This window comes from Petaurus breviceps, unplaced genomic scaffold (genome assembly GCF_028583685.1).
Source record: "Petaurus breviceps papuanus isolate PSGF00001 unplaced genomic scaffold, PetGlider_PUasm1.0 90686, whole genome shotgun sequence".
Classification (NCBI taxonomy): Eukaryota; Metazoa; Chordata; class Mammalia; order Diprotodontia; family Petauridae; genus Petaurus; species Petaurus breviceps.
In genome coordinates this window covers 1,955,983-2,028,071 of record NW_027187309.1, presented here as the reverse complement: position 1 = coordinate 2,028,071, position 72,089 = coordinate 1,955,983, and the positions used below count along the sequence as shown (strand labels likewise).

The 72,089-nt window shown below is 37.4% G+C and overlaps 1 protein-coding gene across 2 annotated transcripts; it reads right to left on the bottom strand.

Moving 5' to 3' along the window:
• Positions 1–45,158: 45,158 nt before the first annotated feature.
• CLN8 (CLN8 transmembrane ER and ERGIC protein) lies at positions 45,159–62,047 on the bottom strand. Of its 2 annotated transcripts, XM_069065397.1 has the most exons (4): positions 61,814–62,047; positions 58,276–58,393; positions 52,330–52,980; positions 45,159–48,362 (listed from the first exon to the last, which is right to left on the bottom strand). In XM_069065397.1, exons 3-4 carry the CDS (start codon positions 52,870–52,872, stop codon positions 48,039–48,041), a joined length of 867 nt encoding a protein of 288 aa, XP_068921498.1. In that variant the 5' UTR covers positions 52,873–52,980; positions 58,276–58,393; positions 61,814–62,047; the 3' UTR covers positions 45,159–48,038. The 2 variants fall into 2 exon arrangements, with proteins under 2 accessions (XP_068921498.1, XP_068921497.1); XM_069065396.1 differs by lacking the exon at positions 58,276–58,393.
• Positions 62,048–72,089: the final 10,042 nt, after the last annotated feature.

Here is a 72,089-nt window from a genome sequence, read left to right as displayed (position 1 = left end):
ACTAAAAATGTGTATATTTCATTGAAAAATGAAGTCTCTGATAAAGGACTCATTTCTAAAATATAAGAGAATTGAGTCAAATATATAAGAATAATATGTCATTCCCCAATTGATAAATGGTCAAAGGATATGAACAGGAAGTTTTCAGAAGAAGAAATTAAAGATATCTATAAGCATATGAAAAAAATGCTCTAAATCACTATTGATTAGAGAAATGCAAATCAAAACAACTCTGAGGTAACACATCTCACCAGTTAGATTGGCTAAGATGACAAAACGGGAAAATGACAAATGCTGGAGAGGATGTGGGAAAATTCTAACACTAATGCATTGCTGGTGGAGTTGTGAACTGATCCAACCATTCTGGAGAGCAATCTGGAATTATGCCCAAAGGGCTATAAATAATTTCATAATCTTTGACCCAGCAACACCACTTCTAAGGTTTTATCCCAAAGAGATCATAGAAGTGGAAGGAAGACCCATATGTACAAAAATATTTATAGCAGCTCTTTTTGCGGTGGCAAAGAATTAGAAATTAAGGGGTGCCTATCAATTGGGGAATGGCTGAACAAGTTGTGGTATATGAATGTAATGGAATACTATTGTGCTATAAGAAACGGGGAGCAGATGGACTTCATATTTACCTGGAGAGGCTTATATGAACTGATGCTGATTGAGAAGAGCAGAACCAGGAGAAATTTGTACGCAATTATAGACACAACCTATGTGTGATGACCAACTTTGATAGACTGGACTCATCTCAGCAATGCAGGGTTATAAACCAACCCCAAAAGACTCATGTTGGAGAGAAATGTCTACATTCAGAGAAAGAACTAGAAAGAACAGAGTATGAATCCAGTTTGAAGCAAACTACCTGCTCTTTTTCTTGTTTGGTTTTGTTTCCTCTTTTTCATTGCTCATTCAATCTGATACAATCCTTCTTTATAACCTGACTAATGTCTAATGTGAAAGTATTTATAAATCCTATACTTGATTGTATGCCATCATGCGGGGGGGGGAGGGGAGGTAGGGAGAGAAAATTTGAAACTCAAGGAATTGTGGAACTGAATCTTGTAAACTAAAAGTAAACAAACAAATTAATAAAGACCAAAAAATTTTTAAAAAATTACAAAACAAACAAAAAAAGGAAGAGTATTCTGTACAACAAATTCTAATATATTTATTAAGTTGATTCATAATTTATTTATGATCTCATTAAATCATCAATTATTTTCAATATGCAGTACTAATAATTTCATTGATCTATTTAAAACAATGTATTACTTGAAATGACTGCCAGTCATCAAAATAAATACCTTGTTCTTTTTTTTTTTTTACAAAAATGAGCATAATCAATTTTAAGTGGTTAGCTAAAAGGTTAACTGGCACAATATCAAATGGCATCAGCCATTTCATTGGTATGAGTCATTATCCTATATATGTCATATTATTGGGGGTTTCATTTTCTGTCCTGAGTAAATAGCATTACACAGAGTGACTAATGGACAGAAAATGAATCTTAGTGAGGCTGTTTAGTAGATTGAGATGTCTTAGAAATTTTGAATTGGCAGAATAAAAATCACTTCTGGAAAATACTGCAGTGGAAGTCCCCATTTCAGTTCAGGATTTGACCCCTTCCAGCTCTATACATGCCACAGTCTAACAGCATTTACAAGTAAAAGAGGCACTTTGTGGCAACCATGGTGATTTTTAACACAATATACACATTTCATAGAACTAAACATGGAAATCTCACTCTAATTTATTTTTTAAGGGTAAAACATTTGATGATGCTTATAAACTCCACTTGTTTGATCAAGTTTCAATTGAACCACAGTAAATCATCTTCATGCTACTATTTAACTGCTCCTTAATATTAGGGTAAAAATAGTCAAGTAAGGCTATGGGGACTACAGAATGGTATAGGGTCCAACAGTGAGCTATTTTACTTTATATTTTTATTCTGGACTTAGAAACACAAAAAACAACATTTCCAGACACACAGAAGAATGCAAAAAGAAGATTCTATTTGAAAAATCAAATCTCCATTTAACTTGCTTTTTAAAAATCTGATTATATAATTAATTCTACAAATTACTTCTAAAACCATCCTGCTTGTCTAGACTTCCTTCCAAACTTCCTTCTGTTCTCTTCTGTGAAATTTTTAAAAAGTATTTCAATGACCCTATTTTGGAGGGCATCACTAATGCTATTACTCCTCTAACTTCCTCTCCCTTCTCTCCACTTTGCCTAGTTAACTGAAATAAAGAGGAAAAGAAGCTAGGTATGTTGGGGCATACTTGTATACTAATAATTACTCTGACACCTACATCTGAAGGCTAGATATGCTTTATTTTGCCCCTTCTCCAGGGTTCTCTGTGTAAACACAGAGGAGGTTTGGGGGTAGTATTATCTTTAGCTCCTACTAATAGCATTTCCTCTATTTTAGGGGTTCCCAATATCCCAGTTCCAGCTAACCACTTAACAGTCAGGTTGGTAAATGTTTCTTTGTAAAGGAATATTTACTTCAAAGACACAAGAGCAAATATATAAGCATCATCCCCTAACACCTGGGAGGGCTATCCCATCTTCTCTGGGAAATGTGAAAAGATTAGGTGTGCGGTTTTCAGTTCCTATATGATATAGGACCATGAAGTTTCAAGCTAATCAAAGAGTTTCTTATTCACCAGAGGATTAGCAGACTGGAATAATTCCATAATATCTGAGTCTACTCTCAAATCTCTCCAAGGCACTTCTATTTACATATCATCATGACTCTCTCAGAAAAGGGTTCCTTATCCTTCTCCAAGTAGGGAGTTGCTTGTGCCAGTCCCTGTAACTGAGTTTTCCAGAGCCTTCTTAAGCCACCTGCACAAAACTTGGTAATAACAAAACACTTGAAATAAAGAATAAAATATACAGGGGCATCTTTGTATAAACATGTCTATAATTTTTTTTAACAGATGCTCATTTTCTATAAACCAAGATAATTTCACTATTTTAGGCAGTGAATAGCATTTTATGAAGAGAATAATTTAATATTTTATCTATTTTCTAATTATCAGTTTTTCATCATTGGGTATACCAATACTGAGCAACACACACTGTATATGTCATTTATCAAAATTTGGCATATGTGGAGTGCGGCTAGGTTGCACAGTGAATAGAGTACCGGCCCTGGAGTTAGGAGTACCTGAGTTCAAATCTGGCCTCAGACACTTAATACAAAAACTAGTTATGTGACCTTGGGCAAGTCACTTAACCCCAATTGCCCTCCAAAAAGCAAAAATAAAAAGTTTGGCACATGCCTAGACTACCTAAAACGCATTACCTACATGGGAGAAGCTTAGGACCTACTCTTGGGAGACAGAAGTGGTAGATGCCTGGACATTTTGAGTTGGCCTAACATGAGTTGGGAAAGTCTTTTTTACATTGGTTGCATAACCAGAACTATCTGAGTTTGGATCGACCTTCCTGAACACAGTCACTCTTTTTCCTACATTCATATTTAAAAATAAAGGACTCCTTTACTCTCAGCAGGTGGTATCATGCATTAAGAAGTGGAGGGTGAGTGTCACCTTCCCTTTCTTTTAGGTAATGTGAACCTAAGAAACAAACTTGAAGTTTTGATGTTGTTTTATTTTTCTTGTTCAGTTCTAGGTTCAGGGAGTAGAAATGCAACCAGACGGAACTTACCAAAGGGAATAATTCCTGGACCTGATGTAGTCACAAGAGAATTCTATCAAATGTTTAATGAAAAATTAGTATCAATACTACACAAATTATTATCAAGAACTGAGGAATAAAGAACTCTACTAGACTCCTTTTATGTGACAAATATAGTCCTAATCAATACCTGAACAAGGGAAGGATAATGCACAAAAAGAGACCTATTGACCAATGTCATTAATGAATATTGATTCAAAAGTTTTAAATAAAATTCTGTCTAACCTATTACAATGATTTATCTAATAAATTATTCATTATAACCAAGTTGGATTTATACCAGGTATGAAGGGATGGATTAATTTTAGGAAAATAGTCAACATAATTAATTATATTAAAAACGAAAACATCTAAAACCATGTGATTATCACGGAGGAAAAACTATTGACAAAGTACAAGAAGTATCTAGCATTTTTATTTCTCTTTAAGGCTTGCAAAGTACTTTACATATGTTATCTCACTTGATCCTCAGAACAACTCTGTGATGAAGATGCTACTGTTATACACATTTTACAGATGAAGAACCTGAGACATACAGAGAGTAAGTGGCTTGTTCAGGGTAACATGAATGGTAAGTAACTGTAATATAATGCCAAGCAATGGTAACTTCCCAAGGTTCAGAATACCAGCATAGGTGCTCTCCATTTTATTCAGTGACAAACCAAGAACAGAGAAGGTCAAAACATGACATCATTCAAAATACAGCATTTACTAAGTGTGATTAAATAATCTCCAAGTACTACCCCACCCCAGGACCTTCCATTCAATTACAAAGTCCCTGTTCTAAATACTACTCCACCCCTAGGCTGTACCTTCATTTAGTCCACCACACAGCCCCTCTTCTCAAATGGAGATTAGTTTCCAAACATAAGTAAGGTACCTTCATTTGTTCAATCACAGAGCACAAAAAGGTTAAAAGTTCCCCACCCCTGGATCACAATTGAATCTACCCCAGAGTTACATCAAGTTTAAGCACAGCACTTAATACCCAAATGGAGGTCTTTTCTTCATCTTGACAGTAGGCAAGTTCTCAGCAATCTTAGTTCCTGGGGAGACAAGGCTTAGCAAGGCCACAAGATACATTGCCAGTCCCTTCATTAATTCATCCTCTGTCTGTAGAACAGTCCTAGAACCCCTGAAAACATTAGCAAAACCCTCTCCCAGGATTTCTGTAAACATACAACAAGAAAATCCTTCTTCAGGGCTTCTGAACCAACAGAAAGGTTCCCAGACCCCTGCAACAACAGCACTGTCCTTCACCAGTGGACAGTATTCACTCTGTCTGCAGGACAGTCTCCAGACCCCTGCAACAACAGCACTGTCCTTCACCAGGGGACAGTATTCACTCTCTGTCTGCAGGACAGTCTCAGGATCTCTTAGCCAACAGCCAGGTTCCAGGACTTCTTCAACAAAAGGACTGTCTTTCACCAGTGGGCAAATCTGGCAAAACAACATCAAAACAGACAGACAAAGTACCAGCAAAACAGCCATGTCTCCTCAGTCCTTGGCAGCTCCAGGGGCAGGTCTCAAAAGTCCAGGGCAATTCAAAGTGGCCCCCAGTAATTCTCTCAGTCTCTCTCTGCCTCCACGAGGTACTGCTTCCAAAAGTTCTTCTGCCTCTCTCTTATTTCTCTAAATCTACGTGACCAGCTCCTCCCAGTTCAGGACTTTCTTTTCACATCAACAAGTCCATCCCACAGGTGGGATTAACAAGCTCTGGGTTTTAACACAATCAATTTGAAAACCAAGCCAATACAGGGGAATCTTTATATTTCATTACTATCACAGTAACTGAGGCTAGATTTGAACTCAGGTCTCCCAGACTCTAAGTTCAGCATCCAATATGCCACTTAGTATCTGTTAAAACCCCTACAAAGTGTAGGCAGAGAAGGACCCACCCCACCTTTTAAAATATCATTAATAGTATATACTATAAAACCAAAAGCAAACATCAATTTCAGTGAGGATAAACCAATAATAAATTAATTTATCTTAATTAATTAATTTAAAAATTAATTAATCTTAATAAATTAAGCCTCCCTGCTATTTATTATGTTACTTAGTTCTAGAAAAAATAGCAACAACAATAATATAAGAGATAGAAAAGGCATAAAAGAAGGTTAAAAAGAAAGATAAAACTATTCCTATTTGCTGATGTCTTGGTGGTTTACTTGGAAAATCTTAGGGATTGAACAAAGATATTAATTGAGACAATTAATAGCTTCAGCAATATTGTGAGCTGAAGAATAAATTCAGAAGAATTAATAGTATTTCTGTATAATTACAAAATCCAAGAGGCAATAATAGGGAAAAAACATTCAAAATAATCACAAACTACATATGATACTCAGAGATCAGTCTACCAGAGCACACAAAATGCTTAAATAGATTCAATTACAAAGTGTTCTTTAAAGAAAGAAAGAATTTAAATGGCTGGAGGAATATTCAGTGCTAATGACTGAGTGATTCAAACATAATTAGAATGACAATACTACCAAAGTTGCTTTATGTCTTTAATGCTTTACCAATCAAATATCAAATGATACTCTGTAGAACTTGATAAAATTATAACAAAATTCATTTAGAGAAACAAAATATCTAGACTATCAAGAAGAATAGGGCGGCTAGGTGGTGCAATGAATAGAGCACCGGCCCTGGAGTCAGGAGGACCTGGGTTCAGATTCAGCCTCAGACACTTAACACAAAAATTAGCCATGTGACCTTGGGCAAGTCACTTAACCCCAATTGCCCTCCAAAAAGCAAAAAAAAAAAAAAAAGAATAATTAAAAGACAGAAGAAAGGGAAATGTCACTTCTAGATCCAACACTATATTATAAAGCAGCAGTAACAAACCATTTAAGATTGATTAAAACATAGAGAGGTAGATCAATGTAACAGACCAAACAAGTGAGAATTAGAAATAATGGGACTTAATAACTTAGTGTTTGATAAATTGTAGAACATAAGTCACATAGGGAAGAACTCCATATATTATAAAAACTTCTAGGAAAATTGATATGGAATTGAGTATATAAATTAGTTTAGGTAAAAAATTCATCTTATTATATTGGCACTGCCTACCCATGAATAATTAATATTTCCCCAATTGTTTAAATCTGATTTTATTTGCATAAAAAAGTTTTTTATACTTTTGTTCATATAGTTCCTGGGTTTTTTTTTTTGGAAATTAGAAAGCAGTCTGAGAAAAATGAAATTTATACCAACAAACTTGCATCATATTCCATAATACTAAATTGATTCATGTTCTTAATATTAAAGAAAATTAGAAGAGAAGCAGATCATAATTCTTTAACAATTAGGGGTAGGAGATGTATTCTTAAACAAACAAGGGGAAAAGATCATTACAAAAGGTAAAATAGATAATTGTGGTTACATGAAACTAAAAAGCTTCTGTACAAACAAAATTAATGCAACAAGAATAAGAACAGAAGCAGTTAATGCGGAAAATCTTTGTATTGAGTTTTTCAAGTAAAGTATTGGCATGAAAGATATATCACCAACACACACACATACATGTGTGTGCGCACACATGTTTTTGGTGAACCTATGAGTCCATACAACCATATTTTGGAAAGCAATTTGGAATCATGCAAATTAAGTTATTGATATGCCCATATATTTCAATCCATATCCATATATATATATATATATATATATATATAGTTATAGCACAAGATGGTAATTGATAAGAAAATCCCCACATATACCAAAATATTTATAGCAGAACTTTTCCTGAAAGCAGAGAATTGGAAATAATAGCTAGCATTTATATGACTCTTTAAAGTTTGCCAACTGCTTTACAAATATTATCTTATTTTGTCTTTATAACAATCCTATGAAATGGGGGTTATTATTATCCTCATTTTACAAATGAGGAAATTGAGACAGACAGAGGTTAAGTTACTTGCTCAAGGTTGCATACCTAGTAAATATCTGAGGCTGGATTTAAATTTAGATCTTCCTGACTCCAGGTGCAGTACTTAATCCACTATGCAAAGGAGATACCCATCAATTGGGGAATAGATAAACAAATTTTGGCATGTGAATGTAATGGAATATTACTGTATTATAAGAAATGATGAATGTGATAAATATAGGAATGATGAAAAGATTTATATAATCTCATGCAGAGTGAACTAAGCAGAACCAAGCAAATAGTATTCACAATTGAAAGAAAAACAGCAACCACAAAATAATCAAAAGTGAATTGTTACAAAATTACAAAGAATAAGCATGACTCCAAGGGCAGCACTGAACCTGGAGTCAGGAAAATCTGAGTTCAAATATGAATTCAAACACTATTGGGGCAGCTAGGTGGTGCAGTGAATAGAGCATCGGCCCTGAAGTCAGGAGGACCTGAGTTCAAATCCAGCCTCAGACACTTAACACAAAAACTAGCTGTGTGACCTTGGGCAAGTCACTTAACCCCACCTGTCCTCCAAAAAGCAAAAAAAAAAACAACACCAAAACCACTATGTGACCCTAGAGAAGTCACTTAACTTTTATTTACCTTAGTTGCCTCAACTGTAAAATAGAAATAATAATAGCATCTATCTCACAAGGTTGTTGTGAGTACCAAATGAAATATTTGTAAAGTGCTTAGCATAGAACCTGGCACATAGTAGGTATTAATAAATTCTTGTTCCCTTCTCCTTCCAAAGATGAGGGAGAAGACACCCTCACCACACTCCTTTGTGGAGGTGAGAGGTCCAAAGATGTGGTATATTGCACATATTATAAGACTTTTTAATGTATTGATCGATTTTGTTAATTTTTTCTTTTTTTGGTTTCATTAAAATACTTATTATATGGAATGGCTCTTTAGGAGCAGGGAGGAGGCAGGATATTGGAAGATATTTTGATTATCTAAAAATATCAATAAAATGTATTTTAAAAACAAAACAATTTTAGTAATCAGAAAATTTGTCTGCTGATCATACAGGATAACAAACTTATTGCTGTACAAAAATTTGAATGATCTTTAAAATCTTAGGAAATGCAATACTCTATAGCATTTTTGTGAAAAGCAAATTATAGCCCCCCCCCAAAAAAAATTAATGAGCAATATCTTCCATTCAAACATACATTAAAAGGACAAATTGTTTTTCCGTGGTATAATCTTTTTATAATGTAATTTCCTTTTCCTGGGCCTCACTTTACTCATCTGTAATGTTGGACAAATTGATCTCTAAAACTTCTTCTACTTCTACTTCTTTCATTCTCTTATTTTAGAATTGTGAAGTGTAAGAAAAACTTTTTGTATATAGTTCCTTATGTTCTCATGAAAATACTGCCACCTTGTGTAAAGAAAGAAAAAAGATAGCTATAAAAAGACCCAATATCTCTTTTAGCACTTGCTGAATTCATGGATTTCTAGAAAATCTTTGAATTACTTGGCATTTTTGTTTTCCATACTTTTTTAAAAAAATGAAAAAGACCACATTGTTATCATGATAATAGCTGATTTGACCAAACTAAAAAAAAAAATTATGCAGCAATTTTGTGTGTGTTGTGATGTTTTTGTACTTTGCTTACCATCAGTTTCTTTCCTTGTGATTTTTAGGTGCTTTGAATCATATTATCTCCCCTGCTAAAAGTAGCTCAGCAATCTGTTAGTTTTTACTTCTTGCAAATGTGGAAAGTTGACATTGCAGAACCTCCATTGCTGGGCCAGGCTTCTATATTTTCTCCGCAGAGTGCTAGTAGTCACCCAAGAGGACTATTTTTCTCTTGCATGCTATCAACTTGAGCTCTCAGTAGTTGTATTCCCTGCTTCTTCCACCCCCACCACCGTAAGCTAATAGTGACAAGAGCCACAGCTGTATTTAACCTCAACTTAACATCAATCAATTTTTATAATAGGGTTTTTACATTGAAGATACAGCAATAGCAATAGCAAAAGTTCCTCCCAGCACATTCTTCCCTATACTATCTATGAGGAAAGTGGGCTCAGACAGCAGTTTGTACATTTCAAGCTCAGGTACAAGTGCAGCATCCTTGATGGATGAGTCATCACTGTGTCTAGAAATTCTCTCCTCAGGGTAATGTTATTAAAAATTGCTTGAAACGAAAAACAAAAAACCAGCCAAAAACTGGCATGGAATCCACCGCTGATTCCTAGAGTTTCCCTTTATGCCTAGGTCATGTATCTTTATCTTGGCAAATATTGGTCTATACCTAGTTTATACTGTGCTATAAGAAATGAAGAATGTGATGAATATAGGGAAACATGAAAAGATTTATATAATCTCATGCGGATTGAACTAAGCAGAACCAAGCAAATAGTATTCACAATTGAAAGAAAAACAGCAACCAAAAAATAATCAAAACTGAATTATTGCAAAATTACAAAGAATAAGCATGACTCCAAAGATAGCACTGAACCTGGAGTCAGGAAAATCTGAGTTCAAATCTGAATTTTAAACTTATAGGGCTATAAAGCCTATGATTAATTTCCACCTAAAACAAAGGAACAAATGGTGAGGTAAGCAAAGAGCAGAATCTGATATTCATGGGGCTGTATCTCAGCATCTAAGGGAGAACAACCAGGGCCTCTTCCCTTATAATATTGTCTCTCTTCAGATTCTGTCAGCCAATGAATCCAATCCCAGAGAGATCAGGGTCTTTTGAAGGTGTCCCCACTTCCAGTTCTATAATGACAGCCAATCAAAGAAACTCCTGTGCTCCCCAATGTGGTTTAGTAGACTGGAACAGTTATAGAATGTCTACACAAGCTTCAAAGTCTCTCCAAAATACTTAGTTTACATGTCATCACAATTCTCCTAGAAGCAGAGTCTTCAACCTCTTCCATCTGGGGAGTAGTACCAGAGGCAAACTGCATAAAAGCCAGTTCCCATTATACAAGTAATAAAATAAAATAAAACATATCCTCTTGTCTTGTATTGGGCACAAACTTCTGTTAGCTGCCATTTTAGAGATTCCATTCACAATCAGCAAGGCAGTACAACTGAGCTGTAGGAATGGCAAGGCAGCACTTCCTATAAACAGACTCTCTAATGCTGGGTTTGCTTAGTGCCAAGTACTTCAAACTCAGAGAAAGGGGTGGCCAGGTGGCTCAGTGAGTAAGAGCACTGGCTCCAGTGTCAGGATGACCTGGAGATCGAATCCTGGGCTCAGATACTCAGCACCACACCCAGAAATAACTGGCCATGTAACCTTGAGCAAGTTACTTAACCCTGATTGCTTTAAAAAAAAAAACAACAAAAAAAAAAAACTCAGAGAAGCTGGTGTTTGCCCACTGGACCATATATAATGGGCAGTTGCAGAGGTGATTGTTCCTAAGGAAAGGAAGAAGGAGAGACATGGAGGGAGACAAGAGATTCATCATCATAGCAGGGCAGCAAGGGACAAGTTTTCATTTATGCTGCTCAGTTTTGTGTGAAGAGTAATTTCATGTTAGGTTGTGAAGCAAAATGCCTGAAGTTTTAGGGCAGAGGGTACATTTAATAGTGATAGCTATGTCACAAGGTTAGTGACAGGTTTTTCTTTGGCCTTCTGGGCCATTTCCAATATTCTGAGGTATGCTTCTGCCAGGTTCTCATGACTATCTTTCCCTAATGCTCTATTAAGAACAAAATGTTAGTGTTAGGAAGGATCATTCAAATCTCTTTATTTTCTGGAAGGGTGTAAGGGTTATGAGATTTAAAGATTTTCCATGCCCCATTGGACTTACTGACATAGCAGGAAGGGGTGGGGCAAGAGGAAGCGGAAGCCAAGCTAGAGTTCCTGCAGTGACTGGCAGTGGTGGTGGTGGCAGCAGCAGCAGCAGAGGCAGCAACCGTGGTAGCGCCAGCGGCTGAGGTGGAGTTGGAGGTGTGAACCCCTTTTTGAGCCAGCCAGAATCTCTGCTAAGGACTCCTGCTGAGGACTGCCAGGGGCCAGAGTGCTAGGAGCATGCTTCCTGGATGCTGAGTAGCTGCTGTGAGTGGGGAGAGGAAGACCTTTGCTTGAGGTAGCCTGTTCTGTTTTAAAGGCTTGAGAATGTGGGTGCTTTCTACTTTACCTACCTGTGCCAATTTCATAACTACTCTGATGGCTTTGACTTTCTGGTTTGGGGACTCAGTCTTTTGGTATTTTAATAAATGTTCCAGCTTTATCACCCATATAGAAAGCCTGATATATTTTGTGACTGATAAGAACATCAGTATATTTACAATTGCTGTAGGCATTGTGAATATTGCATTGCTGATATAAAGGGCAAACTGAAGTCCTAGAGTGATCATTTAATATGATCAAGGGGACAAAACTAGTTAATAACAGAATTGCAAGAAAGCAAAAGTATCCTGAATTCCAACGAGAAGTGTGCTGGTAAATCTTTTAATTACAAGCTCTCTGAAAAAAAAAGTACACAGGGCATGCTTTAAAATTTAATCTGCATTATTAACATTTTGTACATCATTTTCTTAAGTGTAGACAATCAACATAACAATAAATAATGCTGATCTGTAGTATTTACTGTAGCATTTATAGGTGTAATGCTCACACTGAAAAATTAACAATCAGCTTTCAATAGACAGTAAGAATTAACTCTAGTGTTCTCCTTATCCCAAAAGTGAGGTAGCATAATTAGCTCCAGAAAAGATCAAGTGAGTAGGCAGCATAAAATATCTGGGAGTTTATCTGGCAAGATAAACCTAGAAACTATATGAACATAATTATAAAGTGCTTTTTGTATAGATAAATTCAGATTTAAATAATTGGAAAAATACTAATTATTCCTGGGTAGGAAGAGATAATATAACAAAAATAAAAAATCCACCTAAATTAATGTACTTATTCAATGCCACCCCAATTAAATTACCAAAAATTATTTTATTGAGGTAGAAAAAATAACAAAAAATCTCATTCGGAAGAACAAAATGTCAATAATATCAAAATAATTTATGAAAAAAATGTAAAGGAAGGTCTATCAGCACCAAATCTTAAACTGTATTATAAGGCAGTATTTATTAAAACAATCTGGTACTAGCTAAGAGGTAGAGAGATGGATCAGTGGAACAGAGAAGGCATACAATATACAGTCGTAAGTGATTGTAATAATCTTGTATTGGACAAATGTAGAGATGTAAGCTTTTGGGATGAGAATTCACTTTTTGCTAAACATTGTTGGAAAACTGGAAAGCAGGCTGGCAGAAACTAGGTTTGGACCAATATTTGCCAAGATAAAGATACATGACCTAGGCATAAAGGGAGACATCAAAAGTAAATTAGAAAAACATGAAATATATTACATAGCAGACTTATGGATAGGAGAAGAATTTATGAATAAACAAGAGATAGAGAGCATCAAAAGGTATAAAATGGATAAGTTAGATTGCATTAAATTAAAAAGGATTTGTACAAATAAAACCAATGTAGCCAAGATCAGAAGGAAAGCATAAAATTAGAAAGGAATTTTATAGACAGTTTCTCTGATAAAAATCTCATATCTCAATTATATAGAGAATTTTGTTAAATTTGTAAGATTATGAGTCTTCCCCAATTGATAAATGGTCAAAGAATATGAACAGGCAGTTTTTGGATAAAAAAATCAAAGTTATATATAGTTATATTTAAAAATGCTCTAAATCACTATTGATTAGAAAAATACAAATTAAAATAACTCTGATGTGTCACCTCACCTCTATCAGATTGGCTTATATGACAAAGAAAGGAAAATTACAAATGTTAGAGAACATGTGGGAAAATTAGAACAATAATGCATTGTTGGTGGAGTTGTGATTGATCCAACCATTCTGGAGAGCAATTTGGAACTATACCCAAAGGGCTATAAAACTGTGCATACCCTTTGATCCAGGAATAGCACTATCAGGTCTGTATCAAAAAAATAAAGATCATAAAAAAGGGAAAAGGACCCATATATACAAAAATATTTATAGGAGTTCTTTTTGTGGTGGCAAAGAATTGGAAATTCAGAGGATGCCCATCAATTGGGGAATGGCTGAACAAGTTGTGGTATATGAATGTCATGGAATATTACTGTTCTATAAGAAATGATGAGCAAGCAGATTTCAGAAAAACCTGTAAAGACTTATATAAACTGGGAGGCCAGTACAGAGGTCCCGAAAGATGACAGGGGCCGGGCACAGAGTCCTGGAAGATGATGAGGGCTGGTGCAGAGGCCCAGATGCCGGGGTGCGCAGAGGCCCTGACAAGGCCAGATCAACGTGGTGGCAAGTTGACCCACCAAGCACAAGAGCCATTGCCAAGCCTATCACTGCAGGGTTGGGACTGGACAGAGCTGGCTATAGAACTCACAAAATGAAAAAAGAAGCTAACATCCTGCTGAAGAAAGTCCAGAAGGCTGGCAGGAAGGGGCCAGCACAGGGCTCTGGGAGCCCAGCCCAGCCCCATGTGAGCCACAGGTTTTAGCCTCAGGGTGGCCACAACCAGCCTCTGACTGGAGGGACTTCAGAGCACCAGCAGCTGTGGCAGTTTGCAGAATTATCAACCCATAGACGCTAAGGACAAAGTGAGAGGTCAGTGCAGTGTGGACTTTGGGACCTGGGAATTCAGGAGTGTGGTTGGCCTTTGTCCCCAGGGCAAGAAGTGGCTGAGGCATGGCGGCCATGCAGCTGCCTCCACATGGCAGCTTCAGAGCTCCTGGCCTGCAGATTGCAGGGGGACCAAGCAACCAGTCTGAGGGTTAACTACTCTTGCTTTAACCTGCTTGGGTCTGGATTGTGGACTAGGGTGGAGGTCCTGGGGTGCATGACCAGTTTGCCAGAGCATGAGGAGGCTTCAGAGAAGGCACCCAACTAATAGCTCCAGTAGCTGAGAAAACCCCAGCAATTGGGACAAAGCTCCCCTCTCTGGTAGCAGAGTTATACTATGGCAGACTCAAAAGTCAAGTAATTAAGTGGCAACATGAGCAAGCAAAGGAAGCAAAGCAAGCAGAGCAATCCAACATTAGACTCCTATTTTTGGTACAAAAAGGATCAAAACATGGAACAGGAGGAAGACAGCAAAGTCAAAACTCCTGCACCAGAAGCTTCCAAGAAAAAAATAAGCTGCTTAAAGGCCATAGAAGAGCTTAAGAAGGATTTTGAAAACCAAATAAGAGAAGTGGAGCAAAAATTGGGAAGAGAAATGACAATGATGTAACAAAATTATAAAATGAGAGCCAACAACCTGACTGAAGAAAAATAACACCTTAAAAATAGACTAACTCAAATGGCAAAAGAGGCTCAAAAAGCCAATGAGGAGAAGAATGCCTTAAGCCAAATTTGACAGATGGAAAAAGAATCTCAAAAGTTCACTGAAGAGAATCATTCCTTCAGAATTAGATTGGGGCAAATGGAAGCCAGTGATTTTATGAGAAATCAAGATACTACTAAACAAATCCAAACAAATGAAAAAAATAGAAGGCAATGTGAAATATCTCATTGAAAACACCACTGACCTGGAAAATAGATCCAGGAGAGATAATTCAAAACTTATTGGGCTACCTGAAAGCCATGTTAGTAAAAAAAGAACCTAGAAATCACTCTCCAAGAAATTCTCAAGGAAAACTGCTCTGATGTTTTAGAACCAGAGTGCAAAATAGAGGTTGAAAGAATCCACCAATCACCACCTGAAAAAAATCCCAAAAAGAAAACTCCTAGGAATATTATAGCCAGGTTCCAGAGTTCCCAGATCAAGGAGAAAATATTACAAGCAGCCAGGAAGAAACAATTTGAATACTGTGGAAACACAATCAGGACAACACAGGATCTGGCAGCTTATACCCTGATGGATTGAAGGGCTTGGAATATGATATTCCGGAGGTCAAAGGAGCTGGGACTAAAACCAAGAATCACCTACCCAGCAAAACTGAGTATCACGTTTCAGGGGAAAATATGGTCTTCAGTGGAATAGAGGACTTTCAAGCATTCTTGATGAAAAAACCAATGTGGAATAGAAAATCTGACATTCAATTGCAAGAGAAGCATGAAAAAGTAAACAGGGAAAAGAAATTATAAGGAACTTATCAATGTTGAACTACTTACATTCATACACGGAAAAATGGTAATTGTAACTTATGAAACTTTTCTCAGTATGAGAATTGTTGAAGGGAATAGAAATGTGTGTGTGTGTGTGTATATGTATGTATGTGTGTATATATATATATATATATATAAGGGTATATGGGCATATGAATGCATATGTGAGAATGTGTATATATGTGTACAGGTATACATAGACAGAGGGTACAGGACCAGTTGAATAGGAAGGGATGATACTTAAAAGGTGAAATTAAGAGGTGAAAGAGGAATATAATGAGAGGAGATGGGGAGAGATAGAATGGGGTAAATTATCTCATATAGAAGAGGCAAGGGAAAACTGTTACAATGGAGGGCAAGAACAGGAAGGCAAAAGGGAATGAGTCAACCCTATTCTCGATGAATTTGGCTTAGGGAGGGAATCACATACACACTAAATAGGGCATCTCACCCTACAGGAGAGTAGGGGGAAAGGGGATGAAAGACGTATGATGTAAGGGAGGGCAGGTTGGGGGGGAGGGAAGTTGGAAGCACCCACTTTAGAAAAGGGACAGGATCCAAGTATAAAATAGAACAAGTAGGGGGTGGGATGGGTTGGAGGAAAATATAGTCAGTCTTTTGCAATATGTCCACTATGGAAATGTTTTGCAGGGCTACACACGTACAGCCTATGTTGAATTGCTTGTCTTCCCAGTAAGGAAGGGTAACAAGGGAGGTAGGGAAGGAATCTGGAATTCAAAGGTTTAAAATCAAATGTTTAAAAAACATATTATTATTATTATTATTATGCATGTAACTGGGAAATAAGATATACAGGCACCTGATCATAGCGATCCACCATGCCCTACTTGAAAGTTGGAGAGGGAATGGGGGAAGATATAGGAGAGAGAAGATTGGCGGAGGGGATACTCAGTGGGATCACTGTTTTGGGGTGGTGGGTAGGGGAAAAATGGGGAGAAAATTTGTAACTCAAAATCTTGTGGAAATGAATGATGTAAACTAAAAAAAATAAATTAAATTAAATTTTAAAAAAGACTTATATGAACTGATTTGAGTGGAGTGAGCAGAATCAGAACATTGTACACAGTTAATAGCAACACTGTGGTGATGATCAACTTAGTTGATAGGCTTAGTTCTCAGTAAAACAGTGATGTAAGACAATTCCAAAAGACTTATGCTAGAAAATGCTATCCATATCTAGAGAAAAAACCATGGAGTCTGAATGCAGATCAAAGCATATTATTTTCCTCTTCTTTTGCTTTATTTTTGTTTTTTCTTCCTTGTGGTTTTTCCCTTTTATTCTTTCATAACATATCTATTATGGAATTATGTTTCATATGATTGTAAATATATAACCTATATCAAATTTCTTGCCATCTTGGGGAAGGGAAAGATTAGGAAGGGGAGAAAATTTGGAACTCAAACCTATGAAAGTGAATGAAATTTAGTTTAAATCTAAAAATAAATTTTTAAAAATTATAAAAAATGCTCTAAATCACTATTGAATAGATAAATGAAAATTAAATAACTCTGAAATATCATCTCACACTTATCATATTGGCTAAAATGATAGAAGGGGAAAATAAATATTAGAGGAGATAAGGGAAAATTGGGACACTAATACACTGTTGATGGAATTGTGAACTGATCCAACCATTTTAGAAAACAATCTAGAATCATGCTCAAAGAGCTATAAACTTGTGTATACCCTTTGACCCAGAAATACCATTTTAACTCTGTTTCCCAAGGTGATCAGGGAAAGAGGAAAAAAGCCTTCATCTTCTAAAATATTTATAGCAGCTCTCTTTGTGGTGGCAAAGAACTGGAAATTGAGGGAATACCCATCAATTAGGCTGAACATGTTGTGTTATATAATTGTGATAGAATGCTACTTTGCTATAAGAAATTATGATCATGCTGATTTTAGAAAAAAGCATGGAAAGACTTGCAAGGAGTAATGAAGAGTGAAATTAGCAGAACCAAGAGAATCTTGGATACCGTAACAGTAATATTGTTTGAAGAACAGCAAACAACTAAGCTATTCTGAATGCTATAAATATTCATATCGACTACAAAGGACCTGTGAAGGAAGATGCTATGTAGCTACCAAGAAAGTAATTAGAAATAGAAGTATGTATAGCTGTAACAGCAAGCACCCTAGCATCCCCAGGATGGCTGCCAACATAAGTTCTTAGATCTGTTTTTCTAAAGGAAAGCAACTCATAATGGGTTAACAATCTTGCTTTAATCAAACATGTGTCATTTACTTAGTTCAGGGGAAAAAGGTCAGTGCCCCGAACTTCAGAGAACACAAACAAGTTACAGTCAGAAGTTGCAAGCAGACAGAGAAACATCAGCAGACAGGCCTCCAACTGTCTGACCATTACATCCATACCCAGTCAGTTACCAGAGAGGGAAGCACCAACATCTGAGTTTTCAAGGACAGGGGGCTCAATGGCTGCCCAGAATCTCATCTGGTCAAATCAAACAACTCTTCTCAAAGTGAGCCCCAAAGCAAAGCTTCACATCAGGGTATATATATAGCCTTCTCCTGGCTCAGAGAATGTAACAATGCTCTTGACCTACTGCCCAATCAAAAAGCAACAAGGTGTGGCCATTCCCAAAAATCAGCCTCCCATCATAGGCTCCAGGTGCACTTAAGCCTATTAATGGGTCTAGGGACAGGGAAGATCTAAAATTCCCAATCCCATAACAATAGTATGGTTTTGTATATATCTATATCTTTATGTTTTTGTCAAATGGTGGTCTTTTCTGGTGCAGGATGGAGAGGGAGAGAGCTTGGAACTTAAAATGTAACAAAAAAAATTAAAGAAAGAAAAGAAAAGACCTAGTTAATAAAACCTGGTCCACACTGAACTCACTCTCATGACTGAGTCTTTCCAGACCAGATTTATAGAAAACCATCTGAATGCCTTCATATGCGTGCTGATTCACCAACATATATCCCCCTCCAGCAATTCTGAGGACCTAGTTTTCCTGAAATATCAGTTGGGATCCTCACAGTCTAGTAGCATCACACACCATATTGAGGAAAGCATTTTTGCCCGGGGATGTGTGACTCAGAGTATAACAGAGTCCCATCTAGGCATACCTTTTTGTTTATTTTCCCACGCAGCTACCATTTTGACAATACCTCACTTGGAAGACACTGAAAAAAGAGTGGACGTATACGTATCTTATGTAAAAAAGATACAGAATGATCAAAATGAAGGTTCCATTTCTTTTAAGTTTTAAACTGTCAATAGCGAATGAGTTGGAGGTATTGAAAACACAGTAAATTTGCTAACATATCTAAGTGTTCAAAGTATGCTAATATGACACATTATTTAGACATAAACACATAACTTTCTGAACTTACTCTAGAAGATGGGGAAAGTATGATGGATGTTAAATGAAATGTAGATTCCTTAACCTAGAACCCCATGTCCTCTACCATCTGCTTTTACATCCTAGTCACAAGTTCATAAATTAAGAGCTAGAAGGAACCATAGAGATCAGCTATTTCAAACATTTTAATTTTCTGGAAGAGGAAACTGAGGCCCAGAGAGGTAAAGTGACTTGCTCACAGTCACAGGGATAGTAAATTGCAGGTCCAAAATTGAGCTTGAGTTCTCTGATTCCAAATTCAATGATCTTTCCACTGTACTACACTGTCTCCTTATCTTGTATAACTCTCTCTTTGTGCATCCTGTGTCAATCAAATTGAAACATATGCAATTACCCAAGTACTTTCTAAACTTCCTCCTCCCATTCCCTATGCTCGAAATTCCCCTCCCTCAACTTCTCTAGCAGTTGAAATACTCACCATTCATTCTTTAAGATTTAATTCAAATAAGTCTTCCTTCACTGTCTTCCCCCTTGAACCAGCTCAAAGTTATCACTCTCACCTTTGAATTTCCATAGCAACATTACATTCACACCTCTTTATTCTCTTGCCCTCCCCACTCCCCTCTCCCCTACTATTTTTGACCCAGATCTATGATTCTGTAATTTCATAGGTCTAAGAAACTTTCAGTGAGGCTTCTTCATTTGCCAATGTAGATTGACATTCTTCTTCTTCTTCTTCTTCTTCTTCTTCTTCTTCTTCTTCTTCTTCTTCTTCTTCTTCTTCTTCTTCTTCTTCTTCTTCTTCTTCTTCTTCTTCTACTACTACTACTACTACTTTTCCTCCTCTCCCTCCTCCTCCTCCTCTTTCTCCTCTCCTCCTCCTCCTCTTCTTTTTTTTTCTTCTTCTTTCCTATTCTTATAGAATTCCTGAGGACATTGAAAAATTAAGTGACTTGTCCATGCTGATATGGTATGTGTCAAAGGTAGACCCTAGATACAGATCTCCTGATTCTGAGATTCATTTTCTAACTACTAGGTCATTCTGCTTCTCATTCTTCTCAAACATAATCATAATAATTATTAATAATAATACCTCACGCTTATGTGTCACTTTACTATTAATAAAAGTTTTATATCCATTATTTCATTTGATCTTCACTCCAACTTTGGCAGATAAGTAGGGCAGATATCTCTATTTCACAAAAAAAGAATTTTAAGATTCAGGGAAGTGAATTGATCTTCTAATTTCAGCCATTCCTCAATTTCATATTTTCCTTGAGACTAGAGTCATTTGGGAACATTTCATATGTCCCTAATCCTACCTCCTTTCCCTCTTATATTGGAAATGCCTTAATGGAATGAAACACATGATCCAACTCCATTATAAAGATGAGGAAACTGAGGCCAAGGGAGGTTAGGTGATTTGCGCATAAAGCTAGTAAACTTCAGAGGTAGGACTTGAACACACGTCCTCTGATTTCAGAGCCAGTCATCATTCTACTATGCCATACAGACTTCACATATTTTATTCATCTTTGATTCATTCTTTGATGCCCAGCACAATACCTTGTACATGGAAGACATGCTTAATGCATTTGGTGAATTTTTAGTTTTAGGAAAAGTAACACTGAAGGAAGTCTATTTCAAGTAAAAACCAACAAATCAAAAATTTCCCTCCCCAACACTGACATCTTTGTCCTGTCAGATGTCTTAAATGAATACAAATGTTTCAGCTATGACCATATTTTCCGAGCGAGTAATTTGCCAAAGATGGAGAGGCTGAAACATTGATGCCAGTCTCAAACTGTCAAAATGCAAATTGAGAGTTAATTGAGAAAGATATGTCTGTCCTCTCTTTTAGCTCACTGGCAAGAAGCAGAATGAATGAACGTTTGTAGAGAAAGTAATGCCAGGGTCTCAAAATTTAGAGGAAGAAATAGTAAGTAAAAATATATTGATTATGGAAAAATTCAAATTAGTGAGGGATAATTTAACACATGGCATAAAGGAAAATTTCAAATATCACATAAAGTAAAACATGTGTCATAAGATGATAGATAATGAAACCTGCTGTGTATATAACAGGGAGTCATACAAGAGTCAATTTTTGTCCCTGATATCAGAAAATGAGAGACTCGTGCTCCATTAAAGTCAAATTGAGAAGAAATACTCAAATAAGATAGCTTAAAGAGAAAATGTCCTAAGGTCGTCAGCATCCAAGAGAAAGAGAATTGAAGTCATAGTATTACATGTCAGAAAAAAAGACTTCCCAGGCATCATCTGAAATTCAGTGACACTGATGACAATGCTGACCTTTAAACATTTAAAAGGTCCATTGTTAGCAGAACATGCACTTTGAGATATTCTTTCTTTTTTCCAAATAGTGATGGAAAAACATGGCTTAGCATAGTACCTCCAACATTTAGTCCAATTACTGGCAAATAGAAAATGCTTAATAAATGCTTGTTACTGTGGCTACCTTCTTTTACCCAGTCACTGTTTTGACAAATAGATTCCTTTTCCAAGATGGTTTATCACAGCTAGAAGTGAAATCTAATGTTCACTAAGCTTACATATGACCTTGGCTATATTAGCAGAATGATTTAATTAACTGAGCTCAGGAGCAGAGGCACATAAACTATTGTAGCAGCAAGCACCCCAAGAATCCTCAGGGTTTGCTGCCAACACAGGTTCTTGGATCTGCTTTGATAAAGGAAAGCAACTCAAAATGGGTTAACAAGCTTACTTTAATCAGTCATAGAGCTATCATTTACCTAGTTCAGGGGAAAGAGGTCAGCACCCCGAACTTCAAAGTATACAGACAGAATTATCAAGACAGAGAAACAGATCAAGTAGACAGATTTCCAAACTGTCCAACCATTACATCCATACCCAATCAACATCTGGGTTTCAACATCTGGGTTTTTCAAAGCCAGGGGGCTCTGGACAACGGCTTCCCAGAATCTATATCAAATCACAGAACACTTCTCAAAGTGAGCCCCAAAACAAAGCCTCACATCAGGGCTTATATAGCCTTCTCCTGGCTCAGAGAATGTAACAACCTTTTGGACCCACTGGCCAATCAAAAAGTATCTATTGAAAAACAAGCCTCCCACCCCAGGCTCCAGGTGCACTTTAGCCTAGGGGCAGGGAAGATCTTTAAAATTTACATTCCCATTACAACTATATAACTATTGTTCTTGTTTAGTCTTCTTTTAGTCATGTCTGACTCTTCTTGACCAGTTGGGCTTAGCCAGTGGGCTAAAACATTTGGGGTTTTCTTGGCAGAGATATTGGAATGGTTTGCCATTTCCTTCTCTAGCTCATTTTACAGATGAGGAAACTGAGGCAAATAGGGTTAAGGGACTTGTCCAGGGTCACGCAGCTAGTAAATGTCTGAGGCTGGATTTTGAACTCAGGTCTTCCTAATTCCAGTCCTGGTGTTCTATCCACTGTGTCATATAGCTGCCCTATGTGGCTATACATATTTCTGACTTTAAGTCCAATGGCCAAAAAATGCCACATAAAGACGTTTTTAAAAATCATCCAAGCAGCAAGACAATACAAAGCCATATCAGTTCTTCAACTTTGCTGCTGAAAGAGATCTTAGAGATAATTTAGTTGAACCTCCTAATTTTACAGATAAGGAAACTGAGGCTCAGAATTTTTAAGAGCCTTGGCCCAGGTCACCCTGGTGGTAAACAGCAAAGCCAGGATTCAAACCTAAGTCAAACTGGCACCATATCCAGTGCTTCTCACTCACCCCACCCTTCCTCTATCTGCTAAACCCCTAACTCAGAGAGATTAAGGAAAAATAAAAATGCTTCATCAAGTTAAGAATGAAGGGTGTTATAATTGTCAACATATTTATTCTTGACAAGGATGTGTGGTGGACTATAAAGAACGTTAGATTTGTAGTTAGAAGAACTGGGTTCAAATCCTCTTTCCTCTGCTTATTAACCCTGAGACCTTGAGTAAGTCTTAGGGTCACAGGTTCATAGATTTAAAGACAATTATTCAGCTGTTTTCAGTTGTGTCCAACTCTTCATGACCACATTTAGGGTTTTCTTGGTAAAGATATTGCAGTGTTTTGTCATTTCTTTCTTCAGTTCATTTTACAGATGAGAAACTGAGGCAGAGTTAAGTGACTTGCCCAGGGTCACACAGCCAGTAAGTATCTGAGGCCAGATTTGAACTCAGGAAGATGAGTCTTCCTGATTCCAGGTCAGGCACTCTATTCACTAAGCCACCTAGCTGCCCCCAAGATTTAGAGGTAAAAAGCCTTCAAATCAGATTCCTTCATTGTACAAGTAAGGAAACTAAAGCTCAGAGATGTTAATTCACATATCCATGGTTACCTAACCAGCATCTGAGGTGAACTCTCAATCTCACAGAATTTCTGAGTCTAAAGAGAATTCAAAGGCCTTGATTTCTAATTTGCTTGTGAACAAAAATGTAAAAAGGTGGAAGAGAGTCATCTAGGCTTTGTGTAAAAATTCCAACAATGGGTCTAACTTCTGAAGTAGTGCATTCTAGTTTAGCTCTAATTGTTGGAATTCTTTATTTATTTCTTTTATTTTATTATTTATTTCTTATGTTGAGCAACTTCTAAGTTTCCTCATCTTTAAAATGGAGATAAACTACACAACTCAAGGATTATTGTGAGGATAAAGTGAGACAAAGTATACCTGAATGTGAATTACTATTATTCAAATGGATCTATAATCTCATCAAAGTGGTTACAAGGTTCAGTGGGGCATAGTGTAGCCTATTCATGACTTCTCATTCTTTATCCTTCTTAATCATATCCTCCCATGAATCTTGCATAGAACATCTACCCCATGCATGAGAAGCTTTTCTCTTGATCTTTTAAAATTCTATGGGTATTAGTGTAGTTTGCTTTCATTCCACAACCAGCCCCATTACTTTTCCATTTGTACATTTCCTTGACAATCTTTTATGCCTCTACTTGCATGCAAGATCAGAGGATTCAAAGATAATAGTTAGACTGGAAGGAGTCTTAAAGGCCATTGAACCCAACACTATCATTTTATAGATGGAAAACCAGAGACTCATAGAACTTAAGTATCTTGCATACAGCCACAGAGCTGGTGTGTGTCAAAGGTGAGCTTTGAACTTCGGTCTTCTTACCTATAACTGAGGAAGATACTCCATTTTACAAAGGCCCCTATTACAGGCATGTAGTCATTTCCCACCTGGTTCCTCTCCTGAACTTCACGATTTCCAGAAACTCATCTTTCTGCAGGATGACATCAATTCTGAAACTCATATCCCTGGCTCCTGGTGCCATTCCCTCCTTCTAATTGAACAGGGTGGAGTGTGGACATGAGAGATCTCCTCCCAGATCTTCCTCCAGACCCTCCAGTTAAGGAAGCCCCCTAGAGAAGCCTCATCATTTCTCACCTAGCTATAGAACTTCATCTTACCATGACCCTCCTCCAACTCCTCAGCTTTCTTTTATATGTTGTCTTAACCCATTAGATTGTAAACCCTTAAAGGCATAGACTGTCTTTTGCTTTTCTTTGTGTTGTCAGCAGTCAGCACAATGCTTGGCATATAACAAAGGGTTTAATATGGACTGACTCCAAGTGCCACACTATGCATGATTTAACCTATTTATACCTATTACTCTCACCACTTACATTTTGATCATCCACATATTTATTCTTTGGAGTTTGTGATTGTCCCTGATAGGCAGCCATATAATATCATAAGAATATCTGAATACTACACAGTCTTAATGAGATCAATGACCACACAAAATAAAATTACCTTAATATTTACACAGGGATAACTAAATGAATGGAAACTATCTATTGTCTAGAATATGGCATACAGTTGGAAGAAACTATTTTGGTAGCCAATCTGTGCATCTTTCTTGGACAAACAGACAATGCAGATGGACAATGATCTGGAAGGAGGAGAGTGAGATGGGTTGCAGTTGGTAATCTATGTTGTGCTTTTAATGATTTAAATCTGTTCCCTGGTACAAAACACCTTTTCTATATAAATATTTTTCTAGTAAAGTTATATGTTTGCAAAGCATGCAGCAATAATAATGCCAATGTTTATTAAGAACCTCTTATTTAAGGACTGTCTTGTAATAGTGAGAGTATACTTTCTCCCTAGGAGCTTACACTCTAGTTATGAAATTTATGAATACATAAAGCATAATCAATCAATAAATCTGTAACAGTTATAGATGTAGAAAGAAGTTTGGAGAAGAAAAGATAGCTGTGTTGTTGTTTATAAATAACCAGAATAATGTTCAAGGAGAAGGGAACATATAAGATCAGTCATGGAGGATGGATAGGATTCATTAAGTTTATACAAGAAAATTGATTCCAGTCAGGAAACGAGATAAAAGAATGGAGATGGGAATTTACATGGTATGTTGAGGCTAATTATCAGATGATTTCCTGGAGAACAGCATTTATGTAAGAGAGTATAAAAAGGTAAGGCAGGTTGGGGCCAGATAAGGAAGAATTGACTAAATGGCCACATAATAATAAAGACTTTTTATGAATTAGCCTCCCTCATAGTAACACTAATTGTGGCTCCCCTGGGGAGAAATGAATGAAGGACCTTTTCTCATATTCAAATATATACAGTTATAATATGACATGAAGCAAAATATTTTTATAGTGTGCTGATTACATATACACGGTGAGAAAGAGGCATCGCAATTTTCATTGCCCTACTTTCATAGATTTTCAAAGGAATCTTTCTTTCTCCTGGCAGTCACAATTTTTTTTTCTTTCTGATTATAAGGTAGTCTTGATGTTGATCTTCTTTTTATTTATTTTTAAAAATTAATTTGTTTGTTTCCTTTTAGTTTACAGGATTCAATTCCACAATTCCTTGAGTGTCACATTTTGTCCCCCTCCTTCTCCTCCCCACCATGGCGGCATATAGTCAAGTATAGGATCTGTAAATACTTTCACATTATAAATTAGTCAGGTTATAAAGACGGATTTTACCAGCTAGAATGAAAAATGGTAAAGAGGACATAAAACCAAATAAGAGAAGGAAAAAGATCAGGTATTTTGCTTCCACCTGGATATAAACTTAGTTCTTTCTAGTTCTTTCTCTGGATGCACATATTTCTCTCCATCATGAGTCTTTTGGGATTGACTTATATCACTGCATTGCTGAGAAGAGTCCAGTCTATCAAAGTTGGTCATCACACATAGGTTGTGTCTGTAATTGTGTACAAATTTCTCCTGGTTCTACTCTTCTCACTCAGCATCAGTTTGTATAAGCCTCTCCAGGTAAATATGGAGACCGTCTGCTCCTCGTTTCTTATAGCACAATAGTATTCCATAACATGCATATACCACAACTTGTTCAGCCATTCCCCAATTGATGGGCACCCACTTAATTTCCAATTCTTTGCTACCACAAAAAGAGCTGCTATAAACATTTTTGTACATATGGGTCTTTCTCCCATTTCTATGATCTCTTTGGGATATAACCCTAGGAGTGGTATTGCTGGATCAAAGGGTATGAAAGTATTTATAGCCCTTTGGGCATAATTCCAGATTGCTCTCCAGAAAGGCTGGATCCATTCACAACTCCACCAGCAATGCATTAGTGTTCCAATTTGCCCACATCCTCTCCAGCATTTGTCATTTTCCTGTTTTGTCATCTTAGCCAATCTGACTGGTGAGATGTGGGTACCTCAGAGTTGTTTTGATTTGCATTTCTCTAATCAATAGTGAATTAGAGCATTTCTTCATGTGCTTGTAGATATCTTTAATTTCTTTCTTTGAAAACTGCCTGTTCATATCCTTTGACCATTTTTGATGTTGATCTTCCTATGTGCCATAACTGTTTAGCTGACCATTTAAAAATTTTTTCAAGTGAAAGCAGTTGACCCAGTTGAGATTAGCTATTAGGAATCTGCAGTGGAACTATCTAGCTTTGTGTCATTCTTCCTTGACTAGAGATGTTTGACATTATTCCTCTTGATATCCCACAGATTTACTTTCTACATACAGAGATCTCTACAAATGGCGGGAATTCCTCTTGCCAACACACACACACACACACACACAAAATAGAATGAGGATTTTGACATTTATTTTGCACTTGGTATTTAAGCATTTCTAATTCAACTTTTTTTTTGGAGGAAGGCAAGGCAAGGAGGAAGGGTTAAGTGACTTGCCCAAGGTCACACAGCTAGTAAGTGTCAAGTGTCTGAGGCCAGATTTAAATTCAGGTCCTCTTGACTCCAGGGCCAGTGCTCTATTCACTGCACCACCTAGCTGCCCCTTTTGATCCAAATCTTAGCAGATGCCCTTTATGAGTTGTTGAAGCCAAAAAATTCATAACCCTGTGTCCCACTTAATGATGGCTAAAGGAGATGAGATACTAGAATTTAGCTCAGTAAGCTTCCCATGACAGACATGGAGTCTGTCATTAGTCCTCTTCATTTCCAAATAAACTTCCAGAGTCTATGTCCCATTGACAAGGACCTCAAGAGCTCACCCTTGCCCCATCATGAGGATGATTGGCAGATTTCTATTTTATAGGCATTAAAAATATATTTGGCCAAAATCCAAAAGTAACTCAGTTCTAGAACTTCAAATACCTCAGCACCTTTTCCTGTCAATTTAGAATATTCTTTTCTTCAGTGTGAATTTGTACATTAATAGTTGACTTTAATACAGTACTTTAAGATTATCAAGGTGTATTCTGTAAAGCAATTTGAAACTATGGCCAAAGGGCTATAAACCAAGCATACCATTTGACCTAGCAATACCACTACTAGGGATGTACACCCAAAGAGATTTTTTAAAAAAAGGAAAAGGACCTGTTAAGGACCATGGGCCAATGAGACTGTGACCCTGATGGCTGAATAAGCCCCCTCAGGCAAAGGCCCAGATCAGTTCCCCATCCCCCAGGGAGAGTTCAAGCAAACAGGTGTGAGGATTGGATCCTGGAGGTAAGTGTGGTGTTTTCGCCCCCAGCCTAGGAGCACTGTAGTGTGCAAAGTCCACAGGGGAAAGCTATTAGGAAGCCTCCTATAAAAGGCTTGCACTTAGAACAATAAAGGAGACTCTATTTTCCATCACCCTGAGTCCCTGTCTCTCTTTTAACTCTGGGTTAGATAGCACTCAGTCTTGCTGGGGAATAGCAGGACTCCCAATTCTCTCTCAGCCCTGCTATGGGATGGTAGGGCTCCCCATATTCTCTCAGCTCTGCCACAGAAGGCAGGAGTCTCTGGCTTGGCCCACCACAAGGACCTATATGTACAAAAACATTTATAGCAGTTCTTTTCTGGGGGTAAAGAATTAGAAGTTGAGAGGATACCTATCAACTGGGGAATGGCTGAACAAGTTGTTATGGGAATGGGAATTTAAGATCTTCCCTGACCCTAGGCCCTTTGATAGGCTTAAGTGACTCTGAGAACCTTCCTTGATTTGAAAATATATTCTGCCCCCTAATAGGCTGAATGTGGTCACATGGAGCCTGCACAGGAGGCTTGTTTTTCAAGAATGCCCACACCTGGTTGCTTTTTGATTGGGCAGTGGGTGTAAAGGGCTGTGACATTCTCTGATCCAGGAGAAGGCTATACATACATATATATATTTATATTTATATATATATATATATATATATATATATAAATGTGTGTCTGTGTGTGTTTGTGTACATATATATATATATATATATATGTATGTATATATAACCTGATGTGAGGTTTTGCTTTGGGGCTCACTTTGAGAAGAGTTATGTGATTTGACCAGATGAGACTCTGGGCAGCCATTGAGCCCCCTGGCTTTGAAAACCCAGATTTGGGGGCAGCCAGGTGGTGCAGTGAGTAAGGCCCCAGAGTCGGGAGACCTGAGATCAGTTCCAGCCTCAGATACTTAACACCCACACAAAATAACTGGCCGTGTAAACCTCGAGCAAGTTACTTAACCCCAATTGCTTAAAAAAAAAGAAAACCCAGATGTTGGTGCTTCCCTCTCTGGTAACTGACTAGGTATGGATGTAATGGTCAGACAGTCGGAAGCCTGTCTGCTGATCTGTTTCTCTGTCTGCTTGTAACTTGTTTGTATTCTCTGAAGTTCAGGGTGCTGACCTTTTTCCCCTGAACTAGGTAAATGACATATGTTTGATTAATGCAAGATTGTTGACCCATTCTGAGCTGCTTTCCTTTAGAAAAGCAGATATAAGAACCTGTGCTGGCAGCCATCCTGGGTATGCTGGGGTGCTTGCTGTTACAGTTGTGGTATGTAATTATGATGTGATACTATAGTACTATAAGAAATGATGAGCAGGATGCTAAAAACCTGGAAAGACTTGCATGGGTTGATGTAAAGTGAAATGTACTGTGTACAAAGTAACAGCAATATTGTAAGATGATCAGCTGTGAATGATTTAGCTCTTCTCAGTGATACAATGATTCAAGACAACTCTGAAGTACTTACGCTGAATAATGCTATCCATCTCCACAGAAAGAATTGGTGTCTGAATATAGATTGAAGCATACTTTTTTTTTCTTTATTTTCCTTGAGTTTTTGTTTCTTGTGTTTTCTTTCACAACATGACTATTATGGGTATGTTTTGCATGACTACACATGTATAACCTATATGAAATTGCTTGCCTTCTCAATGGGAGGGAGGAAGGGGGAGAATTTCGATCTCAAAGTTTTAAAAAGGAATGTTAAAAATTGTTTTTACATGTAACTGGGAAATTAAATTTAAAAAACAGATTATCAAGGTACTTTATGTACAATTCTTAGGTGTGTATTGCCATGTTAGATGTGTATATCTAGATAAGATGTCTAATTGTATAGAGGCATTGATATATGTGATCTGAAGTCTGGATTGTCTGACGAAATGGGGAGAGCCAAAAACATAGTTAGCTGGCAAGTCCCAGAGCACTTGGAAGTTAGGATCTTTCTCTAGTCTCCAAGAAGGGTATTCAACTAAGATTATATCTTTCTGCCTACTCATCTCCCACTAAATATTAATGGTCTAGGGGTATATAAGTTCATAATAAAGATACTTTCTTGGCCTCTGTACCTTAAAAGGAGGAAGTCAGCACTTAGTTTACACTCTTCAGACTCTATCTTGAATACCCTGGCATTGTCTGCTTGAAGGAAACAGGTCATATACCCTGCTGAAGTTGTAAAAATCAAGCTTGAGCCATAAATTATAGCTCCAGTTTTGATCAGATAGTTCCCTGATTTTCCTGATGCAGACATTCTTATCTTCCCCTTCAGCTGTCTGAAAATCTCCACTGTATCCACCCTGCTTCTTTATGCATATTCTATGAAAGGTTGCTAAAACTGATGCTGAGGGCTCACTAATTGGTAAGTATTTGGTGCTGCAAGCACTCTGAGCACAATAAAACTCTCATTTTCTCTCCTATCTCTGCATCAATTGGTGATTAGCAGTAGTATTTAGTCAGGGGACTCTTGGACAATTTTGTCACAGCTAGAAACCTGGATTACACTTTTATCTTATTTGATCTTCACAGCTGTGTGACAGGTACCACAGGTATTATTGTCCCCATTTTGCAGAAGAAGAAACTGAGGTTCAGAGAGGTTAAATGACTTGTTCATAATCATACATCTAGAAGTTTTGGAGGTCTCCCCTGATTCCAAGACTAGTGCTCCAAAAGCAAGTAAAATATAATGGGCAGAATATGAAGAAGAGTGTTGGAGTAGATGAAGGGCCAGTTTTGGTGTCAGGAAAACTTGGGTTCACACCTGTCCCATACTTGTTGTGTGACCATAGACATATCCTTTCATCTCTCAGTATACCAGACAGTTCTTAAGATCTTAAGTCACACTGGAGTGATATGCATTGCTGATATGCATTGGTGTTCTGAGTTTCTACAATGGAAGATTCTCTTACATGCAAAATCATAACTCTAGATATTTTACCTCTCCTAAAATATGCAACGAAATATCTTTTTCCTTTATTTATACTTATACAAAAAGAGGCAGCTATTTAGAGTGACTCTGGGCAAGATGCTTCCCCTCTCCTCAATCTCCTCATATTTAAGAAGAGATAAATTATTCTCTTAGATACCTTTTAGCTTTAAATTTATTATTCTATGATCCCATGTTTCCAAACTATTTTTCTTTGCTTTAACTATGTTCATTGCTTAAAAGGAATTTCTTTTCCACTTTGAATATAATCTGGAATAAAATATGATATGGTTGCATTAAGGTCATATTGATATTCAATGTCAAGAGATCTAGAGGAAGGTCCCTCAGCATGTGAGATAGATTCCTCCTGTGAACTGTTTATGAAAGGACATGGAAAAAAGGTGTATGGGATGAGATAATACTAATAAATTACACATGAATATCACTTCTAAGCCTCTGTGTCCTAGAAGTAATAATTATGGCTGATATTTAGAAGTACTTTCAAGTTTACAAAGTGCTTTATATGCATCATCTCATTTGAGCCTTATGAAAGTCCTGTGAGGTATTATGAATGAATAATTGAATAAATAAATGCAAATCCTTTATTAAGTGCTTTACTGTTATCGTTGTTATTCAGTTGTGCCCAGCTCTGTGACCCCATTTGGGTTTTTTTTGGCAAAGATACTAGACTGGTTTGCCATTTTCTTCTCTAGCTCATTTTACAGAGGAGAAAACTGAGGCAAACAGGGTTAAGTGACTTGCCCGGAGTCACACAGATAGTCGTGGCTGAGCTATATTATATTGTAATATATTATATTATATAATAATATATTGTAATGTTTGTTACGTTATGACTAAGTCCAGTGCTGAGCATTGGAGATATAAATGCAAAGGCAAAGGCAGTTCCTGCTATCAAGGACCTTATTTTTTTTAATGAGAAAACAATACACGAAGGTGAATGGTAGTCAGAGAGGGACACTTCAGACATGAAATATACAGGATGATTAGTGAGATCAGAAACAATGACAGATAATCTTATCATAGCTCAAGACTCCAGGGGTGAGGGAGTGGAGAAAAAAAGTATTCTTACATGGGCAGAAAGGTAGTTATTAAGATGTCAGGAGAGTAACAAATGAAACATAGTCAGGGATTTCCTGAAATACGGGTTCAGGAGAGGCTATCAGTAATTATAACAATGAGGCACCAGAAAGAAGTTTCTCATTTTACAGATGAGGAAAATCAGAGAGATAAAATGACTTCTCACAGTCTCACAGATAGTAAATAGCAGGATTTTAATCTATATCTTTCCAACTTCCAGTTCATCACTTTATCTATTGTGCCTTCATATACATGCAAACTGTCCCCTCTTCCATCTGGACAGCTAGGTGGTACAGTGGACAGTGTCAGGCCTGGAGTCAAGTCACTCATCTTCCTGATTTCAAATCTGTCCTCAGACACTTACTAGCAGTGTGTCCCTGGGCAAGTCACTTAACCCTGTTTGCCCCAATTTCCTCAATAAGTTGGAGAGGGAAATGGTAAACCACTCTAGTTATCTCTACCAAGAAAACTTCAGATGGAGATCATGAAGAGTCCACACGATTTAAACAACTGAACAACAAACAAAACCTCCCTGCTACTTACCCCTATCTAGCACAGCACCTGGAACATAAAAGTTGCCCAAGGAAGAGGCTGAAAGATTAAATGACTAGTGAGGTAGCCTTGTTAACTTAATGTGTCATTGCACTCCTAAAACTATTTCCACGCACCTCCACCCTTGTTTTATACTAAACACAATATTCAAGGTCATGACTCGTCATTTTGTGCCCAGGAAACTTGGCATGAAATACATCCTTAGTTAATTTAGAAGTAGAGTTGATACTCCCAGGACACCATGAGCCTGCAATTTGAGATACTGCTGTTGTTGGGTAGGAAGCAGGGCAGTCCAGGGCAAGGAAGAAATTTACCTGGTGAGTATCTGCCCAGATTGGGAAGGGTAGGAAGTCATCATCTGGAAGCTTCTAATTTTATTCTTACTAATAAGGTGCCAAGCTCAGATGCTTCTAGACTACTGAAAGATAAAAAGTGGTGTATGTCCCTTTCTAAATTTTCATGTCCTGGAGCAAAGCCCTGAATAACCTACCCTAGTTATTGCTCTGGGAATGCTGGTGGGTGACTTCAGGTGGAAAAAATAATGTAATCAATGAATATTAATAATAGAATAGATTGGTGAATTGGGGTATGGAATTCATGGTTTCGTTTTTATTCACATCTGTGAACAGAAGTAGTTCCTTCCTTATATGAACCAAACACTAAATCCCTGGAAGCTAAAAAGAAATAAAGTATGTGTTTGGCAGCCACTCAAATCTATTTATTAAATGGGTCAATCAGTTAACTTGACTGGTTTGATTATGGGTCTAAAGGGAACCAGTTCAGGCATTCAAGTTTGCATTACCTGCCCTGTTAGGCTGCCTTGTAAAGGGTCACAAGAACAAACTCTTGCTTGACAAACCAGTTTAAAATCTACCTCTACTCTGAGATAGAATAAGCATTACTTTTCTGTTCAAAGGAAATACTTAAGTTTTCTGCCATGCATCTTATATATTTCACTTGCGAAGAAGTATCAAAGAGTTCAATGAAAAGAAAGCATATCTTAAATAATGAGCTACAAGGTATCACTTTTTTTTCTGCTACTGAACAGCTTTGCAGAAATTTTATCACTTCAGTGGAAATATATACAGTATTTAAAAGTAATAATGGAGATTCACAGTATTAATGTTATGCTAACACTTGTTAAGGGTAACTATTAGTATAGAATTCAAATAATCACTTATTCTTGATCATTTTAAAAGTATCAAGGGAATAAAATGTACTGTGAAGCAATTTGAAAACTCATCCTTTCCCCCAAAAGAAAACATTTCTATGCTAATAAATTAGATATCATATTAAAAATGAATAATAATTCTCTGCTCTGGGCACATACTTTTTTTTCTTGTAATGTTAGATGATTATGGGGTTAACAGTGTGTAATTGGAAATTTGTATATATTAGCCAAAGGCCAAAAAAGAGGTGGCCATTAAGTTATAAAATGGGAAGTGATACATACTAAAAGAAAATAACTAGTAACTATGTCCTTTGCATTTTTCAAACATTCCATTTGGTGCTGTCAATATCAAGAGATCTATGGCTGGAAAAGGTGAGTGAGTCAATCATGTTGAATAACTTCGAGATGGAAGGCAATGACTTAAGGATGATCTGTGAGGTATTCATACAATGTCAAGAGACCTATAGAATGGTCCCTAGTATGTTGGGTAGATTGATTGTAGAGGTTTTACAGGAGAATATGGTCAGGAGTCATACAAGCATGGATGAGCTGTAATCTACATTAGTGGAAGAAGCACTCACCTCAAATGGATTATAATGCTACTGAAGTATGACTAATACATAGTAGGTGCTTAATAGATGCTTGTTAATACATATAGTTCCAAGACATTTCAAATTTCCAGTAAGTGACTTCACATGGAATTCACTGACACAGTGTGCTGGGAGCCAGGAGACCTGGATTTTAGTCCTGTATCTGACTTTTCATCCCTTGGTACCTCAGTTTTTGTGTCAAAGGAACTATTTTTCCTTTCCAGACATGGCAAGAGAAAATGTAAAAAGACATGGAGTTCTGATTACCAGTATGACTTTGCAGCAGGGATCCTTTTTCTAATATGGCTTGGACCAGAAGGCCAACTAGACCCTTTAAAAAAATTAATCAATTTACTTTTAGTTTACAACATTCAGTTCCACAAGCTTTTGAGTTCCAAATTTTCTCCCCTCTTTTCCTCCCCCCTCCTCCCTATATAGGTTCTACAAATACCTTCACATTAAACATTAAACTAAGCCCCTTCTACCTGAAATTCTATGATTCAGTTGTCTTCAATATGTAGTATCAACAGGTGTGAATGGATGAATGAAAAAAAATTATTAAGCATAGATCAAGGCTCTGGACTCATTCTTCCAGAGTAATACCCTCTAAATCTCTCCCTTATGGTTTTAGTATACCTATGGCTAAAGCCTTCATTGTGGTGTATTTTTTCCACAACCAAGCACCTCAGTTCCATTTAACCAATTTCCTTTTACAGAAGTATATTCTTTGCAAAGACATAAGAACAGTACAAATATCTCCCTCTCCCAACATCTGGTGAACATTTTTTCCTATGCCACCTTGGTCCCTGAAGAATTCACTCCTCCCCACCCCCGCCTTTTTGATGGGGGCAAGGGAGCAGAACTGGGTCTTCCCAGGCTAGAGGTTCAGTGGACACGCATGGACCCAAACAGTCCTAAAACTGAGAAGCACAAGAGCTTTGAGCCCTCATTAAGCCACTTGGTTCAGTCTTACTGCAGATACCTTATCATGTTAGCCCACTGAAGCGCAGAACCCACAGTGATGCATTACTTCATGCTCAGCTTTGAAATTTGTTCACCCACAAAAAAAAAAAAAGGCAAAGGAACAGAGAAGTATGCACTTTGTCTGGACATAGGAATAATAAAAGTAGATCTCCTTCAAAGGAACTGTTTTCCATATTCCAGAATGACAACACATATCATGGGGGGAAATGCAGGACTTAGATTTCCTGTGTGACCTTGGTAAAAAACTGTTTCCCTTCTCCAAAGGTGGAATGTTAAGAAGATAAAACTAAAACAGGCCATTTATTGACCCATAATTCACATAAAGGCTTTAAAAAAAATTTGCATTTGCATTTTGCACTATACCTCTTAGGACACAATAAATTATACATAATTGTGTTAATGATGAATAGTAATTAGTGTTTTAATAACAATATGAAAGTACATGTTACTTCACTAACTGCAACAGCTTTTAACTTGAACTATATAAGTGGACAACTTACAGAACAGTTTACATTTCTATGGTGCTTCACTGTTTATATAGCTCTTTTGTTGCAACAATCCTGTTAGGTTGATAATATATGTATTGCACCCATTTTATAGTTGGAAAATTTGAGATTCAATGAAGAACTTCATGAAAATCATACAGGTAGTAACTGGGAATGCCCACATTTTCTGACACCAAGACTAGAGAGAGCATTTTCCAGTTTATCTTACAGAATTAAAGATCTGATAGGCAGCAAGGGAAAGCAGTGGATAAAATGTTTTACTTGGAGTCAAGATTTGACTTTGAATTCTGCCACCAATGTACCACCAGTTGAAACCACCATCAATGCACTTCCAAATGACATAGAATAACATTGTGATAAAGGCATAAGGCTTAATGGAACAGCAGTGAACTTGGAGTAAGGACATTTTAGTTTAAGGCCAGGAATTGAAACTCAACTAGATATGACACTGTGCTCAAGTTGTTTTACCTCTTGAAACTCAGTTCCCTCTTCTGTACAATTGAGGATGAAAGACCTAGATGATTTTTAAAGACTCTCTAAACTCTGGCAAGTATAAAATAATTTTGCAAAAGTACATGGACAACTTTAGAGTAAAAATAATGAACTTAGGGTCTCTTTTCTGAATTCATTGTTCCTCTATGAAAATGCTATCTAACCAGAAACCCTGAGGGTCTCCCCCTTCCTTTTTTTAGTTCCTTTTTTTTTGAGCAGGCAAACTAGATCATCTTTTGCTTCATTTCTTACCTAGCCTTAAATCACTGAATGGGGGTAGCCTCAGACAAACTGAGACCTGGGAAAGAGCTTAGCTTAAAAAAGGCCAATGTTTTCCACTGCATTTGCAGTTATTTCCAGCTGTCCTGATCTATATCTTGCCACTGGACTCAGATGACCCTGGAGGAGAGAGGCTGATGACTTTGCACAGTTTTACCTTACTTAAATCCAATTTACTTGCAAGTCAAGACATCACCCTCCTGATGTCATTGGTCCTCTTTGAGAACGAAGGACAACTAGCTGGGAAGGATGGATTCTTTTCTGTCTTCTGCTACCAGGCTGCAGCTTTTTGTTTTCTATACACCCTCCAGTATGTTTAAGTTATTCTGAATAGCAGTAATAACCACATTTCATTGCCAATTCATGGTTAAGGTACAAAATGCTTTTCCCACCACAACCTTGTGAGGCATGTGATTATAAATCCAATTTGATGATGAAAGTTGTCATCAGAAAATTGTCAACTGAAGCTGAAAATTGTTACTGGTGTAAGTTTCTGATCCAAGATTAATAGAATCAGATTCAGAGCTTGAAGGGACTTTGGGATGCACATGGCTCAAAAATATTTAGAGTCAAAAGGCCTGAGTTTGAATTTTGACCCTACCACTTATACCTATGTGATCTTGGGAAAATGACATCCTCTGTGAGGCTGTTTTCCAACTTATAAGGAGTTAGCCCAGTTATACCATACTATGAAATAACCCCTTCATTGTGTAGTTGAGGAAACTGAGGCCCACTGAGGTTAAGTAATTTAAGGTGGCTAGCTGGCACACTTGATAGAGAACTGGGCCTGGATTTAGAAAGACCTGAGTTCAAATTTGGCCTCAGACACTTATGAGCTGTCTGACCATGGGCAAGTCATTGAAACCTGTTTTGCCTCAATTTCCTCATCTGTAAAATAGGAATAATAGCTCTTACCTTCTAGAGTTGTAAGGAACATGTGAGAATAAAGCACTTAGCATAGTGCTTGACACATAGTAGGTACTATATAAACATTAGCTCTTACCATTGCTATTATTATTTGTTGTAAATGACAAAGTCAGGATTATAGAATCACAGAATGTTTAAAATCAAAAAGGATCTTAGCAGCACATATACTCAAAATAGAATCCCTTCCACACTATAACAAGAAAATAGTCATCTGGCTTCTAGCTCCAAAACCTGTAATCTTTTCACAAGTCTTCTAACTAAATCTCAGCCCTTCTACTTACTAATTGTGAATCCTTAGACAAGCAACTTAAGCCCTCTGGGTCGTACTTTGCTTATCTGCAAAACAGAATGTTTCACTAAAGTATCAAGGCCTCTTTATTTATTCTCAATCTGTGATCTTATGAACAACCATTCTTTCTACCATGCTGGTAATAATATTTTTACTTTTGAGTATGAAGATTCAAGAATTGCCTGCTGCTTACTACCGGTGTGACCTTGGGAACAAAGTCCTTTCCCTTTTGGGGGGCCTGTTTCTTCATCTAAAGGGGTTGCTAGATGGTGCAATGGATAGAGAATCAAACCTGAAGTCAGGAAGACCCATCTTCCTGAGTTCAATTGTATCCTCTGACACTTATTAACTGTGTGTCCCTGGCCAAATCACTTAATCCTGTTTGCCTCAAGTTTCCTTATCTGCAAAATGAACTGGAGAAGGAAATGGCAAATCACCCCAATATCTTTGCAAGAAAACCCCAAATGGGGTCATGAAGAGTCAGACAAGACTGAAACAACTGAACAACAACTTATTCTAAAACTGAAGATTTAGAGCTGAAAAAAAAAACTTTAGGGGTCATGTAGTCCAGAGAAGACAGAAACAGGCAGCACTGTTGGCCACCTTCCTGAGTGTGGTCAAACCAGATTTAAATGTAATTGGAAGGTATCTAATAAAATAAATAAGAAATACAATAGGAGATATATTTCATGTCTTTTTCTAAGCCAATTACCTGGCCAGAAGGGATTCTGATGTATGATTTAATGAGCCATTTTTCTATTTGAATTTGCTATCACTGATGTAGTCTTATTTTACTGATGAAGAAACTGATGATCAGAGAGGTTGTATCTTGCCTAAGGACACATAATTGGCATAGAAAGTATTTATAGAGTTGATTAGACTAGATGACCTCCAAGTTTCCTTCCAGCTCTAAATATTATGATATTAAATGTGTCCACAAGGTTCTTAGAGATGAACACCAAAGAAATCTCCCTGATTTGCCAAAGCTCATAATCAATTACCTGCAGCTGTCTGTTTAGACAGCAAGGTCTTCCTTTTCAGCTATCACCCATTTAACACACACTATAATTAGTCATCCTGGCTTTGACTACTAGAGATTCAGTTAGTGCAATAATGAGACCGTGTGATGATGTTTGGAAGTTTCAGAGTAACTGTGAAATCAGGACACAAGATAAACACACCTTAAAATCTATCACAAGACAGCTTTTCTTCAGCAATCAGCATTTCATATAATTACATCATCAAAAGCCTTGATGACTAATTGCTCATTTCTCATTTATTCTTTTCTGAAATGTACAGAAAAATCTAGTTGCTAAATATTTCCCCTGAGGAAAAAAAAAACTTTGCAGCAAGTTTGATAAGTCTTATTTCCTACATATATACATACACACACACACACACACACACACACACACACATATATATATTGAACTGCTTCAAATTTATAAGAGTCATTAGCAACAGGTAATTAAGGGGTGGTACACATCAATTAAGGAATGGTTGAACAAATTACATCATAGGAATGTAATGGGATACTATTGTGCTACAATTGTTTTTAAGAAACCCAGGAAAAACTATATGAACTGATACAGAATGAAGTAAGCAGAACCAGGAATACAATAACATTATATAAACAACTTTGAAACACTTAGGAACTCAGATCATTGCAATAATCCCATGATTTCAAATGAAGTATTTGGTTCACCTCCTGACAGAGATAGTGGGCTCAGCAAGTACAAAATTAATTGTATATTTTTTGATTGACCCAATGTGGAAACTTGATTTACTTTCATTAAAAGGGCCTTCCCTTCCCCCCCCCCACTTTTCTCAATTGTGGGGCAGGGAAGATAGGGAGAGAAAATAAAATTCATTAAAAAAAAAATAAAATGAAGACCTCCATGTCACAATACCAGTTATATCCAAAAGTATATGAGAAGAAAATATCACTTAAATCTTCCCATATAAAATGATGAATACTGGCTAAGCACAAAAGAAAGTTTTATACTTAGAATTAGAAAACTAGATCTTATCTCAGTTACTTTCAAGATAAAATGAAATTCAAAATGTGGCTTGTTTTCTCTTGTATTTAAAACAATTCTTATTGACAAATTAAAATACCCAGGAAATGAAGTAGAAAATAAACAATGTGTATGTGTGTGTGTGTGTGTGTGTGTGTGTGTGTGTGTAAATTCTCTCTTTAAGAATCAAACCTATTTGCAAAGTGAAACTTGTATAGTACAGAAAAGCTCCTATCACCAAGAGATCCCTTAAGGTGTCTCAATGTGCTACCTTGATTCTTCAATGAGATGCAGGCTTTAGCTCTGGAAGTTAATTCACTTCAAAACTGGGATTCAATTGGTTTGATTAATAACAACTTTAATCTGAACTTGTAATTCTGTTCATTTGACCATTTCATTAAGGCTCACTCTGCTTTTCAAAATATTTCTCAATCCTACTGCATTTCTATGTAACAAAATCCAATAGGGAGTAAAGAGAAATCCCATTCTAAGTACTGTAAACACCTAAAATTCATTAAGTTTCTAGGAATTAATCTACAAAAGCACACAAGATACTTGTATAGAACAATTTAAATAACTAGAGGATTATTCAGTGCTCATGATTGGGCTGTGCAGATATAATAAAAATTTCTCTGTGCCTCAATTTCCTTATCTGTAAAATGGGAATAATAATAATAATACTTGCCTCACAAGCTTGGTATGATGATTAAATGAGATAATGTATGTAAAGCTCTTTGCAAACTTAAAGTACTTGTAAGTTTATTTTTAAAAATGACAATACTACCAAAAAACAACTTATATTTTTAATGATAAACCAATCAAATTACCAAAGGGACACTTTTTAGAACTTGATAAAATAATGGAGGAAATGAGCCATTTAGAAAAACAAAAGGTCGAGAATATCAAGGGGAAAAAATGAAGAGATAGGGATGAAGGGGGAATAGCACTTATATTAGCTAATTAAACTGCAGCAGTCATCAAAACTATCAGATATTGGTTAAAAAACAGGGGTAGATCAATGGAAGAGACTAGATGGGAGAATCAGAAATGACTCAAAAACTCAGTGTTCCATAAAGTAGAAAACAGAACTTGATTAAGGGAAAAACTATCCCTACTTGATGAGAATTGGTGTAAAAACTGGAAGTAGATTGTTGGGGGTTTTTTATATTTTACATCATATTCTATTCTAAATGGATATGTAACATTAATATTAAAGATCACAGTATTTTAAAAATTAAGTTAATTATATACCTCTCACAACTATGGGTAGGAGCAGTATTCATAACCTAACAAGTGTCTGAGGCAATTAACAAATATTATAAAATAGATTAATTTTAAAAAAGTTTCTATACCAAAAAAAAAAATGCACCTAGAAGAAAGGAACTGCGTGAATAGGGGGAAAATCTTCCTATCAAATTTCTTTGATAAGGGTTTGGTATTCAAGAAATAGAAACATAAGACCAATAGCCAGTTAGTTCCCAGTGCATAAGTAGTGAAAGGATAGGAACGGAGTTCTAAGAAAAATTGAAAGTTATTAAAAGAACATGAAAGCATGCTCCGAATCACTAATAAGAGGAATGCAAATCAAAACCCCCAGTTTTTACCTCACATATGCAATTGATAAAAATGACAGTAGTCAACACTGGGCAAGTTATGGAAGGATACACATACCAGTATATTATTGGTGGAACTGTCAATCAGTCCAACCATTTTGAAATAATGCAAATAAAGAGACTAAAATGTCCATACCTTAAAAACAGATATCCTATTACTAGAGTTTTTATACCCCAAGGAAGTCACTGATATACTGAAATATTTATATATTGGCACTTTTTGTGAAAGGAAAAGAGCTGGAAACAGAGTAGACACTCAGATTGGGGAATGACTAAACAAACTGTGGTACAAAAGTGGAATGGAATGGAATGTGCATGAATATAATGAAATGATACATAGCGAAGCAGAGCAAAGAAAATAACATGCATAATAACTACAGCTATGTAAATGAAAAGAACTACACCTATGGCACAAGCACAAACACAAACATAAAAAGTGAATTTTAGTGAAATTAAAAAAAAACAACCCTGGCTAAAAAGGGATGAGAAAATATGCTCAACCGACCCCTTTGCTAAGGTGAGAGGTCAATAGGGGTTATAATGTACATCTTCAGACTTTTTCTCTGTATGGACTGGTTGTTGATTTCTTCCTTTTTCACATTTCGAAAATGCTATTTATTATTTTAGATGTCTTTGGGAGGTGGGGGAAAATATTGGAGAAAACTATAATGTAAAAAATAAGACATTAATAAAAACTTTGTCCATCCTGCAAACCATCTGAAACCATCTCCCCTCATTGGCATTTTCTTTATCACCCACAATTTTCACTTCTTTCTCCCACAGCAAATTTCTTTTCTTCTTTTCTCTACTCACTTCCCATAGTTCTAAGTAGCTATTTCCCTGTACTACATTGGTTTTCTACTTGAACATTTATAGAAATCGTCATTTCATTAAGCCTTTAAGGATGGAAGATTAGAAACAATCTAATCCAGGTGTTCTTAACCTGGGGTCTGTGAACTTAAAAAAAAAAAGACTGTGGTAATTACCTCAGTACAACTGGTTTCCTTTGTAATCCTACGCAATTACTTAAAATATATATATATATATATATATATATATATATATGTATTTGATTCATGTATTTAAAAATGAAAACATTATTCTAAGAAGGGTTACCAGATAGCTAAAAGGGATTCATTATCCAAAAAAAGTTTAAGAAATTCTCCTGCTACCTAATCTGAGACTAATTCCAGCATACTATACTTATTCTTGCAGTTTCAAGAGAGTTTAAGGCTAGTGGTGGAAAAAAAAAAGATGTTAAAACTTTCAGGGACTACTCTCAGTGTGGGGTACATGATGATATTTTCAGTTCGGGGTTTTCTACTATAAATTTACTTTCAGAGGTTGTGCTTAGTGATTTATTTTGAGCGCAGCCTAGTTTTAAAGCTAATGTTTCTTTAAAAATTGTGATGTATAAAATCATACAAGTCAATGTTGAATTTTGAATACTATTCATATTTTTGAATACAGTTTTTTGAACACGTTTTGAATACTATTCATAAAAGTAGCTAGGTGGCTCAGTGGATAGAGAGCAGGACCTAAAATCAGGAAGACTCATCTTTCTGAGTTCAAATCCAGCCTTAGACATTTAATAGCTGTGTGATCCTGGGAAAGTCATTCTATCTCAGTTACTCATCTGTAAAATGAGGTGGAGAAGGAAATGGCAAACTACTCTTGTATCTTTGCCAAGAAAATGCCAAATGGGTGAAGAGTTGAACATGACTGAAAATGATTGTACAAAAACCTTTCTGATAAAACACTATCCATTTTACTTGAAATTCATGCTGGGGGAAAGAAAAAAACACTTATTATTTGAGGTTATGACTACATCCAGATGCCAAATATTGTAGTAGCAAAATATACACTTGGTTTTACACTAGAAATAAATTAAAAATAAATTCACTGAGCCAGTATCTTCCTTTTATAGAAATCATAAAATTTAGATAAGGATGGGGATCTTAGAGGAAGTGTTTTGATAGTTAGTAATGTTAACTGATATTACAGTGATCAAGAGATGCAAATTTTGAGCGAGAGAACAGATTAAATCCTAGCTCAGAAACATAGTAGCTATGTTAGCTAAAGGCATTGTGCTAGGTATATGTTGAGATACAAAGACAAAACAGTCTCTGTACACAGATACAATATTATACAGTACAAAGAAAAACAAGAGAACTATGATGAACACAATAATCAAACATGACTCCAGAAGAGGAATCGTGCTTTCCACCTCTTGGCAGAAGTGAGAGCCCAGAGGCACAAAATGAATCACTTTTTCAGATGCTGCCAATGCATGAATTTGTTTTGGTCACTATATTTATTTGTTACAAAGAAGGGCTTTTATCATTATTTTAGTAAGAGAAGCGGGGAATAGGGGTAGTGATAGTCATAGTAAAAGGGGAAGGGGAAGGGAAGTGTCTTAGATGTACCAAGTCCAGCGTTCTCTCCTTTGCCAATCTTAAAAAAAAAAAAATCAATTTAAATGAGAAAAGAGCTTGCATGGCTACTTCACAAGGTTTTAGGAAGGAAATTTGTTTAGAAATCTTGAAGCATTAAAGAAAATTAGTATTAATGAAACCATAGATTTAAGTTTTTAAAAGCACATAGCTACAGCATGGGAATATGGGCTAGTCACGTAATTTATAAAACTTTATGTCTAGGGGGAGGCTAGGTGGCACAATAAATATTGCACCAGCCAAGGAGTCGGGAGGACCTGGGTTCAGATCCAGCCTCAGACACCACGCACACACACACACACACACACACACACACACACACACAAACTAGCTGTGTGACCTTGGGCAAATCACTTAACCCCAACTGCCCTCCAAAAAAAAGAACTTTATGTCTAACACTAATAACTATTTACATTTCTGAGGCACTTTATGATCTACAGAGCACTTTGTCTCCAGTCCTCTGGGTAAGTAGTATAAGTTTCATTAGGTTAAGTGACCTGTCCATTGACACAAGTGTGGTAAATATGAAAAGTGGGGTTCAAATGCATACCTTCGGAGTCTCTATCCTTGTACCTCTACATTTCAATAGTATACTGTGTGCTAGCACTTAGCACAGTGCCTGGCACACAAGAGGTGTATAATAAATGGTTACTGATTGATTAATCAAGACTGTCAGGATATGAAGGGAACAAAAGGGAAAAAGGATGATGTGATCTGGAGATGTGACATTCCTTCCTCCTAATAAAAGTGAGATATTAAAATTCTAAAAAAAAAAGTTAAAAAAATTTAGTTTATCTGTTATCTCATCAACTTGAATCTTCCCTCTAATGATACAGGTTGCAATCCATTCATACCTGTGTAATTCTTGTCTCTGTCCTGTAGATTCACCACAGAGGGTTCACCCAAAGTGTTGAAGATGTTCCTATTATGAGATATCAGTGAAATAACTGTATTACCTACTTGACATTCTGTACCCTTACCAGCCATTCAGTCCTTTTCATATTATGCATTTCTCTGCTCACAACTTTTGCTACTGTTCTTCAAAGAATCACATTTGTTGTGTTTAGTCAAATAAAAATTAGGCTAAAAACTGCAAAGCAAACTGAATTTTGTAGTCATTCAACAATGCTGATCACATTTTTATATCTTTCAGAAAGAAAATATCCACGACTAAAACTCAGTGATAAATAGCTAGGTTAATTTATTGTCATATATGAACTGGGATTCCACTTTTTGGTACTGCAAATACAAGTCGCATTTTCCTGCTTTTGAAGGAAAAGTTAATACTATTAGTGACTGTAAAGGACAAATTGCACAGAAAATATTCAAGTCATTTGAGGAGTAGGCAGTTATTAAGCTGTATTTTGATAGTGTTAACATGACCTCTAGATTTCAAAACCTTAAATCACTCAGAAAAACCCCCGATATTAATAGGTTTTATATACCCTGAACTAAAATTTCACCAGTGACTTCCAGAGTTTGAAGCAACAGTTTAAAAAACAAATTTAGCATATTCCTACCCCAATTTTAATCATGTAATTATACCACAGGTTGAAATTATTTAAGATATCCTCTCACTTAACCTTATTAATTATGCAAGCATTGTAAAGGTGCTTTTCAATAAAACTGATTTTATACAAAATGAAATCTTTCTGAAGTCATACATTTAATAATTATGAATTCCTTTGATTTTAATTTTTTAAATATTAAAAAGAAATTGGGCAAAAGGAATAGTTATGCAACCAAATACAGGTAGAAAAATGTGGTCAAGAGTTCTTGAGACAATCCCCATGAATACAATATAAATGAGATTTATAGCTAAAAAGCAGCTCAGGGATGATGCGTTCAGAACCAGTTTCACTCTTTGAATAGTGAAAAATACATATAAAATTATTTTAAAACTTATTTTCTAACAATTCATCTTCCATTAATTAAGGTCCTCTGATGTCTTGGCTCAGTATGGGGATGACTCTAAGGTTTCAAAGGCTATGTTAGTGGAACACCAGCTCTGGGCACATCTGGACATGCTGCAAAGGCTGTATTTGTGGCAGTGGCAGACTATTTTGTCACCTTAAGATCAACTAAGCTAAATTTGGAAACACAAAGATTCACAGGGATTAAGACTAATTAGTTGGGGGCGGCTAGGTGGCGCAGTGAGTAAAGCACAAGCGCCGGCCCCAGAGTCAGGAGGACCTGAGTTCGGATCAGGCGTCAGACACTTAACACACACACACACACACACACACACACACACACACACCCCAAAAAAAATGAGCTGTGTAATTTTGGGCAAGTTACTTAACCCCAATTGCCTTCCAAAAGGCAAAAAAAAAAGACTAATTAGTTGTTTGTTTTAACCAAATAATTATTAGTAATATTTATATAGCATGTTAAGGTTTATGAATTTCTTAACGAATATATTATCCTCACAATGACCCTGGGAGCTAGGTGCTATTATTTTCCCTATTTCATAGACAAGAAAACTGAGGCAGACAGAAGTTAAGTGACTTGCCCAGGATCACACCTGACTTCAGGCCCAGCATGTTATGCACTGTACAACCTACCTGCCTCAGTGTAAGGACTTTGCTGCTGACATAATGGATTACTGAAGTACTTGAAGTATATATAAATATAATTCAGCAAGAAAATAAAGGCTAAAAATATTACAAGATTACATTTAGCTGTTAAAAGATCATTTGAGTAATAAAAAGTATAAGGGAAAAGAGGCAGTATGGCACGATGGAAGTGAGCTGGTCTCAGAGCCAGAAAAACCTCGGTTCAAGTCCTGTTTCTGACATATTGATGAGGTGACTTCAATGTTCTGCACTATTCTCTAAGATTATAAATTGCAGAGAAGGAGCTGACCTGTACGAATAAAGAGTTTACTAGGTGAATGAAATCACAGATCCAGTTCCTATGTACCAATGTACTATGGACATTTAAACAATTGTAAGCCAGAAGTAACTCTCGGTAGATTAGTACTTTTAGCCTATTGCCTTGTTAGAAATTAAGGAACTATTTTGACAGGCAGCCTTGATATCAAAATCTTAAAAACAAAACAAAACAAGCAAACATCTCAGAGAAATTACTTTCAGCAGCATCATTCATTTTCCAATAAGTAATCACTGAGTATTTAACCCAAATAAAAAATAAAATCATTCTACATCAAAGGAGTAGATAGATCTTGCAGAAAAATATGAAAGTTAATTCATTTATAACATCAGCTAATTATTATTACTACTCAATTTGGGCTTCATTTGGAGGATTCACCTAAAGAAATATACCTGTCCAAAAACCAAATTAACTATTCCAGTGTCTTGTAGAACATTATACAGCGCATTTATATGAACTATTATGACGCTATGAGAACTTATTTTGGGGTGCAAATTCAAAGCTAAAATATATGAATCAGCAACTTTTCACATCCCTTAACATGCACTGAAGTCCTTTCAAACATTTGCTTTGAAATTCCAACTCCATCACAAAATTCCTTCATTTATGGACCATTATTTCCACGGTTTGTCATTTGAACCTCGGAGAATCAGTTGGTTCATGTATCATTCTGCCACTAGGTGACACTGTTACACATGTGGCTTTAAAAATGTAACTATAATATTAAACAGGGCTACAAATCACATTACTGTATGAAAACAAGAACAGAAAATTAATGCTGACTTAAAGTTAGTCCACAATTTGAGAGTTCCTTATATGAAGAGACAAATATATGCAGTAACTTTAAATTTGGTCTATGCTCCATATTTCTTAATGCTACAATTAATGAATACAACATGGGTAAAATTTACTACATTGAACCCTGGAAGTCAAAAGAACTTGTTATGGTGCAAAATCCACTTATAAAAGCAAACTGGGATTTAAAAACAAAATAAAAAACAAAATACTTCATGGCTACTTCAAAACACTAAGAAGATACAAAAATCCAAACAAACACCTATTTACCACTGCTTACTCATTTTAAAAGAATTTTCTCAGACTTTCACATTGTATGTGTCCCATTTAGTTTCCAGTTCTTAGCAGGCACTTAGTTGTTCTGGAAAAATTACTGCCTCTTCCTTTGAAGAGTCTGGCCATTCACTTTTACAGACTGACTGTTTTTTGGTCCTGAATGTGCAAAGTTCCAATCCACTGGATTGAGCAGCTGCTGAGTTTTCTTGTGTGTCCAGTATGGGTTAATAATTAATGTAAGGAGGGCCAGTCCAACAAGGAAAAGTGCAAGGTGTGGATGAGCCAGACTGTTGAGTAGGTCATCCCAGTGCTGAAAACATACCCACCACATGTGGTAGGTTAAAAACATGCGTCCATGAAACATGTGGATCATCAACCACTGGTTTACCTTCCAAAACAGAGAATCAGCCCAGCCAGCCTGCAAGGGAAGAAAATAAAATGATACTATTTTAAGATGCTGTCAACACATTTTCCCCTATAGATTTAAAATTAATTCTATTTTACATCTATTAAGGACCTGCCAAGTACCATGTCATACATGCTATATATATCAGTAATGGAGAGATGAAAACTTGCCATTTAATAAAGGGAATATAATATGCACACTAATAAGTTTGAAACATAGTAGAAGGTGGTAAAAATGAAGTACTCCAAGAAAATCTGAGGAGAGGTCACTTCCACAGTGCTGGAGATGGGAAGGAGAGCAGGGGATGCATCAAGGAAAGAGTCCTGGAGGAGTTGGAGTTTGTACACATGCAGAGAGGACAGGAGTTTGCAGGACAAGAGAAAAAACCATTGTCTAGTTGAACTAGATTGTCTCTGTATTTTTTACATTTGGTGAGGGAAAATGTGAAATAAGGCTTGAAGGACAGGTTAGAGCCAGACTGTACAGGCTCTTAAATGATAAAGAAATTTATCTTACATGCAAAATAAAGGTTTCTGAATGGCATGGTCAGAACCTAAGAATTAAGGAAAATAACTTGGCATGTAATACGAAGTATGGTTTATAGAGAAAAGAGGTTGGAGGCAGATGGACTTCAGTTAAGAGGCTGTTATAGTAATATAGGTGAAAGGGGATAAGGGTCTCAAATAGAGTAGTGGCCAAATGAATGAAGGAGAGTGTGGATGTAAAATGGCTACCATGTAGGTAAAATCAAGACTTGGTAACTGGCCAGATTTTTTTTTTGGGGGGGGGTGTGCATATATGAGAGAGAAAGTCAAGGATTACAAGGAAAAATTAGAATTTTTGAGTTTTGTTACTGGCTTTGCACGACTGGATTAAGGAATTAATGCTGACTCTTCAGGCTGATAAAAATGTGGAGGGAACCTATACTGCAACACTGGTACTAGACTGTAAGGAACAAAATTTTTATAAAGTAGTTTTGCTATTCAGATAACAAAGCCCTGGCTGAGCTTCCATTAAAGTCCTCTGGTGTTTCACTGTGGCAAGGAGAGATGACCCTGTCTTCTCAAAGATTACCTTCTTAGAACTAGAAGGAACAGTGGTCATCTTGTCTAATCATCTCAAGAACTAAAGCCAAAAGGTTAAGTCTTGATCAAGGTCATATAGATAAGTAAACAGTTACCAGTCCAAATACAACACGCTTTCCACTGTTTTGATAAGCCTACCATGCAAGGTAGCATGCTAGTTACCAGGGATACAAATACAAAAAAAGACAGCTTGTGTCTCATGAGCCCAACTAAACTCAAAGTACTTCATCACTGGTGATGTTTTAAGTTTCTCTATAAATGTTTATATATCCTTCATATTACATGTCAAATTACTTTCCTTAATTTACAGGTTCTGACCATGTCATTCAGAAACCTTTAGGAGAATGAAGTTTTTGGTTCTACTATCTCTTAAAACTATCATCCCAGTGATGGAAAGGGACTGATTGACATAAGATGGTTTCACAAAGCCCTGAAGCAACCAGTGATGCAAGAAAGCTTCGAAACTGACACCAGAAAACTCAAGTTTTGAATACATGGGGGAGATACTACAGAGAGGTCCATAGTAATGAAGGCAAAGGACCAGAGATGGTTTTTTAAAAAGTATCATTTTGGCATTATTTCTAGCCTTTTTCCTATCTTTCTTTCAAATAAGCATCCAAATGAAATAAATCCTCTCTCCCCTACTTCTGTGGTAGAATCCATTGATATGGTCACTAACAAGAGACAAGCAAGCCAAAGGCAGGCAGCAAATATAATTTTGTTAGGCTCTCAACTTATTATGAATTCACGACACACCTACAAAGTACAAGATAGTTTCATAAGCGGCTGGAAAAGTACATAGTACATACAATAAGCAAAAGCTCCCTACCTGCAGCAAACGGAATTAAAAAGACAAAGTAACAAGTAATTATAAGACAAGAATGCCAACAAGAAACTTCTTTTAAGGACTGTACTTTCTGTGGCATTTGGAGGGAAGTAGGTGAGTGGGAGGGATACTGTTTAAGAAAGTGTATGGATGTCAAAACAAAATAATGTATACATGTTTTTCAAAGTTCTTAAAAGACACACATAAAGAAAGTTTGGTTTAAAATTTAAGAAGGCAAAATGAAAGGTCAGGGACTATTTCCTTTCTGTCAGTATTTCCAGCTTCAAGCTGAAGAGAAACAGGTTATCTGTCTTGTAGAGGAAGGATTAGGCTTCAGGGCAGAACTAGGAGGAACAGGTAGAAATTGAAAAGAGGTAAACTTAGGCTTGAAGTTGAGAACAACTTCCTGACAATTAGGGCTTTCCAAAAGCTGAATGGGTTTCCTAAAGGTTGATGGTTTCCTCCCAGGAGGTCTTCAAGCAAAGGGCTGGACAATCATTTGCCAAGTTAGAATTTAGTAAGAATTCCTTTTATCTATGGATTGGACTGGATTGGATAGCCCCTAAAGGTGATAATCTGTGACCTGCACCAATGATGCTTCCTTGGGCAAATCACTTAACTTCCCCATTTCCTTGCCTGTAAAAGGAGGGGGTTGGATGAGAAGAACTCTCAAGAAGTCTTTTCCATTTTTACAACAATCAAAAATAACATTATAACAAATGTAGAAACAATTAAGATTAATTTTTAAACCATAACTTCTTTTTTATGAGGCATTAAGAATTCTATTATAAGCAGACAACAGGCAAGATGGTCAAACTAAAGTACTGAATCAGCTAATAAAAATTAATGAACTTTATCATGCAAAATGACAGAAATTGTTTCATTTCAATAAGGGAGTGTGCAGGGGCGGCTAGGTGGCACAGTGAGTAGAGCGCCAGCCCTGGAGTCAGGAGGACCTGAGTTTGCATCCGGCCTCAGACACTTAGCACACGCACGCGCACACACACACACACACACACACACACCTAGCCGTGTGACATTGGGCAAGTTACTTAACCCCAATTGCCCTCCAAATAGCAAAAAAAAAAAGGGAGAGACAGAGAGTGTGTGTGTGTGTGTGTGTGTGTGTGTGTGTGTGTGTGTGTGTGTGAGAGAGAGAGAGAGAGAGAGAGAGAGAGAGAGAGAGAGAGAGAGAGTGGTTTGGGGGGTCTCAAATAGAAGATTTTATAGAGACACAGATTTAGAGCTGGAAGAGACATACAGATTCTGTAAGTCTATGCCCAGTATTTTCAAGAGCTTTTTAAAATAAGTATTAAATTATTTCATGATGACAAGTTTTATAGATTTTTAGAGCTGGAAGAAAATAAAGAAAATCTAATATAATCCTTTCACTTTACAGATGAGGAAACTGTGGCTTAGAGATACAAGATGCCCAAGGTAACAGATGCAGTAAAGTAGTTAAATTGGATTTGAACTCACATCTTAATTTAGAGGTTAGTGTTCTTTCTATTACAACAATTTTGTTGGTTTCTACTTTCCTAGTCTTTTCATTTGGGGTTGCTCCTCTAATCGGATTTTGGTATAAAAGTAAATAAAACGAATCAAACAGAAATGAACACACTGCTAAGTACACTATTCCCCTGAGGAGCCTAAATTCTAAGCCACAATGAGAGCACTGTATTACAATCTGCATAGGATTTGAAGCTTTATAAAGTGATTCTCATGGCAGGCCTCACTTTACAGATAAGACTCAGAGAAGTGATGTGACTATTCCAATGTCACACACTTAGGAAGTATCAGGGCCAGGACAAACTCAGGACCTGACTCCAAATGTAGTTCCATGAAGGAACTTATTCTCTCTGAGTCTCAGTTTCCTCATTTAAAGGATGGGGCTAACAATACTGGTAGTACTGTTATACTGATGGGTTATAATTGTTATTGTAGTAACCTTAAAAGGCTACATAAATGGCAATTTTTTCTCTTTAAATATTCTTGCTATGCCCTTTACCCTGTCCTGACACCCCTAGGTAGCATAATAAGTAGAATGCCTTCAACAAGAAGCACTTACCTTTAAAAGCATCCAGGAGATGCAGGTAAAAGGGGTGCTCATCTCCAGTAGCAGGGTTGTCATGGCTAGATAGTGGCCAGCTTTGAGATTGATCACTAACCCGAGAAATCCAAGGAAGGCAAAAAGATGATGGACTACTAAGAACATGTCAAATGTCCAGAAAACCAAATTTGACACATGAACAGCAGCATTTTCAAAGAAAAAGAAGCCAGTTGCAGTTGCAATATTAAACCAGCACCAATTCTGCTGTGAATATGCTTTATCAGCAGAAAGCTCAGGGTCCACAAGCAAAGCCCATAGACCAGCAATGGAGCTTTGAACTCCAAAAACTGCTCGGGTGGCAGCAAGATTCCAGAAGACCTTCTCCTTAGCTACCAGAGATCTATAGGTGGCATTAAGACAGGAAGAGAGCTGATGGCAGACCACAAAGACACCCAGGTAGAAGAAAAAACTGGCCACTACTAGTGTTAAGCGGATTTTCCATGAAGCATAGTCCATGTCAAAAATGCTTCTAGATGCTGTACTGTCACTTTCAAGATTCATTTTTCTACTTTAAATTTTAGCAGTGTCTTATATAGTTCAACCACTTTTTGGTCCAGTGCCAATGCCTCCTTTTCTGGCTTCCGGGATCCTCATGTGTCTCTCTTTAAGCTGAAAAAAGAAAAGATAATTCACTAATATGGACCAAGCAGAATCTGGAACACAGAACTACTGTGTTTCCCTATGGCATTAAAATACCATAGGCATTTTATAAAAGGAAAAATAAGGAATGTAAAATCATGTTCTTAAATAGGCGAGTTCATTTTAAATCTAACCAAGTTGGACTACATGGTCTCCTATCTAAGGTCCAATAAATCAATAGGCATTAAATGTTGAAGATAAAAAAATATAGAAATCATAGAATTCTTGATATCAAGGAGCTTACTACTAAATTCACTCAAACTCTTTGAAGTTCTTTCTATAATTTTATGAACCTCTGGCAAGGGCTGGTAAAAGAAATAACGAAGGAAATAAGCATTTGCTTATGATATGCCAGGCATTGTGCAAAGCATGGGAATACAACAATAATAACAGCTAGCATTTTTACTTTAAGGTTTGCAAAGTAATATATGTTCTCATTTTATCCTCACAACCCTGTGATGTAGGTACTATCCTATCCCTATTTTAGAGATAAGGAAACTAAGGCTAAAAGGCTAACTTGTCCAGGATTACACAGCTATTAAGTGTCTGAGGGAGAACTGAACTCAGACTTTCCTGACTCCAAGTCCTGGACTCTGTCCCTTGTACCACCTAGCTGTCTCTAATATTAAAAAAAACACAAAAAACAAAAAATAGTTCCTGCTCTCAAGGAGCTCATTTTTTCATGGGGGAAGTTTAATGGGGGAAGAAAACATGTTAACATCTATGCACCAAAAAGAAATATGCAAAATAATTGGGAACAGTCTCAAAGGGAAGGCACTAAAATTAAAGGAATAAGGAAAGGTTTCCGGAAGGTGGGAATGAGTTTTAAAATAATCCAGACAGCCAAAAAGCAGGGATGTGGGAGAGCATTCTGGGCATGGAGGCTAGCCAATGAAAATGCATTGAGTCTGGAGTGAAGCATCTTGTTCCAGCAAGGAAGCCAGTGTCTCTGGAGAGTAGAATACGTGGAGGGAAGTAAAGTATAAGAAGTTTGGAAAGGGTGAATGGGGAAGGGGTGATAAGGGTTTTAAAAGCCAAACAGGATTTTATATTTGATCCTGGACATAACAGGGAGCCATTGGAACTTACCAAGGAATAGGGAGCAGCAGAGAGGTGTGTGCGTGTCTGTGTATGAGACATAGTAAGAGCTATGTTTTAATGCCCTCTAGTAGTTGGCTAGAGAGGGGAGAGACTGGAGTCAGAAAAACCAAACAGGAGGTAACTGCAATAGTATAGACATAATCCATCTGCACCAAGATGATAGCAGTTTCAGGTGAGATGTTGTGAAGGTAGGATGTGTTTGAGAAGTGGGGTGCCAGTAAGGAGTGGAGGACGACACCTAGGAGGCCATCCTCAGTAACTCCAAGGATGCTGATGTCGAGACAGTGTTAAGTAAAAATGTGAAAGAGGTGAGAGTTTGAGGGGAAATAAGTTTAGTTTTGGAGATGTTGAGTTTTAAGAAGTCTATGTGACATTCTGTTCAAGATGTCCAAAGGCAGCTGGAAACAAGAGAATGGAAGTCAAGAGAGCTTAGGGTTGGATAGACTGGAGCATCATTGATAAAGAGATAATGCTTGAATCCATAATGAGATCAACAAGAAAAACAGCATAGAGGGAGCAAAGCGTCAACAACAAACCTTGGGATACAACCAAAATTAATGGATATGATGAAAAGGATGAAGATCCAGAAAAGGAGATTGAGACAAAGAACAAGGAAAAGTATAGTACTCAGGAAAACTTAAGTATCAAGGAGAAGAGGGTAATTGACAGTATCAAAGCCTAAAGAGGTCAAGGAAGATGAAGATTTCAGAAAAGTATATTAGACTCAGTAATTAAAAGATCACTGATAACTCCGGAGAAAGTAGCTGGCAATCTAGTGAATCCCATGGATGCTTTTCTTAAGATATTTTTAAATGTATAAAATACACAGAATTATAGAACAATTATGCTGAAATAATAGTTAAAATATTTTTTAAAAGTTCACAGACTCCATTTTCATATCACCTGACTTAAGGTTCAGCAACTAGGTGGCACAGTGGACATAGCACCTGGCCTGGAGTCAAGATCCAGACTTGAGTTCAAATTTGATCTCAGATACTTACTGTGTGATAAGTCATATAACCCTTTCTCCCCTAGTTCCTCCTCTGTAAAATGAAGTGGAGAAGGAAATAGAAAACTACTCCAAACCGCCCGGCAAACCACTTTGCCAAGAAAATCCCAAATGGGGTCACAAAGAATTGGACACTACCAAAAATGACTGAACCACAAAAATTACTAACTCTAGGTTCATCCCTCTGTATTTACTGTGTCACCTTGCTATCTCTACCTTTTAATCCAATCAACACTAAAATTATTACTGAAAAGTATATGTTAACACTCTAATAACACCATTTAGCACCCTTGTGATTTACTACTACAATACCTCTCTCTCTGGGAACCCTTTGTGTTTTCCTAGTTAATTAGATTGGTACACTTATATTTCCAGTCTCTTAAACCAATTAAAACTAAGTTCTTAGGGAAAGGTTATAAATAAATTTAAGTTCAGGATAATAAAATAAATTAGGCCTATAGTTTCACTGATTAAATCAATTGAACTAGGAATAATTTTTGTATCTTAAAGATTTTTCAATTACATCTGAAATGACACTACCACAGTAAGAAGTGAAAAAGGAACACTTGCAAAGTCTCCAAATACATCTAAGTAACTACCTACCCCCACTACAGAGTCAAAATAGGACTGGATTAGAAATATTTTTGAGTGTTGATAATGCTGAACTCCCAGTGGGTATCAAAAGAAAATTACAGCTTAATAGAACTTTCATGTGACAATTCTTTAAAACTCATCTTCCCACAGAAGCATCTGGCTAACGTCTAGCTCTGTTCCTTCTTAGTACCCAGAACTGTCTATTACCTGATAAAGCTGAGAAGTACTTGATGCCTTTCCCACAACATGTTGGTCAAAGTGGCTTTCCTGCATGTGCTGTAGCTGAAATCTAAATACTACACAAGTTCAAAGTGGAAGTAGGTCTAAAATGGAAACTTTCATTCCTTCAACCACAAATCCAGTCTCTTAAAACTGCAAAACAACCCAAAAGCCTAATGAAATCTCACACTCAATAAGCACCTACACCTTCCGGAAACTGAATAATTTCTTCCATATATATGCATGCATGTATGTATATGTGTACATGTGTATGTATTTATATATATATATATATATCACTATTTTTCAGATATAAGTAAATGCTGTTGTGATTAATAAAATAGACAATCCACAAAAACTTTTTGTCTTTCTGTATGTTCTCAAAGATTAGTAAGAGTACAATTTACTAGCAAGTAAAGTAGCACAGAGACAGAAGGAGAGGGAGAGAGAGGGAGAGGGAGGGAGAGGGAGAGAGAGAGAGAGAGAGAGAGAGAGAGAGAGAGAGAAGGAGGAAGTTTCTGGAATTTTTTGACTTTAAAAAGGGGTCCTCACACTCAAGTAAAATCAGGGCAAGTCTTACAGTCAGGAAGCATTCCACACTGCCTTTGATCCATACAGAGACTATCAAAATTTCTCAGAGTCCTAGGCAAGGCTCTGAGGGTGTAAATTAAAGATAAGTTATTGCCACGCATCTAGGGCCCTGACAGAATCAGGTCTTAACCAAACAAAATTTACACTCAAAACAATAGGAAACTATTTTCCTACACTAGGCTGACTTATTTATACTTTGTATGTCTCCCAGCCCCTAGCAAAAGGTTTTGCCCAAATAAGTACTTAATAAATGTTTACTTTATTGGCTAAAGTCACCCACTGCGGTAGTGACAGAGCCAGGAATTGACTCTGTGACTCCTGTGTCTCAGTTTAGTGTTCTTTCAATATACCCACTTTGACTCTGGTGGAAAGTCTTCCTTCCATTTTCCAAAAGCACTTGGTTGTATGTTTTAAAATATCAAGGGTCAATTAGTCAAAATAATCTTCATGATTTTCTCCCTTCTCTAATTCTTTGTAAAGACTCATCCCCATGCCTGGAATGTATTTCTCTTCCTTACCTGTACCTCAGAATCTCCAGCTTCCTTCAAAGCTCAAATTGAGCTCCTCAACCTATAATCTATTCAGATTTCCGTCTCCCAATTGTTAGTGTTCTCTGTCTAGAAATTGTTTTTTGAAAAATTTTGCATTTAAACTTCCTATGTATTTCTCCCCAGTAAGAAGCTTGAGGGATTTTTTTTTCCCTTTTAATTCTTATATTCTTAGGCCCTTGTACAATGATCACAGCAGATATTTTTTACAGAATGACTGATGAGTAAGTGTATGATTTTAAGTTAATCGATAAATATACACAATACCAAAATGTAAATGGAAAGATCAACTACAAAAACTAAAAATTAATGTTGTAAAATTACAAAGACCAAACTTGACCACACCACAAAGAGCTATAAACACTACCTATAATGTCAGATTTGATTTGCTTAACTTCCCCCTCCCCTTATTTTTTAAAAATTGTTATAATGAATGGCTTTCTAAGAAGAGAAGAAATATAGGGGGAATGATCCAGAAGGGAGGAAAATGAGGTCAGAAGCAGAGGTTACAACTTGTTCTGTTGTGTCTGACTCTTTGTGACCCCATTTGGGGTTTTCTTGGCAAAGATACTGAAGTGGTTTGCCAGTTCCTCCTCTAGCTCATTTTACAGATGAGGAACTGAGGCAAAAAGGGTTAAAGGACTTGCCCAAGGTTACAATTAGTATCTGAGGCCAGATTAGAACTCAGGAAGATAAGTCTTCTTGATTTAGGACAGGCATGCCATCCACTGTGCCATCTAGCTGCCCATTAACAACCACTAAGGGCTGGAAAGGTTGGAGGACATAAGGGTGAGTTTTAGGTAAAGGAAGAAGGGTGAGGAATAGAGAGAGATGGAATGATAGCAGACAGTGATGAGAAGGGAATTCTGTGACTATATAGTTCAAATTCGCTTGAAGTTTCTTTTATGGCTAATAGGAGACCTAGCCTATGGGGGTCTAGTGAAAATTGCAATAAGTCATTTAAAAGCAGACATTTTAGATTCAAAGACAGTTCTCTGATCATCAACACTTAGCATAATACTTGCAATATAGTAGGTGCTTAATTAATATTATTGATTGATTGGCTGATCATTGGTGAAAAAGGAGTGATCGAGTGTCCATATCTTCATCAATTTCAAGCGTCCTTTCTAGCTCTAAAATCTGATGATTTTTTAAATCTGTTTAACAGTTTAATGTCTGCAGTAAGGAAAAAAATAAGAGTACCTGCATCTTTTTACAATCCTCTTTCTAGCCCTAGATTTTGACTTCAATATTTTAACCCCAAACACACAGGACTTTTTCTCCCCAAATGCCAGGAAGGAAAGGTCAGTCACTTCATCACCTGAAAGAGATTAAGTCATTCATACTATATCACCTCTAGTATTCTTAGAAATCTTAAGACACACTTGAAAATTAACTTATAAAAAAGTTTAGAAAGTCCATGTTAAGTATCTGTCAAGAACACTTACCTATTACAAGCATGGCTCTCCAGATATGGATTTATTAAACTCTTATCACTTCCTGAGTGTAGTTCAAGTTTAAAGGAGGTTTGCCTAGGGTGACTGGCTCCCTGAAATGTGCTAAAGCAATACAGTAGTATAAAGTGCTCTAGTCTTGAGGCTAATCTGAGTTCAATCCCATTTAAGACACGAGCTGTATCTTTAGCTTCTCCATCTGTAAAATGGGTAGACTACTTCCTGCCCTACTTTCCTCACAAGGCTATTATGTACATTATTATAATCTATCTAAGGGCAGGGACAATTTCCATTTGTCTTTCTGTATCCCCAATGCCCAGGATTGTTGTTGTAGTACATGCATTTCAGTAGTGTCCGCTTCTCTACAACCTCATTTTGGGGTTTTCTTGACAAAGATATTGGAGTGACTTGCCATTTCCTTCTCCTTTACAAAAAGGAAGAAGCAAACAGAGTTAAATGACTAATTTAATTAAGCTAATTAAGTGTCTGAGGGCACAATTTAACTCGGGAAGACTGAGTCTTTCTGATTCCAAGTCTAGTGCTCTATCTGTCCACTGGACCACATACCTGCCCACCTTAGCATGGTGCTTAATATAGTCTGGTGATTTATATGAAAAGATTAAAATATCGGATTACAAATTATTATTCATCATTATTCATTCACAGCAAGCATTTATTAAGCACCTGCTATGTGCTAGGTACTGCATGAGTGGTATTCTATCAAGATGGAAAACAGTCTGATACACAAAGTGTTTATTACATTAGGGATATGGAACAAGGGACTATCCTTTTGGTTTCAGTTGCAGAGGAACTAGTGAATGAAGAAACTCCTAATATAGAAGAAATCTGCATCTTCTCTGCAACTTTTATAGTCTTGGAGAGTTGCCTAGAACATTGAGTGGTTAAGGGACTTGTCCACAGTCAATGTGTCAGGAGCAAAATTTAAAACCAAGGCCAGACTTCTATCTACTATCCCAGACTGCCACTCATCTCATTTTACAGGTAAAGAAAGTGAGCCTGGAAGAGGTTAAGTGACTTGTCCTTGGGTACACAACTAAGTGAGTGTTGGCACTGGGATTTAAATCCAGGTCTTCTGACCCTAAATACATTTTTCTTTATATAATATTCTCTTAACCAGACTAAATATGTTTTTGAGAAAACCACTTCACTTCTCCGAGACTGTTTCCTCATCTCTACTATAGATGGATCAAAGACTCTTTCTGTCTCTGCCCTTCTATGACCTACTCAAACCCAAAGAGATGAAGCAAATATATACTTAAGTCAAAAGACCTACTTTTATGTTCCATTTATTGCCTGCATGACCTTAGGCATGTTTACTTCTCTAGGTCACAGTTCCCTAATCTGTCAAATCCAGCATGATATATATTCCCTCCTCAGTGCCTCCTTTCAAATAAAGCTCAAATGTCATGTCCTTTTGATACTCTTCAAATTACAAATAATAACTTCATGCATTATTTACCTGTACATGTTGCTTACCTCTATGGAATGCAAGCTTCTCAAAGATAAGGGCTATTTCAGTTTGGTTTTTGGGTCCCCAGGGCATAACACATTCCCTGGCATTATAAGATATGTATAACTGACAAGTTCCCTTCAGCTCTGAATCTATAATCCTATGAAGTGCCTACATCACACATGAAATAAGCTGCATGGCTAGGACTAGAATCCAGTCGACTGATTGCCAGGTCAGGGCTCTCTCTAGCACCAAGGTTGAAAACAGGTTTCTTGACAAATCACTGTTAATTCCCAGGAAATGATTTGACTTTGGCCCCATACTTAAATGATTCATGACATGAAAAGTAGTGTAGTACAGGGCAACCCCTCCTTTACTGATTTTGGAGTCATGAGGCCTGTGATTCAAATCCCAGTTCTTTCCCTAGCTGTAGGATCTTAGGCAAGTTATTTCATGTTGCTGGGTGCTTTGGTTTCCTCATCTGTAAATTAAAGATCTGGATTTGATCATCTCTAGCTTTCCCTCTCCAGAACAAAATCTACTATCCTAAAGTGGGAAACTTTTTTGTTCATGTACTTTTCTGACCTTAGGCTGCTCCTCAGAGAATGCCACTGATCTGATATTCAAGGCCTTCTCTAACTGTGGCCAAATATTGTGCTTCACTGGCATAGCCTTCAAGAATCATCCTCTTCTGAAGAAAAGGGCTTAAGGTTTACTCTCGAAGTAGATAGAAATAGGGAACTTTTCCTTTTGTCCCATATTTGGGAGAAAGCAATGAACTTCAAATTTTCCCAGACCTGATGCATGGGTCTCCTCTTTGCTTCCAATACATCTGTATATGTATGTATGGATCATTTCCCTAAGAAGTAGAATCTATGTAGAATAAAGGTAAGACCTGGGTCATTCTTTCGTCTTTACTATACTACATATGTCACTGGGCTTTACACATAGTAGGGTGCTTTTTGTCAAACTGTATTAGAATAAAAGCCGAAAGAGCCTCAGATCACGTTGATTTTAAGGAAACTGAGGCTTGGAAAAGGAGTATCTTGTCCAAGCTCAAAAGTATTAAGTGGCAAAACTGACGGTGGATTTTTATTATCCCAATTCCTGGCTATAAATCCAGCACCCTTTCCCTCCATTTTGGAAGTTCCAAATGAACATATCAACTAATGAGAGCTTCAAACTTTCAGACACTGGCAGGGTTTTCTGCTCGCCCTTTCCCACAGCCCACAAAGCAGCTGACTGTGTAGATATGAACCTAGGAACCAAAATTGTCACCCCATCCCACCAAATCGAAGATTATTCTCATTTACAATACCCTCCTGGGCAAGAAAATTTCATTCCAAGGTCCGGGGTGGGAAGGAGTAGATGTTGTATACAGAATCATAGAATAGATAAGATCAGGTACACTAGAGATCTAATGTAACCCATTCACTTTAGAGACGCAGGAAAACTGGTTTGTGATCCCACACAGGGGGACCAAATGAGGGGGTATAAATGGGGATCATGCTCTTTCCACCGGCCGGGCACTTAATGGCTTCGGGGGCACGCTCCAGGCAGGACGGGAGGGAGGACGTACTCCTAAGAGGCGCCTCTACGCATCCCGCGGGAGCGAGATCGGGGGGGGGGGGCGGATGACCACTGTCTCCTCCAAAAGAGGACCGAGTCTGAGGCAGAAGCCCCGCGGCCTGCTGTGCTTCAGGTGCGGTGGCCGCGCCACCCGCACCTGCCCGTCTCCTTCAAGACCTAAGCTCTCTGCGCGGTCTCTGTCACCTCCCCCCTCCCCCGCCCGCCACTGTTTTCGGGGGTTACTCACACAGATCCACAGGCCTCAGTTCTCTGTAACCCTTCGGGGCCCCTTCGCTTGGCTCTTAGCTACCAAAGTCAGCACCTGCACCCGAATCCAAACTTGCAAGATCACGGGGATCCCCGGGGGGGCCCTGCGGTAACGCCAGTCTCCCAGGACGCGCCTACGCAGCAGTCCCGGCTCGGGGGCGTGAGACGAGGGAGGAGCCACGGAGACTCAGACCCTCGTGAGCGAGCCCCACCCACGTGACGTCCGGGCCAACCCAGCCCCGGCCATTCCTGCCTGGGGCTGGGGGGAGGACGGAGGGAGGAGCTGGGCTGTACCAAGTGGTCAAGAGGAAGAGAGACCCAGGGAGGAAAGTTGAGGACGCAAATGTAGAGTTCAGCCTAGACTGGAAGCGACCTTTGACCTCATTGGATAATAGTTGTGGAAGTAGAAGGAACCTTAGAAATCTAACACCTTAGTCCCCTAATTTTACTAAAAAGGAAAGTGAGACCCGGGGAATTGAAACGATTTGCCTGAGGATCACATAGTTTTGTAAAGTGGCAAAGGCCGGGTTAAAGCCCAGGTCCTGGGATGAAGAGGTTGGACGGGATGGCCCACGCGGTCCCTCCCAGCTCTGGAGCTGTGGCCTGTGAAGCCAAATCCAGCACGCTGTCCCCGAACCCCCTCATTTTACAGAGCAGGACGTCACACAGAAGAAGGCCCAGAGAAGTCACACAGGTGTCAGCGGCAAATCTGCTATTAGGAGCTAGGCCCGCTAGGTGGCGCAGTCGCCGAGCCCTGGGATTAGCAGCGAGTCTAATTTATCCTGAGTTCAAAGGCGGCTGCAGACACTAGCTCTGTGACCCTGGGCAAGTCACTTGACCCTGTTTACCTTAGCTTCCTCATCGCTGGAGAAAGAAATGGCAAACCACTCCTGTAAGTGCCGGGCACGACTGCACAACAACAGTATTATTTGATGTGTATGAGCTTTTTTCTGCAACATGAACCTTTTTTTTTTTTTAAAGTGAATGCTTCATTCACATCACCCGTTGATAAGAGACATTGGGGGGAGGGGCAGTAAGAGGAATTATTTTGCAAGCAGCTTAAAACCTATTCAGAAAAGATTGGTGGGTGGGGAGGGAAGACCTAATCAAACAAAATATTGCTTTTATTTATGAGGTTATTTGGTTTTAGAATTTATGTTTGAAGTTCTCGTCACCCGTTATCCCATCTCCAGATTGCTGAGGTATACCTATAGTAATAGCTCCCATTTGTATAGTTAATGTTTATGGGGTCATACATTTAGAGTTGGAAGGGGCCTTAAAGATCACCTACAGGGTCAGACCATCCTCCTCATTTTTCAAATTAGGAAACTGAGTCCCAGAGTGGCCAGGTGACTTGCTTAAAGCGATAAAGGTATTAAATAGCAAAACTGAAGGTTGAACACAGGTCCTCTTAGGAATTCAGTGCGCTTTTCACTATACCATACTGCCTCCAAAAAAAATTTACGAAGTCTTTTATTGATAATGGAAATTTATACAGCATTTTATTAAGTTTTAATAAGTACGTTAGGGCTATTTGACTGATTCTCACACCATCACTGTGGGGTAAGTATTGCAATTATCATTTCTACTTTACAACTGACTAAACTGAAGTCCAGAAAGTTTGAATAATTTGACCAAAGCTAGTAATGGTTGGAATAGGATATGAACTCAGGTCCACAGCCTTTTTTTTGTTGCTTCTTCTACAACACAGGAGAACCTCAAGCCAATTGCATATTCCTTATTACTAACCGCAGCAAGTTGTTATGTAGGAATTGTGTACTAATACCCCCCCCCAAATAACCATGGGAATAAATAAAATATGTAAATAAGGGGTATAGGAACTTACAGCTGAGGCCCTAGACTGCCCAAATGGGGAAGTGCCTAAATCTGGTTACAGTTCTGGGATTTTTCTGGTCCGTGGGACAATTTGAACTAGATGTCTTAAAGCCATCAACACAAATTATCTTTTCCCCCAAACCCTCCCCCTCTACTTCTAAATTTCCCTATGACTAACAAGAATATCAACATCCATTCCTCTAGTCATCCAGACTAGTAGCCTTGGTATTCTCTATTTCCTCACTCTTCACCTCTCTTCCCAGATCCAAATTGTTGCCAAGGGCTGTTAATGTTACCATAGCAACACTTCTCTACTTGGTTACTGCCACCACCTAGGTCTAGGTTCTCATTGCTTCAGACCTGGACTGTCATAGCCTGCTGGTTGGTCTCCTGGACTTGAGTCCTTTCCCATTATATGCCATCCTTCTTTCAGCTGTCAAAGTGGTATTCAAAAAGCACAAGTATGAACATATCACACCCCGCCCCCCCTAGTCAAAAAGGATATCTAAGGTCTGTCACTTCCAGGATCAAATACAAAATCCTCTGGTGTTCAAAGACCTTCATAACTTGTCCCACTCCCCAGCCCTCAGCTTTCCAGCCTTCTTACATCTTAACCTTTTCTGGAAAATCTCACACACACACACACACACACACCCCACCCCCATTCCCTATGATATAGTGACACTGGCCTCCTAGCTGTTACTCAAATTAGACCAGGGGTGGGGAACTTTGGCCTCAAGGCCTAGGGGCCCCAGGGTTTTCCTTGAGGCCAAAGGTTCTCCAACCCTGAACTAGACATTCCATCTCCAAAAGAACATTTTCACTGACTGTTCGGAAGTGCCTGAGACTCATTTCTGCCTTTTTGCTTCCAAGGTTCCATTCAAGTCCTAGCTAAAATCTCTTCTTCTCCCGGAAGACTTTCTTTATCACAAGTTTCTGTTATCACAAGTTCTGAAGGTAGTAAAGCTTAATAAAAAAAAATTAATTTATTGTTTAGATTAGATTATACTTTAATCCACTCACCATAGCATCCACCTATTTGGGAGGGTGCTTCCCTCCCAAAAGTGTTTTTATCACTCATTCTTTTTATAAAGAGATTTAGGCAACTGAACCTCTGCCATTGGTCTAGGTCCTACATTTCGGCCTTTTGTCTTCCCCACACCCAGAGATGCCATGTTTTGAATTTCTGTGTTTGGATTTAACCCTTTTTATAATTTTTTAACCTTCAGAGTAGCAGTATTTCAAAGGGCACACTAAAGGTGCTGAGTTTAGAAAATGTGGGCACATCTATAATTTCAGTTTTTTGGATGATTCTTGCATGTATTTCTTTTGTGGAAGGAGAAGCCTAGATAAATGTACTTTGGAGGAGGGTTAGTCATATTTATTTTAGCTAGACTTAGGACCGTAGTATTAGGAAGGGATCAGTTCCTGTAAAAGTAGAAGAGGAAATACTGAGAGGCTTTTGTATATGAGAGCTGAGTTGGGAAGGAGCTTTGTGAACATTTAGCCTGGGTAAAAGAAGTTTGGCAAGGGGAGGGAGAAGGGTAGCCATAAAAGCTGTATTAAAACATTTGTAGGGCAGTCCTGTGGAAGAGGAATTTAGATTTGTTTCCCTCCCTTGGAAGGGGCTACAGGTGAAGTTCTTTAAAGGGAATTTAAATTTGTTAGTAAAAACTTTCCAACAATTAGAGCTGAACCAAAGAGAAATGTGCTACAAAGAAAGGTTGTGGGTTTCTCTTGTTGAGAAGTTTTTGAGCTGAAGCCTATCAGCACTGCTCAAAATACTAACACCCCACTCTTAAGCATTTTCTTTGGATGTCCCCTATGCCTACAATGTTCTCCCTTCTCATCTCTGTCTCCTCATTTCTCCAACTTCCTTTAAGTCTTAATTCAAATCCCAGTTTTTACCTTTTAGCCTTTTACAACTCATCTTAATTCTAATTAAATCATTTCTTGTTTATCCTATTACTTATCCTACCCATCCTAGCTTGCTTTGTATATATTTTGCATATTATCTTCCGCTAACCCAATAATAGTGAACGTCTTGAGGGCAAGGACTGTCTTCTGCCTCTTATTGTATCCCCACCACTTTGCACAGTTAGTGGCACATTTGTTGGTACTTAATAAATGTTTATTAATGATCTGTTGATTGAAAGGACCCAACAAAACCTTCCACATTCTAATTCATCTGTCTGGGGGACAGCCCAGACAAAGACACTGAAACTAGAAATTGAATGGTATGTGTGTGGGTGAGGAAAAAAAGGAACCACAATTATTCTGTGGCAACTTAATGGACTAACAATGTAAAAATTCCCTAGCCACTTGGTGGCCTAATATTAGACTCTATCCAACCCCTATTAAAGAAAGTGGTAAAGAATATGGTCTCACCTACTATTGTCCTAGGTACTTGCTATCCTTGTATAAGACTTGCAATTTTACTTAAAATGAATTCTTTCACAACTATAAAAGTATTTGGCCTCTTCCCCCTTTGTCTTTTTTATTGTTCTGATGGAAATCTTGCCACATGAATTTCAAATACTCCCCATTTCTCTCTCCCTTGACAGACTCCCTCTTCTTCTATTCCTCCTGTAAAATACTTTACTTTTCTAAGTTGTTGCAAAATGCTGCTGATTGGCTGTGGGTTTTAAATTATAGCTGCACCCTAAAATATTAACTTGCTAAAAGGGAGAGAAGTTTCTTTAGTATGCTAATATATCTTTCATTTTGGCTTCCTATCTTTGATCCAGTCTTTGCTGCTGACAAGTATTCATCTCCTAGGAGGTGCAGAGAATTCCCCAGCAAGACCGAAATTGGATCATAGAGTATGGGGAGGGGAGTAAAGTGGAAGAAGTATGGAAAGGGAGGAATGGGTAGGATATGAAGAGTTTTAAATGCCAAAAAGAGGATTTTGCATGCTCTGTAGTACACTCATAGCCCTAAACATCCTGGTCCAAGAAGCAGAATTGAAATACTCTTAGATCTCAACTACCACTTTCAAACTCTGCATTTGCTGTCCTCACTCAGTAACTTCTCTTTTAAAGTTCACTCATTAACCGAGACAGATGATGGTGACTACTGTCTGTATTACCACTCCCTCCCCTACTTCTCCCCCCCCCCCCAACCAGGTTATTCTCTCTCTTTTTTCAAGGAGCTTAATACCTGAGTTGTGGTCTTCCTCTTCTCAATTCCTGTCCTTATTAGGGACTTCAACATAAATAAAGAAACTCCATCAACAACCTTAACCTCCCACCTACTTCCTCAATCTTCTCAAATCCCATGTTCTAGTTTAGGTGAAATGAGATTGGTACTAGGCCCTCTGGTTTAATTTGCCTCTTTTTCTATATTTTCCTATTTTCTATGCCTATATTTTCTACCTTCCTCCTTTTCTACAGTTAACCAGATTAACGCTTTCCTCTCTTATGGAATTCTTTGCCCCCTTGTCCAATTGTCACTTATTCTTTGCCAAAACTCAACTATGGATTACTCCCATCTTTTACGTACTGCAATTCTATTCTCATACTACTAAACAGAACTAGAAGAAATCACACAAACATTCTATTGAAGGAAAAAAATTCCATTCTTCTGTGTCTGGCACCAGTATGGCATATTTTACTTAATTTAACATTAATATCCAAGTCTTTTCTTACTTAGAGAGAGGGATGGCTTTCCAGGACTGTCCAGGTCCTCAGACATAGTTCTTTACCTGAAGATGATTTGAGGTAATATTTATTGGAATCTTGAACAAAAAAAGATCATAATATGTTAAAATACAGTTTGGAGTTACTGTTCTAGAACAATAGAGACAGGTGACTCAGTGGATAGAGAGTCCAGGGCCTGAAGTCAAAAGAACTGAATTCAAATCTGACCTCAGATAATACCAACTGTGACCCTGGGCAAGTTATTTATTATCCATCTGCTCCAGTATCCTGAACTATAAAATAGGAATAATAATAGCCCTTACAACGGGATTGTTCTAAGGATCAAAAGAGAAAATATTTGTAAAGCATTTAGCGCAGGGCCTGGTACATGGTAGACATTTAATAAACTCTTATTCCTTTTCCCCCTCTCCAATAGTCATTACACAGTTCTATTCTTCAGTATCCATCCCCTCCCCCCCCCCAAAAAAAAAACCTTGAAAAATATTTCCTCCTTGTAATCAGTATTATCTTTTCTGAATGGGGAAGGGTGGGTTATAGTCACTTCAAGAGATGGGTCAATAGCCCAGTCATTTCAGGATTGGGAAAGGGAATTATCTAATAAGAGTTATTTTTTGTTCAAGGATTTGGTTATTACCTGTAATCCAGTTCCCTAAGAAAGGCCTTTTGTCTCACCCACTTTCCTATAGGGATAAGATTGGATAGGGTCTCTGTAGATGAGAAAAATATTATTTCTTCAAATTTCTAGAAAAACTAGAAAAGTTTAGTGTTAATATACTTCTACACTATACTATAAATTTTGTGTTTTCTAGCCTCAGCTGGGTCCTCATTGCAGCAATCTTTTTTTTTCTCTTTTTATTTCACTCCCTGCCCCACAATCCACAGAATTTATTTTAAACCTCTCCCCAAGCTTTCCACACCTCTCATTCCTTCATCCTTTCAGTTAAGGACCTCAGCTTTATAGCAATAATGATAATGATAATAATGATGATTATAATGACATTTATATAGTACTTTAAGGTTTGCAAATTGCTATATAAATATTATCTCACTTGATCTTCACAATAATGGGATGGAGGTACTATTATAATCCATATTTTACAAATGAGTTAGTGTATGTAAAATGCTTTGTATACTGTAAAGTCCTAATTTAAGTATAAATTATTTATTCTCTTTCCTTTAAAAAATTAAAATTTTTACTGAGAAAATTGAGACCATTTGATATGAACTCCCTCTTCTTTCTGTCTCCAATACCCTTTATCCCCCTTTACTAAGACACCACGTTGTATATGAAATCTTGCATGACTTTCCCTCCCTGCTCCAGCCCCAGGGCTCCTAATACTCGTGTCTTTCCTCTTTGTGTTTTACTACTTTGCATTTTTTTTCTATATATGTATTACAATATAATTATATAATGTGTCATTTTAATGAATGTTATAATTTTTATGTACTTAGTTTGTAAATTTTTTATTTATTATTTATATTTACTTATTTAGATAAGTATATGCCATCTTTTCTAATACTGTGTCACAAAACCATACGTAAGGATCCCTGTGGGCCCCATATTGACTTAGTTTTCAAATGTAACATTATCTAGGTTTTATTTCATTTATTTTGTTAAATATTTCCCAATTACATTTTAATCTTAGTGGCATTCAGAAGTGTGGTGTTTCCAGAGGTCTGACTAGAATATAAACTTCTTATACTCGGAGATGATGATGATTATTTATTCATCTCCTTCTTCTTTTCCTCCTCCTCCTCCTCTTAATAAATTCTTGTTAGCTAATAGGTTGATTAACTGATCTTGGACAAGAAGCCAGCCAACCTTCACCTGAGGATCTCCACTAAAGAGAAGCCTACTTTCAGCCTCATGCCCCTCTGGTTCTGCCCATGCTATTTCTGCACACTGTAGTTATGAGTTTACCTTCTTTAGATATAGCTTGACGTGAATGAAGTATTTTTTCCTCTTTTGTCAATGTTGTTAAAGCAGGATTTTAACGAAGAAAGAGGATTAAGTTCTCCTTACTGAGCCCTAAATGTTAAGTACAGGAAGCCCTAGCAAGTGTTTAATAAACTCAGAGTTAAATGATAATCAGTATTTGGTTGTAGCCCTAGAGAAATCTGTGTTTCAGAAGGTTACTGCAGCTATACCAGTTTGAGCCGTAGACAAACTAGCTCCAGCTAGTATTCACCATCTTAGCAAAGAGTGACTTTCAACTTTGGAGCTAAGTAGATGTTATTTGGGTGGTGGAAATGCAGAAATATTTGTTGAAGTATTCAAGATTCAAAATTAATAAAAAAAAATTTTTTTTTAAACCTTAGACAAAACCTAGCACTCTCATATGTAATATGAGTGAAGTTGCTGTGATATTTAGAGCATGCTTACTTCTTTCCTCCTCACATCTTTCATATTTTCTCACTTCCTTCAAGCTTTTTTCTTGCTTCCTTCAATATTTTCCCATGAAAAAATAAGATTTCTTTATAATACAAAAGGAATAAATAAATTATGCTCAAATGAGCACTTCATGGGGCAGCTAGGTAGCATTGTGGATAGAGCACTGGGCTTGGAATCAGGAAGACTCATCTTGAGTCCCTAGTTCAAGTCAGTCCTTAGATACTAGCTATGTGACCTGGGCAAGTCATTTAACCCTGTTTGCCTAAGTTTCCTCAGATATACAATGAGCTGGAAAAGGAAGTGGGAAACCACTTCAGTATCCTTGACAAGAAAACCCCAAATGAGGTCAGGTATGACTGAAACAACTGAAAAAGAGCACTTAATAATATCTAACTCTCTGTCTTATTTGAGCTTCACAACACCCCTGGGAGGTAGATAGCTACATTTCAGTTAGTTATATATAAATTTAGAGTTGATATAGGAGTGCCAGATTTATTCCTGAAGTTGCCATTTCACCCAGTTATCATTATCCCTGTTTTAGAGATGAAGAAACTGAAACTCAGAGATATGAAGGTGTCATTAAAGTCACACAGTAAGTGGTAGAGGCAGGATTTAACTTCTAATTTCATCACTCTTTCCACTATGTAGTACTGTTCTAATAGCGAGTGATGTGGATGAGAACAGAAGTATCACCATAGCATGAGGACTTTTCAAATAGTTAATATGGTTAAATATTTGAACTTTTAGTGTATTTTCTATTGACAGCAGATTGCTGATAGTATATTTCCTCTGCTTCAACTAGAAAAAATGATGAGGTTATCATCACCTAAGGGAGACAATAGCACAGTATGATCTGGAGTCAGAAGACCAGAGTTTGAATCTCAGCTTTGCCATTTACTGGTGAATGTTGGGGTAAGTCACTTCCCTTCCCCTCAGTTCCTAGTGCCCTCATCTGTAAAATGAGGAAGTTGGACTAGATGGCCTTTGATGGTCATTCTAGCCTTTAATTATGGTTCTGCTAGGTTTGGTGGAAAGGTAAAGAGGATGTGATAGAAAAATGACAGAGCTTGAAAGCTAGATGGATCACCATTCCTGTTGTTGGTTAGTCATTTTAGTCAAGTCTGACTGTGACCCCATTTGGGATTTCTTGGTAAAGATGGAGTGGTTCACCATTTTCTTCTCTAGCTCATTTTACATCTGAGGAAACTGAGGCAAACAGGGTTAAGTGGCTCAGTGTCACTCAGACAGCTAGAAAGGGTCTGAGACCTGATTTGAACTTGGGTCTTCCTGACTCTAGGTCCAGCACTCTATTCACTGTGCCATCCATCTGCCCCTCACCCTCTTGAGTTAGAATTTATTGTCCATTTGTTTTTCTGGGAAGAAAAAAAAAACAGCAAACCTCAAAATATTCAAACATTTATTTTGGGGGGGAAGAAGGGGGAGGATAAAATCTTTGGTGGTGAGCACTACTGCATTTTAACTTTGTAAACTGAACTGTCCTGGTTTATGGTCTAAACCAGTCAGCAGGGCACCAAAATCTTTGATGATCATAACTCTGAGGCCAGCATATGTAATTACTTAGATCTGCCTGTATAAGCTGCACTGCTTCCCTCAACCATTTTGTGTCAGGTCAGTGAATGGCCTTTAATTTAGAAGTGTTCCAAAAAGTACTTAGGAAACCTAAAAGATTTAGTGAACTTTCTAATTTAACCTAGTTAGGAGTACCTAGCCCCCCTCTCCCCTAAAAAGAGAAAAGTTCATAGATAATTCATGTTAACCCTCAGTTAAAGTGAGCTACTGCTTTTGCACTCACAGATGGTGTTTTTACTGCTATACCATAGCCTCATTCCAGACTGAGAGAAGTGATTATTTCTCTTCATCTGGTATTTTCTCTACTCCTAATAGTCAACAGAAAAATCATATTCTAAAACCAGAGGATAGCACTGCGAAGGCAGGGAGGAATAGGTTGTCTCAGTTTTAAAGCTTTCATGTTCACCAGACTTAAATCTTAAGATTTTCCCTTTTCCCGGCAGCCACTAGGTGGCGCAGTGAATAGAACACCAGCCCTGGAGTCAGGAGGACCTGAGTTCAAATTCCACCTCAGACACTTAATGCTTACTAGCCGAGTGACCTTGGGCAAGTCACTTAACCCCAAATGCCCTGCCCTCCTCCCTCCAAAAAGCAAAAAAAAAAAATTCCCCTTTCCCTACTTCAGTTAAGTGTCCTACAGAAAGTGATTAGGAATTTGTCTCTCTACTAGGAAGATTATTTGAGAGTGTAAGATGTTTTGGTTAGTATTTATTACAAAGTTTTAGATCCATTATCTATAGAATGAGTGGAGTTGAACTAGATTACTCTGAGTTTCACTT

Excerpts from the sequence above, each read along its gene's own strand:
- CLN8 (XM_069065397.1), bottom strand. The coding sequence starts at position 52,872 with ATGAATCTTGAAAGTGACAGTACAGCATCTAGAAGCATTTTTGACATG. Across the intron at positions 48,363-52,329 it reads TCTCCTGGATGCTTTTAAAG|GCTGGCTGGGCTGATTCTCT; the intron begins GTAAGTGCTTCT and ends CTTCCCTTGCAG.